At 33.9% G+C, this 71,563-nt stretch overlaps 7 protein-coding genes across 27 annotated transcripts in view; 6 read left to right on the forward strand and 1 right to left on the reverse strand.

Annotated features, from left to right (window-relative positions):
• The window catches only part of CKI1 (Signal transduction histidine kinase), a 4,016-nt gene extending 3,583 nt beyond the window's left edge, over window positions 1-433 (forward strand). The window contains exon 4 of the mRNA XM_006857606.3: window positions 1-433. This exon is cut by the window's left edge and continues 497 nt beyond it. The gene's annotated coding sequence lies outside the window, so the exon portion shown is untranslated.
• A 7,167-nt stretch (window positions 434-7,600) lies between these two features.
• LOC18447508 (tRNA dimethylallyltransferase) lies at window positions 7,601-12,905 on the forward strand. 4 transcript variants are annotated; one of them, XR_016042263.1, is made up of 8 exons: window positions 7,601-8,076; window positions 8,179-8,296; window positions 9,803-9,846; window positions 10,391-10,609; window positions 10,788-10,898; window positions 11,633-11,725; window positions 11,832-11,950; window positions 12,621-12,905. XR_016042263.1 is itself a non-coding variant. In XM_011629939.3 (7 exons), exons 1-7 carry the CDS (start codon window positions 7,874-7,876, stop codon window positions 12,737-12,739), a joined length of 807 nt encoding a protein of 268 aa, XP_011628241.1. In that variant the 5' UTR covers window positions 7,601-7,873; the 3' UTR covers window positions 12,740-12,905. The 4 variants fall into 4 exon arrangements, 3 of the variants coding, with proteins under 3 accessions (XP_011628241.1, XP_088705326.1, XP_020531121.1); XM_011629939.3 differs by lacking the exon at window positions 10,391-10,609; XM_020675462.2 differs by lacking the exon at window positions 10,391-10,609 and having other exon boundaries at window positions 7,723-8,076; window positions 8,204-8,296.
• A 3,913-nt stretch (window positions 12,906-16,818) lies between these two features.
• On the forward strand, window positions 16,819-17,724 carry MRPL11 (mitochondrial ribosomal protein L11). Its single transcript, XM_088849202.1, has one exon. It carries the CDS (start codon window positions 17,144-17,146, stop codon window positions 17,609-17,611), a length of 468 nt encoding a protein of 155 aa, XP_088705328.1. The 5' UTR covers window positions 16,819-17,143; the 3' UTR covers window positions 17,612-17,724.
• Window positions 17,725-26,445: 8,721 nt separating this feature from the next.
• On the reverse strand, window positions 26,446-37,390 carry LOC18447506 (putative hexosyltransferase MUCI70). 9 transcript variants are annotated; one of them, XM_020675547.2, is made up of 10 exons: window positions 37,133-37,388; window positions 36,902-36,949; window positions 36,585-36,678; window positions 36,332-36,493; window positions 34,862-34,933; window positions 34,553-34,740; window positions 27,610-28,025; window positions 27,317-27,501; window positions 26,901-26,977; window positions 26,446-26,778 (listed from the first exon to the last, which is right to left on the reverse strand). In XM_020675547.2, exons 3-10 carry the CDS (start codon window positions 36,664-36,666, stop codon window positions 26,605-26,607), a joined length of 1,356 nt encoding a protein of 451 aa, XP_020531206.1. In that variant the 5' UTR covers window positions 36,667-36,678; window positions 36,902-36,949; window positions 37,133-37,388; the 3' UTR covers window positions 26,446-26,604. The 9 variants fall into 9 exon arrangements, 7 of the variants coding, with proteins under 7 accessions (XP_020531206.1, XP_088705330.1, XP_006857665.2 ...); XM_088849204.1 differs by having other exon boundaries at window positions 36,902-36,970; window positions 37,133-37,259; XM_006857603.4 differs by having other exon boundaries at window positions 26,446-26,977; window positions 37,133-37,390.
• Window positions 37,391-45,129: 7,739 nt separating this feature from the next.
• LOC18447504 (uncharacterized protein At4g26485) lies at window positions 45,130-53,742 on the forward strand. Of its 3 annotated transcripts, none has more exons than XM_088849208.1 (4): window positions 45,130-46,972; window positions 50,937-51,229; window positions 51,407-51,608; window positions 53,391-53,742. In XM_088849208.1, the coding sequence occupies exons 2-4, from the start codon at window positions 51,067-51,069 to the stop codon at window positions 53,683-53,685; spliced, it is 660 nt and encodes a 219-aa protein (XP_088705334.1). In that variant the 5' UTR covers window positions 45,130-46,972; window positions 50,937-51,066; the 3' UTR covers window positions 53,686-53,742. The 3 variants fall into 3 exon arrangements, with proteins under 3 accessions (XP_088705334.1, XP_011628310.2, XP_088705335.1); XM_011630008.3 differs by having other exon boundaries at window positions 50,994-51,229; XM_088849209.1 differs by lacking the exon at window positions 53,391-53,742 and adding an exon at window positions 53,239-53,365.
• Window positions 53,743-59,202: 5,460 nt separating this feature from the next.
• LOC148780256 (uncharacterized) lies at window positions 59,203-60,439 on the forward strand. The gene is made up of 2 exons (XM_088849210.1): window positions 59,203-59,513; window positions 59,608-60,439. The coding sequence occupies exons 1-2, from the start codon at window positions 59,462-59,464 to the stop codon at window positions 60,201-60,203; spliced, it is 648 nt and encodes a 215-aa protein (XP_088705336.1). The 5' UTR covers window positions 59,203-59,461; the 3' UTR covers window positions 60,204-60,439.
• Window positions 60,440-71,191: 10,752 nt separating this feature from the next.
• Window positions 71,192-71,563, forward strand: part of LOC18447503 (E3 ubiquitin-protein ligase RGLG5) — a 6,943-nt gene continuing 6,571 nt past the window's right edge. For all 8 annotated transcript variants that reach the window (XR_016042266.1, XR_016042267.1, XR_016042270.1 and 5 more), the window contains exon 1: window positions 71,192-71,438. The gene's annotated coding sequence lies outside the window, so the exon portion shown is untranslated. The remainder of the gene's footprint in view (window positions 71,439-71,563) is intronic.

The raw sequence follows: 71,563 nt of genomic DNA on the forward strand, positions 1-71,563 counted from the left end.
AACTTGGTGAGAATCATTTGTACGCTATATATTTTATATTTTCGGAACGAGACATTCCTTAATTTCTTTAAGGTTAAATAAGTGCATAATTCATTCTTCTTTTTTTATACCACCACTGGACGTAAAATTGTGTTGCACGTTTTAATTTTTTTATTTTTTTTAGAAAAAATGATATAGTTTCAATCATCCGGTTTGAGATTGGCATATAAACCACACAAAAGCTTTGAAAATAGGAAAATCTACCCAAAACGCGTCTCTCTCACTCTACCTCTTTCCCTCTCTGCTTTTTACATCTCTTGTTCTATTTCTTACTTGGTTGCCACATGCTATCCTTTCCCATGCGACCAGCAACCAACCTTGGTTATTCTACAGGTTCATTTTGAATGTCGGATTTTCTGAAAATATTTTACGAATATTTGTGTATTATTTCTGCAAATATAGAATATTTTATTTTTTTAGAATTCCAAGATATAAATAGAGTTGTCCGGTAGTGAAAAATTAAATAAATGGAGGAGATTCTCATAAATTAGTTGATTATGAAACCGTGTACTATGCAGGTTGCATCAAATTAGGAATTAGGGTGCATCTTGTGACATGATGGATTAAGTTTGTACACAATTGAAAGTATCTTCCCTTTAAAAAAATGGAAAAAAAAAAAAAAAAATAGTGGAAAAAATGAAAAAATATATATATGAAATATTGTATTTTGGTATTGTCTAAAGGAGAAAGTTTATATAAGATTGCAACCCTAAAATGTAGAACTAGGATGAACTTCAAAAATCCATAGGAAAAAGTTGTTTTAATGTTGAAAAACTCTCTGATTAATCATCTCGATATCAAGATGTATGACTATGAAAAATAAATAGATTTTGTGTCTCAAAAATAGTACATCTTACAACATATTATCAAGAACGTCCATTTTAAGATTTTCATATGTTTATAGATCTACTTGATTTTAACTATTTTTGGAGTTTATAATTTTATAATTAGATATAAAAATAGATTTTGAGATAATCCTAAAGATATTTTACATCAAAATTATATGTTATGATAAAATTTAAAGGTGCGCCTTAACTTAAATTGTTTAAGGTTACAACTTTATAGAAACGACACCCTTGTCTAAAATGGTTTTCTTTAGAACTCTGGTTATGTATTAGTAGTTGGTTTTGAATTAATAAAAGTGTTTTAGCTCATTTATGAATATGGTTTCTCAAGAAATGGAGTTAACTTTGTAAATATAGAAAGAAAATTGTAAATCTCGAATTGCAAAAAAAGATCAATAGTCTTTTTTTGTAGATAATCCCATATTAATATTTACAAAAAAAAATACAATACGTGCTTAAACTTAAGCATGCATGGAAACACTTACACTAATTCTAGTGAAATGGGTACGTCCACATGTATTTCAGATGCCAATCATGAATGAATACGAGTCAACAAGAAGGATTCGTGAGGAGGAGAGTCGTTATGGGATTCACGTTCCAATTGTAGCTATCTCATCTCATGCCATGCGAGAAGAAACGAGCAAATCAATTCAATCCGGAATGCACTTCCACTTGACAAAGCCCCTCAACATGGATTCTCTGTTAAATGTGATTCTCTGTTAGATGTGATCCATAGAATGAACTGATAGTTAGTAAGTCCTGTTTAATTAACCACTTTTCCCTCTCTTTAACAGACTAACCATTTGATTAACTACTTGTACTCATTCTTCTCGAATTCGTTTATGAGGTTCTTGTTACTCTAAACTCAATCGAAACTTTATCGAGAGGATTTATTTATTTTTCTCTCTTACTTATTCTTTTCGAGTTATTTCCTTTGAGAAATACTCCTAATTCATAATTGGTTTGGTTGGTTTATGAGGTTCTTGTTACTCTTATAAGAACTTGGTGAGGATCACTTGTACGTTATATATATTTGGAATGACATTTATTGATTTCTTTTAAGTTTAGTGCATAATTCATTCTTCTTTTATACGATTATAGAACGTACGTTGAACGTTTTAAGTTTTGTATTTTTGTAGAAAAAATGATATAGTGTCAATCATCCGGTTTGAGATTGGCATGTAAAGCACACAAAAGCTCTGAAAATAGAAAAATCAACACAAAACGCGTCTCTCTCTCTCTCTCTCCCTCTTTCCCTCTCTGCTTTTTACATCTCTTGTTCTATTTCTTACTTGGTTGCCACATGCTATCCTTTACCATACGACCAGCAACCAACCTTGGTGATTCCACCAGTTCATTTTGAATTCCATGTTTTTTCTATAATATTTTATAAATATTTTTGTATTATTCCTGCAAATATAGAACATTTTACATTTTTGGAATTTCAAGGCATAAATATAGTTGAATGGATGAATTAAGTCTGGTAGTGAAAAACGAAATAGATGGAGAAGATTTTCATAAATTAGTTGATTATGGAATCGTGTACAATGTAAGTTGTATCCAATTAAGATGAAGCATTTTATAAATTGACACATTAATTTTGTACACAATTCAACTTACTTTTCCTTCTTTAAAAAATTAATTATAAAAATTCAAAAAAAAAGAAAAAGACTTTTATAATGGATTTTGGTATTGTCTAAATAGGTTTTTTTTAGAACTCTGTATATATTAGTTAGCTGGTTTTGAATTAATAAAAGTGTTTTAGCTCATTTTGTTGGGTGATTACCTTGTGGGTCCAGCCTCATAAGTAGTAAAAAGAAAAAAAAAAGGACCCCATAAAATAAGAAAAGGTTAGAGAGAGAACATATAGGTGTTTAAAAGTTAAAACCCAGACAAAACCCAACAGGGGTTTTTTTTTACTACCGTAGAGAACAGGTAGAGGGTAGCACTTTTCATTCGATGACCTCCATGAGCGACCATCTCCACTAGCGAGCACCCTCCACCACTGAGTACCCTTCATCCATTGGTGAGCATCTTGATATGTCATTCCAGAGCATCTCGATAGGCCATTCCAGAAGTCATTTTTGTTATTTGTTACACTCAGCTGGAAAATAAGAACAGTTGGTGCAAAGGTCATTTTTTCTATTTGCCACACTCTACACTCAGCTGGAAAACAGGAACAGTTGGTGTGCTCTGCGTCTGCTTCTCCAAGCCATTGGAAAACCATCTTTGGGTTTTTTTTTATGTGGGAAAGAGATTATCCTTATGATGCTTGTGGAGTAATCTTGTATTTTTTGTTTGTTTTTAGTAGATTTCTCGGATTTGCCCAGTGGTTTTTCTCTTCATATTGAAGGGTTTTCCACATTATATCTTGTGTTATTGTGATTGTGTTTGGTGGAAATTTCCTTTTCCCTTTTGTGATTTGTGATTTCCATTTACTTTGCAAGTAGCAAATTGCCTATTTTCAGTATTTGTAAAACATAAGATATGTTTTTACCTTTGATTCACACATAGAAAGAAAGGGAATTGCTTCCCAACACATTTGTGGATATGGTTTCTCAAAAAAATGGCGCCAACTTTGTAAATAAAGAAAGAAAATTATTTCTTGAGTTCTGAATCTCAAATTGTCAACATATCAGTAATGAGATATTACAGTCTAATTTCAATAAATAAATAAAATCATAACCAATGATGCTTTGTTAATTTAATTTTCATGAGCGGGCATTGTCTAATTTAACAAAAATAAATAAATAAACTTTTTGGGTTTTGTTTATTCAATTGAAAAAACATACTTTTTGGGCTTTGTTTATTCAATTGGAGAGAAATGGTGGATTTCTCTATGATTGCAATAACTCTAGTTGGTTATCGTCCTACTTTTTCTCTCTTCGTGATAGACATGGTTCACTCACTTCTTGATTGAACCATCTTGTGGAGAAAGAACAATCTAGAAATCTCTTAAACTAAGCTTTTATGTATGCATGCTCTCTCTCTCTCTCTCTCTCTCTCTCTCTCTCTCTTTGAAAACGACTGCATTTAAATATTTAATAATTAAATAATATTATAATAATTTTAGAAGATAAATAGGATACTCTCTCGTTAAATGCAACCACATTTAAATTTTTAAACTGGAGTGATTACATAAAAAAAATTTACTTTTATTTACTTTTATAATTTTGAGCACTATTTTTTCTCAAGGTGAAATTTAGAATTTCTATTCATACAATAATATAAATTTACAAGTGTATCGCCTTTTGAATCGCATTTAATTTTCAAAATATAATACAACTATTGGGTTGTTTTAATTTTAATGAGTGAACTTTATAAATTTTAATATGATTTTGAACATGTTTAATTAATATACGATAAATTAATTGGAAATAACACTAATTTCCATTTTTTAAAACAAAATATTGATTATGGACTTTATTAAATTGAACTAATAATTTCTACATATTTGTAAGGTGATATTTTTATATAATTGTATTTTAATAGTTTTTTGCTCTATTTTGGACTCTTTTTTTAGTGATGTGAACATAATGGTCAACAGATATAAGGGAACGATATCTTAATATTCATGTATTTTCATAAAATAATAATAGTACATAATGCACTACCCCCAATTTTTTGGAAACTTAAAAACACTATTTCTAGATATTTTTGTTTATTTTTTAAAAAACTTTTAGGTCGAAACAGGCCAATCTCTAATCTGGATCGCTTCACCAATTCCATTCAAATTTTGGATGGATGATCCGGGTCACTGATCCCTTTTTTAAACCTTGTTCCAGCCTATTGACTCAAGGTTGTGGAAATATGACCATAAATTACAAGTTTTGAAAGAAAAGTTAGCCCGTAACCATATGAAACAATAAAACTGATAAAAAATGAGTTGAGAGAGGATTCCTAACGTCTGACATAGTCTTCTTAAGGTTGCAACCATATCACCAAGCATTAATGGCAATTTGTGCACCGAGAGGCTTGCTTCAAGGCTTACAAAGTCATTGGATGCATGGGTTAGAGTTGTCTGATCATCAATGATTCACCCAGTTTTCCATGTATGATCCCTTAAAAATAAATAACTTAGGTACTAATTGGAAGGGCATGGAACTCAAAAACTCCCCTTAAGAGCGATAGCTGACATTCACTCCATGCTTCCCCAATTTCTAGCCTTGAGGCCATTGTACGGGTGGCAATGGACCCAGACCCAAGTTGGGAGTCGAGTTCAGGTCTGGGTATTCTATTAAATACATAGATATTTTAATTTTTGGGTCAAATCAGGTCTGGGTTCGAGTCCCATACTATATTTTGATGTCCAGTTCTACGTCTGCTAGGGTCCAGGCCATGTCCCATGTCATTTTTTTGGGTCTGGACCCGGATCCAACCTGTTGCCACCCCCTTAGGCAAGGCTTTCCAAGGGAGCTAAAATGTAATGAATACTTAGAATTTGACTTAAAAGGGTTGAAGTTCTAACAATTACTAGGAATATTTAGGAGTTTCTTTTAGATTGAAAGTTGACTTGGGGATGCCATTCAATAAACAGGTACAAAAGTTTCCTTTTGAATGTTGAATTGAAAAGTTAACCGAGAGCTGAATTTCAATAAATGAGTTGGAGTTTTTAGAATTTAAGTGGCAATAAATTTGGAGGGTAGTGATTTCATGCAACGGTCATATAGTAATATAATGCACCAATATTTAAAAATCATGTTAGGATCATTTGTCTGATCCAAATTTTAAAATATATATTTTTTTTCATTCTAATGAACAGTCACAAAAAAAAATAATTTGAAAACATAACTTAGAAAAGTATTTTTCAAGCTCAATTAACATAGGCCGTCCATTTTGATAAAATGTTTAGATCTAGGTCTTAGAAGGATTTTTTCTTTTCCAATTTTTTTAGATAGCTTTATTATCATTAGATGAACAATGTTAAAAGAAGAAAAAAATGATTTTGAGTTTGTAAAGGCTAAGATCTTGAAATTCATCAAATGAATGGTCGAGATTTGTTGTTGGAGGGGACTAATTTTGACCATATTTAGGGTTTAAATTGATTTTTTTTTTTTTTTGGATTGATTATTGAGATGAACAAAGTGTGTGTGCAAAATTATGGGTCAAACAAATACCACAAACATAGTTTTCTAGAAGTGTAGTTGCATTATACTATGATACAACCGTTGCATGATACTATGATACAACTGTTGTATAAAATCACTGCCAAAATTTGAAAGTTTTTTTAACTAGGAGTAATCTTATGATGATTATGGAGATTTAAATGCACTATTAAGTATCTATCTTGTAGCAATGGGGATAAGTTTGAACTCAGAGATTCTCTCTTGGAGGATTAGAGTAGCATATGCCCTCTCTTCTCTTGATGTATTCAATAGAATATTTTAATAGTAAATGGTTCTATACCTTGTTAACAGTCCTCATATTTTTTGACCTTTTAATTTAGGTGTTCACATATCCATTAGATCTAGACCAAACTTTAGGATACGCAATTTATTTTTAGTTCCTCCATCGAGACTACATGTTCGTTAGATCTTAAAATGCAGCATTAATAAATATTGTAATGTCAAGCCCTGCAAAATCTGCAATCAAATTTATAAGATTCAATTTTTCTGTGCCAACTAGCTTGCCCTATTTTTGTGTGGTCTCCTTCCAAAATCTATCGTAGAGATAGATGTAAAATTTAATAAGTCAATAATCTCGACCAGGAGGATGATGAAAATAAAAAAAATATAAATTTGAACATGTTCATTTTAACAATTAAAATTTAAGTTTTAATTCCAATTGTTTTTCATATTCATGATCTACGTAGTCAAGATTATCTTGTAAAATTTAAGAGAGTCACTTAAGCATGGGCTCACTAAAACTTTTTCATAATTTATATGAGAAAAAGGGTATTTTGGGAAGGAGTGCATGAATTAAGAAAGACTGCCATTTGTACAAGGTGTAAACTTTGGGATCAAAATGAGGTGGCCTATAAAGTTTACTAAAAGATGTAGTTTTGATATCAGAAATCTTTACGGTGGCTTAAAAACCTATTTTTGTCCATAATTATGAAATTTAAAGCTCAAAAATAATGTAGAGCGAAAAAAGCTAAAAAAAATGTATTAGGACTTGGTTGAGTCGACTCAGACTCAATCCAATTACTCGGCCTCGTCCTATGGGCAAGAGTACCACGAGTTGTGTGTACAACTTGAGGCATTTTAAAAATACTTCAAAATTAAAAAAATTCTTAAAAAATAAAGTTGTGTTACATAATTTTTTCTTACATGATTTGAATGCCTTTGCTAAAGATTGATAAGTGTTTATTTGCCATTGATATTTTTTTTTTTTTATTCTAAAATACCCTAAATTGTAAATTAGATTTTTTTTTCAAATCCGTTTTTCTTTTCTTTTTTACGCTTGTTTTAAAATTTTCGCGTTGTTTTAAGTTTGATTTAACTTTTAATACATATTTTAATTTTAAAATTTTTTGGGCTTTTTGACATAGTGCTCAACTCGACCGAGTAACTTGCATAAACTAGGAGTCATTGACACTGCAATAAATACTTAAAAATTAAAAATAATGATCCAGATAATATGTTAACAAGATGTACTCTGCGTTTTTAAAAAACTTTAATTTTTTTAGTATATAATAATCAGTTTTAAGGTTTTTTTTAAATGAATAATTATTTTATAGGACCCTCTTTATTTATGTGTGTAAGACTTCGATTGATCAGGTTGGTACAAATCTTTGAAAAAAATTACCACACTTATCTGAGATTTGTCTTTTTTATACATCCGTGTAAAATTTAAGGATGATATTGAGGAACCTAGGGTTGATCACGATCATTTCTCTTTTTTAATACGATAAAAGGTGACTTTTGAAGTACATGCGTCTAGACCCTGAGTATAACGCTGGAGCCTGTTGAACTTTTTCGTTCATGCAAAAAAATTTGGAGACTTAGCAGAATCTATGAAGAACTCCAAATGGGAGGATAACAAAATTCATGGGTAAAAGAATTGGGGGCAAATGTGATGCTTTTGTAGGGTTTCAATCTTGTCCCTCTTCCCTCTATAGAATGGTGGATCAATTCTTTCCGTCGAAGTTCGCTGGAAGCATGAGCACCGGTGAAATTCCCGGCGAAATCTCCTCTAAGTATATGCCTGAAAAATGCGAGCAAATGATGCTCCTTTCTGGTCCGCCTTGCTGGTAACTATTCCTATTTTCTCTTCTATTTCTCTGAAGGTACTTAATCAATGTTCTTCATAGATCATATGATAAACTGTTCTTTGTTTTTTAAAAAATTTTCAGTGGAAAAACCTCGCTTCTTTTTCAGTTTGCCTATAATCGGGCAAGGGAGAGCTCAGATTCAGTGGTGTTTATCTGCAACAAACAGAGGATGGAAAACAAACTACCATTTTTAATCCAGGTACGGTTTTTAGTTATTTTACTTCTTTTTTGGGGAAATTAGGAAAAGTTGGAGTGATGCTGAAAATTAGTAAAATAAGACCACTGATCCTTACAAAATATAGATTTGAGGAATCTCTTAGATGCTGTTGAAGTGTAATTTGGAGAGAGAGAGAGAGAGAGATGCTGAAAATTAGTAAATAAGACCCCTGATTCTTCCAAAATACAGATTTTAGGAATCTCTCAGATGTTGTTGATGTATAATTTGTGAGAGAGATAGAGAGAGATTGTGCGCCCTTCTTTGCCAAGTATTATGCAACCTTCTTGATTAAAAACTTATTTTAAATAGATATGGACATATGAGTGTAATGGCATTAAGTCCTTTTGTAGTGAGATTTCAAGAGTAAAAATTAATAAGAAGTGCCTAAATTTCTAGAGTATCGATTTCTAAAGTATCGAACACAATTGTCGGTGTCACATGTGAAAAAGCTTTAAACACAAGTGTCCATGTTATATAGTGGAAAACATGTGAGAAATGGGAACATTGTAATATCTCTCAAGAATCTTTTGATAATGTTTACTAATTTTTTATTTCATCTTTGTATTTTGATTCACCCTTTCTAATCATGTTCATCAAATCATCTAGAGGCTAAGGAGAACCTTTACTTTCTCTCCCATGATCTCTACATGGCTAAGAAATCCATTGATAAAAATTGTAAACCTCATCACTATTCCCAATAGCTCTTCCAACCCCAGAAGGTGTAAGATTTCTTATTGGGCTTTCATCAAAAGTATCCTTAGCCATTTCATCTAATTGGGTCACTTCATATTAGTGACAACACATGTCCCAGGCTTCATCCTATAGAATTCTCTATAGTTATGAGCCAATTTGCTTCAAGATATAGAATATCTCTATAATTGCACCAAGTTTTTGCCTAAAAAATGCAACTCTTGGAATGCTGAAGCCTAAGATGCAAATCAAGCCTTAAGATGGTTTTCCATTGCTTACCTTCAAGATTTAGCAGCAACAGAAAATTTCTATGTTTCCTTTTCCTTCAATAACCAGGAGCACATAAGAGCAAGTGATTCCACTTTTTCACGATGGGCCCCAACTGGCCACATGGATAGCCATTGACATTGGTGTTAGTCGGAAATGTTGAATAAGTTCGGAAAATAACACCAACAAAGCAAAAGGGGTTAGGTGCCTTTTCTGTAGCCCATCTTATGGAACAAAGTTTTGGAACTCAGGGCCCCTATGCTTAAGGTGGTCTCTAACCAAATTCATATCAATAGTAGTTAACCAACCTTAAGATGCGACTGGTGCAACCAAAACTGCTAGTAAGAACTTATGGACATGTTACCTTATTTTTTATTTTATTTTATTTTTTTTGCCGGTTTTTTGGGTCCATATTATTTCCAAACATCTATGGGTTGGTATCTGTGTGTATGTGTATGTGTGCACGTCCGCAAGCATGCATGAGTGTGGGTCTGTTGTTTTACTAGAATACTCTGTTATTTCATGTTGCAGGGCATTGCTCCATCATCAGACATATTTAACAAAATTCAGATGAAGTAAGAATACTTGAATTCGTTTATGCAATTCACTTACTATCATTTATTTCTCTCTTAGTCATTTTGAAACAGAAAAACTAGTTATTTCTCCTTAATACGAAGCTCTCAATGTTCCTTAGCTTCTGTTGATGTCCTATAGTATATATAAATCTCTATTTTGCATAGGCAAGACTGTTTCTAAGTCAGTTGAATTCCTTGAAGAAAATGAAGCACTTGTATATAATTTATAGAGAATGTGTAATAAAAAGAAATACAGAAAAGCAGTACCTTTTCTCCTTTTGCGGCTTTTATGAAGAAAAGTATTGCCTTCTCTTTATCAAGATAATGAGAAATGTTGATTGTCGTAAAAACATGCAATTTTATCATCTCTAATTATTAAAAAAGAACACAGTTGTATTATCTTTTACTTATTTTTATTATGTCAGCAATTCTCCAATTGTAGAATATTTTAGCATAGTCAAGACTCTGGATATTTGCATTTTAAACTCTAGAAAATGGGTAATGTTTTGGCTACTTCAAAAATAGTTTTGTTGGTGAATCTCAGTGTTTGAGGACAAGGAATGTTCCAGGAGTGGGTCCAAGTCAGCTCACCAAATCCCGAGTCTGTCTAGTCACAGATCAGAATCACTGGTTCTTTTGAAGATTTTGGCAGACTCAGTCGAGACTTGGTCAACACAAGTTAGGCTTATCTGGGACTGGCAGGTTGCCAGTTCTGGATGACTCGAGTGAGTTTGAGTTGGTCTCACTGAGATTCTGAACACTGGTAAATGTTAATAGCTACAATGCATAGTTTTCATCCTTTTGCATTTCTTTCATTGGCATATTTTTGCTTTGGTATTTGGGTGGAATATGGGGCACCAGTTTATTTTATCTAGGATCCAAGAAAAGAACAGAAAAAACAAAAAAAACAAGTTGGAAGATTTAACTTTTATCATTTACAGGTATTTGGAAGATGATGAGGGACTCAAAAAGTACTTTGCAGCATTCCATTTTCACGAGACATTTCCAACTGCAGTTATCATTGATGACTTTGGTGAATTCTTCCATGATAGGTACATTGTTCGTTAGCTTGTCTGTATGTCATGCTAGTGCATGTTATGGAGGCCTGTATTCCCAGTTTCCTTTTTCATAGGAGTGGCTTTTCAAATCTTACCATATGAATGTGTGGTATGCTTAAAATTCATGTTTGCTTCTGGAAATCTGAAAGCTCCCATGTATAAAATATGTTTTATTACTCAATTAATATGTCAGATTGTAAATCATGCTAGCATATAATCTTTGTAATATCAGGCTGTCCTTGTTGGTTCTGTTGTCATGCACGATATTCAGCAAAGCAGTGATACAATTGCAGCATTGTAAAGAAAAACATATGAACATGAGACATACAAATGGACAAGTGAAATCACATGGAAAGCCACTGTTTCTAGAATGTCCCTTTTCTCTTCTTGGATGGAAAAATGACTGGAAGTTATCATAGTTTTCATGCTTCTCCTATTACTCCTTGATGGTCTTTCCTTGTAACACCCATGGTTCATGTGCATTGATTTTACATCTGTTATGAATTCCATTCTTACCTTCAAAGTAATCAAACCATTCACAACTTGGTCCTTTATTCAGCGAAATATGATGTGTTTCTATGATCAAAGTTAATTATAAAAAACATGAAGTCCATGAACAAACAGAACGGTTGTAGAATTCATTTATTTCCACTATTTTTGTCCTTTGAAATTTTGATTGGAGCCTTGTTATAGCTTGCTAAATCGAACATTGATTGCTGTTGTTTTAGAAACTGTCAAGAGAGGTATGGAAATCAAAGAGGAAGGGACTTGGCCATGGTTAGAACCTTGGCATTGTGTCGGGATGCTATAGACTATGTAAAGTAAGTAATGAAATACTTGAAAATTTTCAAATACAATAGTGAGAGTGTGGCTTTGAATTATTGGATGCTTTAATCCTTATTATAAGTTTCCTTGAGCTTTTGTCAGTGGGAAACAGAATTTGAGGGGGACATGCAAGCTTTTGCTCTCTGATACACATCATGGTGATAGCCCTAGACTCTTATTTATCTATAAGAGGTGGCTGCCATGCATTTTCACAATCAAAGGTATCTCTATGTTTGACAACTTACCTCAATGTGAACTTTTTTTGGGGAAATTTGGAAATTCAGTAGGATCCCTTATATTTTGCCTAATTTTAAAAATGTCTTCAATATTTTATATTTTACGCTTGTGCCCCACTTTTTGAGTGTGCCTATTGTATTTCAATTTTATTTTTTTTATACATCAGATTAAATTTAAATTTTGTTTGTTCTTACTTCTTACTATCATGCACTAGTAAGAAAAAAAAAATTAAAAAAAATAATGAAAGAAATAAAATGATCAAACTACCCCTGAAACATGTAGCTATATTTAGTCATCTTATTTTTATTTTCTAATATTTTTTAGAGGTGCATGATGGGGAGCAATATGGACACAAAAATTTGTGCTTAATCTAATGTACAAAAAAAAAAAACAAATTACAAGAAGCACTACAAAAAGTGGAACACGAGCATAAAATATAAAACATCAAGGACATTTTTGAATTCCTGAAAGTTGTGGGGATATTTATGAAAACTTCCCTTTATTGTTTAAATGCGATCGTTAGTTCTTGGTCAAGAAATGGATTCGTCCTCTTTTCCTTTCTTTGTTGATTAAATCATCTCCCTCTCTCTCTCTCTCTCTCTCTCTCATGCACACATACTGCTGATGATCCATCCTCATTTTCCCTTGTTAAAGTGCATGTCAATGGATCATTTTTGCTGAGCAAAGGGGATTCGAGTCATGCGGTTAGGTACTCCATTTCTCTTCAGCATCTCACAATAGAGGAAATTATCAGGGAAGACGGCTTTTCATAATTTGCAAGAACAATGGTTCAGAGTTTGTATGGCTGTTGTCTCAGACCCATTAGTTAGGTTTTACTTTGTTCATTTACGGATCAGTGAAAGTTTTCAAAGAAATTTGAAATATTTTACTCTGTAAGAATGGAAGAAATGAATTCCATTGTTCATGATGGTAACTAAATCTTTTGTTTGCTTCCTGTTGCACTGAAATCTTGTACGAAATCTATCCCACCTCATCATTTACATTGACCTCTCTCTCTCTCACACACACACTCGACTGCCCCTTTTTTGTTCATGGCCATCACCTTCAGAAATTTAGAATTCTCTCCTCTCTCTGTATATTTCTCCCTTTGTTTTCGCATTAGCTGTCTCAAAGCAAAGCAGCTTCAATGCACACTTATAAATTCCCCTCTTCCTTTCCTGTCAATCAAATGAAGCTAGAGAGTCATTTACCTGACTAGCAGAAAACTACCTACGGCGAGGCTGTCTATTTCTATTGCTTTGACTGAAACCCGAAAACCTATTTTAAATATATTACTAGGATCTGAAATTCTGCAACTTCTTGATTTATATTGCTATCAATTCTATTAATTTTGAACCATTGAATTTGTTTATTTGTTTATTAGTGGAAGGTAAATGGTCTCGAGATTCTTTAAAGTTTTCCTTACCAAGGTTTACATATGTTAGGATTTATGAAGCCTCTTAGATGCGGAAATAGGAATATGCAATTCTTTAAAGTTTTTCTTATTAAGGTTTACATATGTCAGGAGTTGGGATTTAAGAATGCTCTTAGATGCGGAAATAATCCAAAAGTTGGAATCCATGAACATCGTGTACTTACCTAGCTAGAAACGTACACTATTTAGAAACAAAATATGCGAGAGCACGAGTCATAATACGAGAAATAAAGCATGAAATACAAACACACACGTGCTACAAGAGCATAAAGATTTACATGGTTCATTTCAAGATGATTACATCCATGGGCACGACAAATCGAAATTCACTATATATACATTATAGATTTTGAGATATAGAGCTACCTCTATAACTCGGGTCAAAACTTAGTCAAGTTTTACAAAACCCTGTCGAGTAAGTTCTTTTATACCCAGTCTCCCGATCGGGACCACCTATCGATCTTTCATCTCTATTTCACAACTAAACCACTATTCAAGAAGAGATCATCTCTATTCTACAATTAAACCACTCTTTAGGAAGAGATCATCTACCTTTCACACCATTTTTCTACAAAAAAAACCAATCTCTCACTCTACCGGAGGTAAATTTTTTCTCCATAGAAAGCTTTCTTTTCTCTAAAGGGATGCATTATCGATGCTCGCTTCTCTCTCTAGAGGAAGTCACCTCACACCAAATAAGAAATTTCCTATGTGTTACATATATCTTAAGAACTAAAAGATACATCCAGAATCCTAATTTTTTAATAATTCGATTTTGTTTTGAGAAACTTATCAATATCAATCACACATTTCCTTATGATGGGTGATTTTGGATAATCACCATATCCAACCACGTAACCTATCAATTTTAAACGATCAAAATATGAGGCCCCTCTAGACCCTACGGGAAGAAGCTGAAGATAATTGAAAAGTCCATGGTGGAGGCACCCTTTTCAAATCGTGTGCCCTATTTCTGAGAGATACTTGATATTTGAAATACATTTTAAGGTAAATGCATTTCCCCTTGGATCCAACATTTGAAAACTTAAAAGATGGTACAAATATGATGGTTTTAAATGGTCAAAAGGTAAAATTTAAATGGTCGTTTTAAAGGTTTAAATTCATTTTTTCACTTTTAGTGTGAAATTTTGTCCCAGTCCCGCCTCCACGCTAGGCTCATGCACCAAAACCCCCCATACAAAAATAATTCCTCGTCTAGTTAATAAAATTTAGGGAAATTTATCTAAAGGAAAAAGTTTATATAAGGATGCTACCTTATAATGTACATCATTAGAAAAAGGTAGTTTTAATGTTGAAAAACCCTTTGATTGATCATCTCGACATCGAGGTGTATGACTATGAAAACTAAAAAGATTTTAAGTCTCAAAAATAGTGCATTTTACAACATATTATCTACACCGTCCATTTTCAAGATTTTCATATGTTTATAAATCTAATTGATTTTAATCATTTTTTTAAATTTAAAATTTATAATTAGATATAAAAATATATTTTGAGATAATTTTAAGAATATTTTACATCAAAATTACATACCATGATAAAATTTGAAGGTGCACCTTACCTCTACACCTACGGATGCATCCATATGCAAAGTGCACCCTTATATAAATATTCATGAGGATGAGCTATCCGCTTTATTATGGGGGAGTAATTTAATGCAATGGTTTTGTAGTAAATTCAAAAATCATGTGAGGGTCTAACCCCAATTTTTAAATATACAATCTTTTAATTAAAATAAATAACAACAAAATAAATAAATAAATAAAATTGAAAACACACATTAGAAAGTAATTTTTGAGCCCAATTAACTTAGACCCATTTTGGTTAGACACTTATATCTAGAAGGATTTTTTGTTCTTTCTAAAATTTTTAGATGACTTTATTATCGTTAGATGAACAATATATATATATATATATATATATATATATATATATATATATATATATATATATATATATTGAATTCGTAAAGACCTAGACTTTGAATTTCACCAAATCGATGATCAAGATTCGTTGTTGTAGGGGCACTCGTTTTTTTTTTTGGGTAATTAAGTGGGAACGCCAAGGCCCTACCCGTTTTTTGAAATTTTAGCGGCTTTTTAATACATTATGTGATAATGATAGCTTAGACCTTAGCTGAGGCACAAGTGATGCTACCACTACGACTTCAACCCCAGGGTACTCATTTTGACCCTATCTTAAGTGCAAATTGAATTTTATTTTTTCAGAAGTTGATTGATTATAGGTATGAAGAGAAGGTCTTTGTAATTTTGTAGGCCATACAACTGCCACGAATATAATTTTTTAAAATTTTTGTTTTATAATATTGTTATAATAATACTTTGACATGAAATCACTCCCCTTTAATATTATATAGCGATTTAATTTCAAAACACCCTGCACATAATCATGAGTTGAAATAATTGCACTGGGTAAAATGTTGAATAACTCTCTCATGAGTATTTTGATTACCTTTTATAAATTTATGGGATTATTTATAAAAATAAGTATGCGAAGGTCACAATTACTCTTGTTCTTTAAATTTCAAAATTGGTGATTGTAAGAGTATCATTAAAAGTACACCATTATAACTCACCTGAATTGTGAAATATCATCCGATTGATTATCTCGATATGAATATAAAAGGAAAGGTAAATTGTTTCATGCGGGACCACATGACTACATATGCACTCCAAAAATTCTAAAGCATCCATCTTAAAGATGGGTACAAGTAGTGTTCTATCTAAAAACAATAGAAACTAACTGTCCAAATGTTTTTTTACTAGAATTATTTTTTGTAGTTTTTAAAATTTACTCTTTTTTTCATATTCATGATCTCCATCTTAGAGAATACATGTCATCAAAAATTAAGTCTAAAAATCCATCTACAAAATAGATTTACTAATAGGCTCGCACATTAAAAGACTGGCAGCATAGAAACTGGTTAAAAAAAAAAAACATATTTTAAACCTCAAAAAATATTACATTTTGGGACAAAAAAAGTTTATAAAGAGCCAAGGTTTTAAAAAATGAAATTTGAGCCTACCTCAAAAATTTCACTAGAAGAAAGTTGTTTTGATGCCCAAATATCTTCAAATTGATCATCTCGACATCACAAAGCATGGACACGAGAAAAAATAGATTCAAGTTTTAAAAATAATATATTTTTTAACATATTTTTGGAACGTCAATTTTTAAGGTTTTCAAGTTTTTATAAATTTGTAAATTACACTATTTTTTAAGCTTTAAAATTTATAAATAAATATAAAAAAATATTTTAAAGCTGTCGTAAAGATTTCGAATATTAACCGCATTTCTCAATACTATTTGAAAGTAGGCTCTAATTTGATTGTCTAAAGCCTAAGCTCCGTACAAACCGCATCCTTTTGCGACACACCATCCATTTTCAATATTTTTTAGTGCACGTAGAGCTACCGCATCAACATTTTTTTTTTACGCTTTAAATATTGAAAATAAATTTTCAATCCTCGTAGAGATTTTCATCGAACGCCTACGGGCTTTACTCTACAATCACATTGCACGGATGGATATGATGAAGGTTTTGTAGAAAAACCTATGTGCTCTCTCTGCTTCCTCATTTTCTCTCTCTACATGATTCGAACCTCCTTTGCCAAAACAGCAAAAACCCTCTCTCTCTCTCTCTCTCTCTCTCTACTGAGCCTTCCATTCTCTTTCTTCTCTTTCTCTCTCTAGGCGACCTATGTCTGCTCTCAAAGAGGGACTAACCCGGAGGCCAGTGGCGGCCACCATCAAGCTAACTGTACCAGCCGGCCAAGCTCGACCAGCCCCACCAGTTGGTCCAGCTCTTGGTCAATATCGCCTCAATCTGATGGCGTTTTGCAAGGATTTCAATGCAAGAACCCAGAAATACAAGCCTGAGACTCCAATGGCTGTCTCTATAACAGCTTACAAGGATAATACCTTTGATTTCACTGTAAAATCTCCTTCTGTTACTTGGTATTTGAAGAAAGCAGCTGGTATTGAATCAGGGAGTAGCAAGCCTGGTCATGTAGTTTCAGGAACAATAACATTGAAGCATATTTATGAGATTGCAAAGGTGAAGCAACAGGATCCATATTGCCAATACAAGTCTTTGGAGTCGATTTGTAAGTCGATTATAGGCACTGCAAATGCAATGGGGCTTAAGGTTTTGAAGGAGTTAGAGTAATGGGTTTTTCTGTTTTAGGTTGAATGTGGTGTTAAGGGAATTGGAATGAGAAACTTTGTGATGTGTTTCTGTTTAAGAATGAATATGAGGAAATGCAAAAAAAAGTTTTGTCTTTTTTAGTGTGTTTCTAATTGCTATTTGGAGGTTAAGAAATTTGTGTTTTTTTTTTTAATAAGTCTTTTGGAATTTAAAATGACGAAATGCAATGAAAAGTTTTGGTTTTTTTTAGTGTGTTTCTAATTGCTCTTTGGAGGTGACATTTGTTTTTTTTCAATAAGTCTTATTGGAATTTAGGAAATGTAAATGAGGATCTTTAAATTTTTTATTTGGGTTTTTTCTTTTTTAGTTATTTCTGTTGTGATCAATACTTTGCATAAACATCCCAGTATGGAGTGGGATAAACATCTCAGTATGGAGTGGGATAGGTATTGGGGAAGAATACTTTGGATTCGAGTCATCAAATATGTAATTTTTTGTTCTAAAGGAATTGGAACTTTTATGTTTTCCATTTGCAGGTTTTTTTGTTTTTGGTGCCTTCTTAAGATTGTTAGCCCTTGCTTATAATTACTCTGTGACTTTTAAAAGTGGTGGTTGTGGAAATAGCACACATGTTGAGTTGAGTGTTTGGGAAACGATATTTAAAGGTTTCCATTCATCCATTAACCATATTTTTTATTTAATAAGTATTACAGGTATTTCTTTGAATGTTTGGGAAACGATATTTAAAGGTTTCCATTCATCCATTAACGATATTTTTTATTTAATAAGTATTATAGGTATGTAAGAAATGGAAATGAGGATGTTTAATTTTTTTTATTTGGATTTTTTCTCTTTTGGTTATTTCTGTTGTGATAATACTACATTTTCGGACGTCTTGCATAGTTTTGCACAAACATCACAGTATCTGTTGTGATCAATACTACATTTTGGGACGTCTTGCATGGTTTTGCACAAACATCACAGTATCTGTTGTGTTCGATATTGGGACGTCTTGCATGGTTTTGCACAAACATCACAGTATCTGTTGCGATCGATACTACATTTTGGGACATCTTGGGTGGTTTTGCACAAGCATAACAGTATGGGGACGTCTTGCATGGTTTTGCACAAGCATAACAGTATGGGGACGTCTTGCATAGTTTTGCACAAACATCACAGTATGGAGTGGGATAAGCGTACAGTATGGAGTGGGATAGGCGGGGTGAACATCACAGTATGGAGTAGGATAGGCATACAGTAATGGAGTGGGATAGGCATTGGGGAAGGTTACTTTGGAATCGAATCACAAATAGGTAATTTTTGGTTCTAAAGAAATTGGAACTAAAAATAGTTTTGTTTTCTATTTATATGTGTTTTTTTTTTTGCTTTCTTAATATTGCTAGGACTTGCTTATATTACTCATTTATGTGACTGCTAAACTTGCTTATATTACTCTTTTCTGTGACTGCTAAGAGTGGTGGTTGTGAAAATAGCACCGAGTTGAATCTTTGGGAAAAGATATTTAAAGGTTTCCATTCATTCAATATCCATCTTATTGATAGTTTGTGTTACTTACATTGACACACTCTATATGAACATAAATCATGCAGTTCATGAGTAGGACGGCTCTATAGGCTGTGGACAAGCACATAATGTCCAACACTATCCCTTGTTAGAGGAAACCTAAGCAATGTGCAAATATGTAATGTCTAATTTTGCAACATAATGACATTATAGTGTGCACTGTTCACCAAAAACTCGTTGCTGAGAAAGCAATCTTTGCGTGTAACAATTGTTTTACCAAGAGCTAAGGCCTGTCTCTAAACATAGTCTTTTGCTATTTCTACCTTGTGAATTGTTTATAATACAACTGCTGTAGCCAGTACATGGAGCTATCTCTGTATTTAAATGCTGATCATCCTCAATTCATTTATTTCGAGCATGGTATTATAGCCTGGACAAGCTATTGATTGGTGTACTTGACTATCACAAGCTATTGTTCTCGCTATTTGACGGTGAATATCTCTCTACCAAACCACAAATCTCTCTCTCTCTCTCTCTATTGACGAGATTCTCTCTCTTTCTCTGTAAGAGAATTGTGGTGTGTGAGAGACAACAGGGGCATATCTGTCATCAGTTTGAGACCTGAGATTACATGAAAAAGAGGAGCTAAATAAATTTCTTATCTTTGGAGGATAATTGTATTTGATGGTTCTCAAACACCGTCCTCTTGTTTTTGAGGATCCCTCTATTAGAAAAGAAGTTGGTAGTAGTAGTAGGAGGGAGATAAGGGAGGGGGAAAGTAAGGCATTGAGAAACACCAGCATCAACAGGAGGTTAGAGAGAGAAGAATCGCCAATGCCGATGTGGGATGCAATTCTCATTTTCGGATTGATATATTCTCTCATTTGAAGTAGACAAGAAAAATTGGGAAGGAAACAGTCTTATTCTCCTCTCTTAAGTGGATAGGAAAAGTTGGGGAAGGATGTAACACATGGTGAATTGGGTTTTAATAGTATTAGGTTCTACAAAAAGAAGGGGGGGAGAGGTGATCAACTACAATCATGATTTTTTTCTCTTAAGAGTTTGTTGTTTGCCATGCCTTTGTCTCTGTAGATTACTGTTCAAATTCCCATTTGCGAATATGTGGGCTCTTCCTGATCCTGCCGTCGAGCATTGCCTCATCCTCATTGACTTCTTGATTGTGGATTGGGCCCAATTAATTTGTAAACGTGTAGTAGATGATGTGGTGGGGGCAAAACTAATTAGTATTAAATGGTAACCTTAAGGAGGTGGAGTCAAGCTACCTTTTGGTACGGGGAAATGGAAGGTGAAGTTTCGAGGAAATGGTAATATACCCTTTTTCAATATTACTTTTCATGTCCGACTCCAAAGAAAAGAGGATTACATAGGGACTTCTTATATCAAGACAATGATGAAGCGTACAAGTATGATTTGTCAAATGGGAGGAGATTTGTGAGCCCATGAATAATGGGGCTTGGGATATGACATTCTGCAGTACGTGGGGCTAGCATGTTCTAAGAAAGGTCCAGGCTAAAGGAGGTGGGTTGTGTTAGGTAGGCAGCTAACGTAAAACTTTGTCAAAACTTTCTATGAATCCTGAATGGGCAGAATGACAGACCAAGATTCGTGTAGCCAGACCAAGATTCGTGTAGCCGACCCCAAATAGTTGCAAAAAAAGCTCTGATGATGATGATGGTGATGATGATAATGATTTGACTATCACAAATCAAACGTCGACAATCATGGGAGAGAATCTCCATCCAGCTCTAGAGTAATTTATTTTTAAGAAATAAATTATGCAGCCGTGGCTATAATAACAGAGTTTGGTGCTTTACTTCAGCGCATGTTTTAGATACCAATCCTTGCTTCTGGTTATACGAATGCATAGGGACTAAGAAATGCAAGAAAGTCAGTAATATCTTTAGGAACCGTGAAGTCAGTATGAAGACAATTATGGAGTTCCAGATATTTGAAGTGTAAGGAAAACAACTACTTGTTGATTTCTGTTAATGTGCTTGAGGATTTTTCTAGCCCTGACATATTCAGTATTGCATAATTTCTTTTGATTGTGATGTACTATTGCATAGTTACTTTGAGTAAGCTATACTTTTGTTTGTTATATCCTGCCTTACTGAGACAGTTCAATTTGGTCATATCTTTATGTACAATCAACTTCCTGGTTCACATTGAAGTTTCCCAATCCGAGCTACATTACTTTTAGAGACAGTAATGTCCTCAGCACAACGAAGAAGATGAGACATTCAAAATAACATAGGGAAAAAAAAAATATAGAAAAGAAAAATAGCTGAAAAGAAAGGAAAATCCTTTAAAATCAGATCATTGTATAGATGTTTGAAATCTTGCAGAGCCAACCCTTGGGGCTTGCTATTCATCAAGAAAAAACCCTTTGAGCATGCTTAATATTTCAAACCATGTAGTACCTGCTTCAGTTTGCAAAGATGTTGAGTATAGTGCGATCTCTGATTGCTTGCAAGCATATAGATTTCTATTTTCTTTTCTTATTAAATGAATGTGGTTATAAATCAACTGCTAGGTGTTATTTTGTCAAAGGTGATGCCATTGTTTCATAAATACATTCTTACAAAGAAAGTTTAATATAATCTTGTCCCTCCAACAAAGAAGTAAAAAGCACAATGTAGTTTTGTGGATTGTTTTAGATGCTTCACAATTGAGACTTGCATTATTTCTCAGTTTGGAAAATACTTTGTCTCGGTTTGGAAAGGTTACGGTAGTTTGACTAGCTTCATTTGAACTGGGGTTTGTTTTTGCATGGTGAATTTTCTAGTGATATTTACTATCCTCAAAAAATATCATCATCAGGACTTAGAAGATTGGTTTTGTTTTGGTAATTTGGTTTGATCAACAGAGCAGCAAAACCAGGTTTGATTTGTTTTCCTTTTCATCTCTTGGGGAATTGTTTCTTAGGGATAGTCCATATCTTTAACAACCAGATTTTACCAGTTTCCCTTTTATATCTGAAGGGACTAACTTTGGTATGGTATACAAGTTCATTTTATTTTTTTCAAGTCTTACTGAAATATAGGTTCATGTGATGTTGCATGGATGATACATGAGTTGGCTTTCGGGTATCTACTGGTTTGGTTGGAGTCTATCTGATGATACATTTTCTAGTGTCTTGCAAGAAGCAGTGAGATTATGGTTAGCAGAATCCACGTGGGTTTTGAAGTCCACGGTACTTCAATGGTATAAGGTCGATTCCTTAGATATGTATCCAAGGAGATCAGTGACACATTGTCTACTAGCCAAGTACTTGGGGAAATTTTGGCACTAATTGGGTGTATTTAAGTGCATGCATGTAATGCATATACTTATAGAACGGGTTCTATGATCCGTATATTGTCAGATTCTGGTTTGCCCCACCACTATTAGTCACTGTCCACGGATTTGAGGCTGATGACCACAGACTTTCTATAGTTATGTGAACCATTAGCGTCCTTCCCCTTGAAATAATATTTTCCTTGATATAGAATCAAGGGAATTTGATCAAAACGAACCTCAGATGTACCATTTAACCTCCCATACATTTTCTTTTAATCTAGATTGAGAAAAGAGTTAAACGACATATCATCGTATTCACCTTTCCATCAAAACTTGTGGGAGAGACTATTCTGTTTCACCTTTCAATCAAAAGGTGTTTTAGTCAAAACCAGTTTCCTCAAGCTCTCCCAAACTGTCCTATGTCTCCTCCTCTTTTCCTACCTTGCGAAGGCCTATCTCCTTCAAACCTGTCTCCTCTCTCTCTAAACAGACCACTCTGTCTTCTCTTTCTAGATCTGACTTTTCATCACACACTTCCCAACAGCTCCCTTCATCCTTGCAGTTAACACCACCCTTTTCTCTCTCTCATCTCCATCTCCGTCCCCATCCTCTCTCTAGGCTTTCCGGACTTCGCTTCCCTCAACTGATTTCTCTTAATTCTTTCTGGTTGCAGCTGCTATCCTCTATTCCACAATCCGCACAAACGCTCTGGTGGTCTGCAACTTGGCCATGGTAGTGAGTGGTATAGAGAATTGCAATGGATTTGTTACCATTTTGAAGGTCTATAGTTTAATGAGGGGAAGACCAACCACTTCCATCTCATTCTCTTTGTGCTCCAATCTTAACTTGGCTGCAGTCTAGGCCCTGTTTAAGTACGGTCAAAGTTTCTTGTTACTTATCTGCATCTTCTTATCATCCTGAGATGAATTGGGAAGGGCCATTTGCTCGTCTACTTCATTATTCACAATGCTTGATTTGCTAATGTGGTGTCGGTTTGTGGTCTTTAAGACTTGCAAGCTTGCTTCTCTCTCAGAACCAAAGGATTTTTGGTGTTTATTGAGAGTATTGGATGATGAAGTAGGTGTCAAATTCATGCTCTTAGAAGGTGTCGTGTGTTTCGTATTGGGTTTTGGCCTGCTTATTCTAACCTGATTATAAAGCTCCCATCTCTACTAGTTACTCTCTAGTTTTTTTCGGATCTGATTATTTCTCTGTATGTGTGTATATGTGAGTGTGTCAATCATGGATCTTTTCATGCTGTGTGTGTGCGTGCATGTTGCTATCTGGTATGGAGCTTTTCTTTCTAGCTGTCTGTGGGATACGAATGACAGAATGAGAAAGCACTTTTCAATTTTTTCTTTTGACAAAAAGAAAAAAAAAGAAGCAGCACTTTTCAAAGGCAGAGGCTTATCCATCAGGACATAACTCTCTTCTCCACCCCTTGTTCTCTACCCAAGCTCTCTGTGCACTACTATTCAAGACTCATGGTGCTAAGTTAGTTTAGAGAAAGGAGTAGGGAGAGCTTGGTTTTTTCGGTTGGGGGGTCGGTTGTGGCTAGCAAGTAGGGAGAGAAAGGGGTCATGTAATGGAGGAACCGAGTAGTGTTGATTGAGGGAAGAATTAGGGACAAGTTGTGATGGATGTATTTATCAAAAAATTATTATGTATTGTTTGAAAAAATGATGTATGTATTAAAAAATTATTATTATTTGTTTAAAAAAAATATGAAGATGACATAAATATCTTTTTTTTTTAGTGACATTTATATAAAGAAAAAGTTTATATAGAGCTGAAGCTCTAAACAAACAAATTAAAGCCCACCTTCCAAATATCTTCAAATTGATCTTCTTGAAATCAAGATGTATGGACATGACAAAAAAATAGATTTCAAGTTTTGGAAATATGTATCTTGTAACACATTTTTGGACTATCAATTTTCAAGTTTTCATGGATTTGTTCGATCTATGCTATTTTTTAAGTTTTAAATTTATTATTAAAGATGAAAATATATTTTGAGGCTATCACAAAGATTTTCAGGATTGAAGGTGCACTTTACTTTGATTGTTTAGAGTTTCGGCTCTATACAAACTGCACCTTTTGTATAAAAACACTTACTTGATGAACAAGATACCACAAAAAATAATTTTTTTTTTTTTAAAAAAAACCACATAGTTATTAAATTGGCCTCTTCACAATACTTAAGTCTAATCTTGTATTTTGAAATGTTATATATATATATATATATATATATATATATATATATATATATATATATATATATATATATATATATATATATATATATATATATATATGTGTGGATTCTATACGCCCACTAGCTGACCGCTACAATAAACGCCGATAGCCCAAATTGAATCTGGGCCGATCTGACAGTCACGATCTTTTTTCGTGTTTTAATTTAATTTTTTTTTTTTTCTATAAATCCAAATCGCTTGAAATTTTAGGTGTACATTCTTCTCATCAAGGCGCACCTAATAAAAATATAAAAAAAAATAATTCACAAAAAAATGATCAAAATACTCTCGAAACTTTACTGGGGTGTTTTGATCAATTTTTTTCATGTAAAATATTTTTTATATATTTTTTGAAGATTCACCTATTTTTTATTTATACAGGTTCTAAATTTCAGATCAATCCAATTTGTAAAAAAAAAAAAAAAAATTCAAACACTACCGGACATTCGGGATCGTTAGATTGGCCTAGATTCAATCTAGATAGTTGGCGTTTATTGTAGCATAACGCCATTGGCTGACATGATCTTTTTCCTATATATATATATATATATATATATATATATATATATATATAGAAAAAGCTGGGGTTAGCACACTAGCTCATATGAACATATGAGACCAACGGCTCAGATTGAATCTCGGTCGATCTGACGATCACAGATATCCGATAGTGTTTGAATTTTATTTATTTTTCTACAAATTCAAATCACTTGAAATTTTAGGTGTGTGTTATTCTCATCAAAGCGCACCTAATAAAAATATATAACAAAAATTATTTGTGAAAAAAAATGACCAAAATACCTCTCGAAATTTTTTAGGGGTATTTTGATTAATATATTTTGATGTAAAATAATTTTTTAATATTTTTCGAAGATTCAGTTCTTTTTTTTTTAACGCACGCTTAAAATTTCAAGTGATTTGGAAATACTATCGGATATCCGTGATCGTCAGATCAGCCCTGATTCAATCCAAACCATTAGACTCGTATGTTCATATATGCTAGTAGGTTAACCCAGCTTTATATAAATATATATATATAATGATTTCATATTTACTATATCATTATAATATAATAAAAATACACTGGATAACCATATTCGGACCCAGTTTGGGGGTTGGGGACAGAGAGAGGTATTTGGTTTACCAGTTGGGAAAGGGAGGCGCCTAATTCTCTCCCGTTCAATAGCTTTCGACAATGAAAATATTTAGCTTGAAGCAAGAAAGACCAAATACGTCAAAGCTCAATGCTTCACTTGGCCAAGGAATAATGGTGAATTTTTATATGTTATAAATGTTGACATTGGATAATGGTTCAAAACTTCCAAATGTGTATATATGTTGGATGCAATTTCTACATGACATAAGCTTTATGGAGAAAACCTTGCATTTCGAACATGAGAAATCTCTTTAAAATTTTGTTTGCACCACTTATTATGAAATTTGTAGCTCAAAAATAGTATAAATCTTATGAATCCGTGAGCACTTGAAAATAAACGTCTAGATAATGTGTTACAATACATTTATACTATTTAGGACTTGAAATCTTATTTTTTTTCCACAACCATAATTATCAAGGTCGAGATAATTGATTTGAAGGTTTTCTGACCCTCGAACTATAATTTTTTTTGGAGTTTTAACACGAGACTTTATTTTTTTCCACAGAGCCTTGATCTTATTTTAACCTTTTTCATATATTTTTCAAATTAGAAGCCGTTTGCACAAAGAGCCGGGAATACTAGCAGGAAGATTATTGATTTGCACAAGAAGCCGGGAATATTAGCAGGAAGAAATAATCAATAAATTAAATACTGTAAAGAATGACGATACCCAGTTCACCATCATGACACATCTGGAAATAATTTACAGCTTTCCTCCTGAAAATTACCTACCGAGAAAATAAAAAGAACTTCACAAAATGGAAGACATCTCTACTCTTTAATTCTTTACTCTTTTATGTGAGGAGCAGGGGGGATTTCCACTGAGGCTAAATCCCCAGGATATGGAGTCCAGAGCCCCAACCCTCCCTTGCTTTCTTTCATTTTTGAGTTTTTCTCGAGTTCCGTTACATTTTTCACCCATTCGACCTTGGAAGAATGCTCTCTTGTGTGCCTGTGCAATATGAACAAGGAATTGTATTCGCAATTCAGGAACATAAAGAATTTGAATGCGCCTTTCAACCTGTATACAACGTAGCCAAAACTCAGCTGGTCCCTTGGTGTGAAGAGGTTCACCTCATTGAACCACAGGCAGCTGAACAAGTTAGTCATCGGCGTATGCTCTCGGATGATGATGGCCCCTTCTGGAACATCTGCATTTTAGCATTAATTAGCATTCAGTAATGGGAAAACAAGAGAGGAATTTACAGACGTACAGAGCAAAGTGACAAAGCTCACTTTGCTTACACTACAAGACTTAAGATTGGTTAAGGAATTGATATCTCTGAAAATTCAGATTGGTTTTGTGCAAAATCTTTTGAAAATATGGTGAGATTATCAGAAGGGAAAAAACAAGCAGAACTATCATGAGGGCATAATAGAAGTTTGGTTTTGAGAATTTGAGGATGAGATTGCTTTCATCCCAAAGGTACTGAAAATATAGGGAAATTATCCAATGGAAAAAAAACAAGTGAGACTAGGTTCTTTTTCACCACTGGGTGTTCTTTTTTTTGGGCTCCATGCTTCCATTCCTTCATATACATAGATTTTCATGTGCAAGTCGATCAGAGGCCTGGCATAACGTTTCCTTCTCTTGTTTGCATCAGCCTCCTCATATATACTCCGATGGTGCTTATGCTGGGAGATGGCAAATGTGTTCCTTCCTCGCCACAAGTAACTGCCACTCAAATAACCCATTTAACTGTATATCATACAATATGAGAAGGAGAAACAATTTTTCATGAAAAGACAGGTAGATGTATGTTACAAAGAGAGGTAAACAAACCGTTCAAGAATAAGTAGAGGGTCAACAATAAGTTCCATTTTTCCATCAATCCAAATGCTATATTGGGCTTGAGGAAACAGCCTGTGCGTTAAGATTTTAGGCACCTTCCCATTCCTTCTGGGTTCATCATAAGGAGGTTCGTGAAGTACGATAAGACGCCAAATCCCCACCCATTTTCCACCATCACTGTCCTCTGTGACAGCATCAGTTTTTGTAATGTTAGTAAAGGAGATCTCGTCCACCACCATAAGAAAGCAAAAGAGCTTCTTCGACCGAGTGCTGATATTTGATGGCTGATGGGGGGTATCGTAACCATCAAAAATACCAGAAGCCACCACAAACTTGCATTTCTTGACATATTTAACATCCATTGCCTCCATCTCCGCCCCACCATGTTTCATAAAACCACAGTGCACCTAGAAGAAAGTGAGTAACAATCACCACTCAGCTTTGGAGAATCTAAATATATGAAAACATGACAAGATCAACCAAGTGCAAAGGACCAATATGAAGGATTCAATGAGGAAAAGATCCAAAAGGAAATTTATGGTAAGAACTCTTAGATTAACAGCTGGAAAAAAGGTTCAAGCTTTAATAGTTCAGCAAAAGAATATCAAGTCAATTGTATGCTGATCTTCACATCTAGACTTCACAACAAAAGATGAATGGAGAATCTGCTGATCTTCACATCTAGACTTCACAACAAAAGGAGATAAATGGAAAATCTTTAATCATTAGTTTACATCTAAGTTGGCTCGACAACAAAGCCAACAAAGAAAAGTTTACAGTTCACTATTCTAGAAGCAAATAAAAACCAGAGTGTACCTAGAAAAAAGTGAGCAACAATCACCATTCAGCATTGGAGAATATAAATATAAAAACATAACAAGATCAACCAAGCGCAAAGGACCAATATGAGTGATTCAATGAAGAAAAGAATCAGGAGGAAACTTAACAGTAAGAACTCTTAGACAGATCAACAGCTCATAAAAAGGTTCAAGCTTTAATAGTTCAGCAAAAGAAGACCAAGTCAATTGTATGCTGATCTTCACATCTAAACTTCACAACAAAAGGGAGATGAATAAAGAATCTTTAATCATTAATGTACATCTAAGTTGGCTCGACAACAAAGCCAGCAAAGAAAAGTTTACAGTTAACTATTCTAGAAACAAGTAAATAGACAATGTCAGGGACCTGATATTTTATTCTCTTTATCATTTCCAGGCAAGACCAATCAAGGTTTTATTTTTCTTAAAGACTACCACGAGGAAAGAGGTCACAGTAATAGGCATCAGTCACTGAAAATTACACTAGCTGGTGTTGCTTTGGCACTGGAGCGATGCACCTTAGGCAGTTCATAGTTCATTACCCTGGGACATAGGGAAGAGTGCCACAGTTTTTGGAACTTGTATAACCTATAAGGCTTGTGGTTCTAAGGTGTTTGCAGTAAAAGGATAGATTTATGTGATGGAGGGGATGGAGGTTGAACTCTTCCTACACACTGCAAACCAGGTCAACTGGAGAGCCGCTTGACTGATGCTCAATCTTGATTCCTTATAGTTTCATTGTGGATCATCTGAAGCACAGATATACAAAGGCCATATCCTATTTCTTCATATCTCAGCTCCTATGAAGTCTCTTTCTTTGCTACAGCTCTTATTTGTACAAATGGTACTTCGAACTTGGAACTACAGCTTTTATTGAGTTGTTCTACCGGATCAGTCGCTCAAGATCTTTGGTCTCCACCTGGACCCAATGTAAAAAATTGCATCACTTCTTATGGATTCATTGAGAATGATTCTGATCTAGTTCATGGTTTATACGACGGTGCTCTAATGGGATACACACGAACAAAAAAAAGATTGCAGTCAGTTTGATAATGATTGAGTGACCCAAGATGATGATGATGATGGTGGTGGTGGTGATGTTGATGGTGATGATAATGATTGAGTGACATTGTTATCACCTCACAGAACAACATTCTCTTTCAAGCCTTTCAACCAATCAATACAACCTCGGAGAGCGGCTTTCACTGAACCCAAGTGGTTTCTTGGAAACTCGTTTCTGATATGAAACTTTGAGTATTCAGAGATGCCCTCATTATTCCCAATAGAATAGCTCGGTGTTCGAATCATTTCGATAATAATCAGTTTGATCCATATTACCGAGAAGGTCTACAGTTCAAGTGCGTATAGCTATACATTTATAATTTGTTTTGGTTTTGTACCCATTTCTTTCATTAGTAACTAATCCTAGATGGATAGTTGGGCTATAATATATAAACCATTCCCACATGCTCCCCCAATTTTCCTAGGGACATGAAAATGAAAGGAGGAATTCATTCCAATTCTCTCTTCTTTATATTTCTTTGATTCTTATTCATCAATTTAATCTTTGTGGATGAATTAGATGTGCTTATATACAACTTTTTCTTCTTTTCCTATCCTTTGGTATACCCAATCGAGTAAATTTGATGAAGTCGAAGTCAAAATAAACAAATATTGGATGGCTCAACACAGAAAAAAACATTTAACTAGCAGCAATTCAAGTATAGAAGATGCGAATGACTATTGACAGATGGATAATCCTAATCCTTGAATTTGTCATTTATTATTTCCTTTTTCATTTTTATTTGTTTAATGGATTTCGAATATTTTGAATATCTCTCTCTCTCTCTCTCTCTCTCTCTCTATATATATATATATATATATATATATATATATATATATATATATATAATACTGGAGGTGGGGTAGGTAAGCAATAGGATTTGAACTCTTGACAGTACACTGTGGTTTCACCACCATAACCAACTAGCCAAGAGCCCCATTCTCAGACTAGTCTTTAAACAATGTTATCATATTCAGAGTTGGTAACCTGTTGAGAAAATTAGTGTGATGGGACTGTTCGCATGAAAGTTTCCTGAAATTTGGATGCTTGCCTCTGAACAAATCTGCTTTTGTACATAACTCTTACTTCCTTTTTTGGAAATAGAGTAGTTTGGAGCCTGACTTTCGCTAGAAACCTCACTCATCTTGTGGATTTCTGTAGGCTCATGGTATTCCTAGTTTAAGTTGACCGCTTAGTACGGATATATGAGGTAACTTGAGGCTTCTCCATCAAATCCTTTGGTATGTCTCTCATGTTAATTGACATTCACGTATCCAGGGCAATTGGTTTGTGGTATCTCCATGCCACCAAACTGTCCACTTTTAAAGCGTTGTTTTGCTGAAGGTGATGCACTCACCGGTAGCCATCTTCAGCACACATAAATTCAGTTTCACAATTACTACTTTATGTCCATGGAACTGATGAGATAATCAATCACCTAGTCATACACCCTCCATGAGTAAACTAGTCTTCCTAGGGTTGACTATGTGTGGCCCTCATGATTTACTTGGGAACTTTGCCCTCTCACCTGACGCAACTCTTCAGGATATTGTTTTTTTCCCCTTTTTTTTTTTAAGGGTCTTAAGAAGTTAGTATAAGTATCCTATGAAGTTCAGGTTACTCTAAGAGCCTTAAAAGCCTTTTCTCCTCAATTGACAGATTTATCCCACATTATCATTGGATAACGAGGAAAGCTATTCTTCTTCTCTTTATTATTGCTTCTTTGTTTGGTATAGCAAAATGGTGTAACATGCCCAAATATTGGAACAAATACATATATGGAGAACGAAAATATAACTTAGTGTTTCTCGAAATCCAAGACATATATAGAGATACGAGAATCCGATCCAACACATACACAATAATATATATTATAGCAATGTTTTGAAAGCTTTCTCAGGCCTCGGACTCAGCCCCGACCCGAGCGAGATACTTGGGTGAGTCTGAGTGGACTCCCTGAGTAGTTTACATTCCTAAAAAGGCTATAAATTTAGGAAAAAAAAAAATGAAAAAGAAAAAAGAAGGCCATAAATTTGGGGGGTGCAAGGGATGGGGGGGGGGGGGACATAAAGTTCTTAAAAAAATATTAAAAACCAAACCAAATGGAAAAAAATATGGAAAGTGGAATTTGGAAACAAACTTATTATAGCTTGAAATATTTCAGAAAATTCCAAAAAGGGCGAAATATAAAAATGGACCAAATGATAACATAGTTCACAAATGATCATCAAAATCGTCAAAATCATATAGGAACATGTTTATACATTGATTTCCTGAAATATTTAATTTTTATGAATTTACTTTCACTTTTTAATTTACTGAGTTTGTACACTACTACTTGGATTGACAAGGTGCCTAGTCAGAGTAACTCAGTCGGCTCCCTGAACACTGCATTATAGCTTGCAATATATATATATATATATATATATATATATATATATATATATATATATATATATATATATATATATATATATATATGGGTTATGTTAGGGTGCTCACACTATGGAGTAATTTATCATTGTACTCAACAAATTTTAGACACTTCTATACTCTTGTTTTGTACATGAAGCATATTTTAATGAGAGTATTTTCGGTCATTAGGAAGATGTGACGTCATCAATATGGGATGTGACATCATCCACATGGAGCACACTATGAGTGTGCTCCATGTGGGTGATGTCACATCCCATGTAGATGACACATACCCCTCCTGATAACTAAAAATACCTTTACTAAAACAACCCTCCATATACAAAACAAAAGTATAGAAGTATCCAAATTTGTTGAGTATAATGTTAGATTACTCCATAGTGTGAGCACACATAACCCTATATATATATATGGGATAATCTAAATTTCACAACCCTTCAAATTACAAAGGTTCAAAATAGAGAGAGTTGTGAAGGTTGAATTTATTAATTTTGTAGCCTATTTTTTAAAAAAAGTTACTTTTGTGGGGCAATTTTGTAAATATTACTACAAGATAAAGGATACTTTTGTCATCTCCATAAGGGGTAAAGTTGAAATTTTAACTAAATGACAATGGCAATCTACAAATAAAGTTCCAGAACACTAACTTCCAAAATGCCATTGTACTTTTGTAAAAATTTCAAATTTTCCCTTGCTTGATGGTAAAGTTATCTATTTAAATATTTTTTTAATAAAAAATAATGATTGTTTTGATAAATACAACCATCACAACCCCTTCTAACTTGAACCTTTGTATTTTGAAGGGTTGTGAAGTTTAGATTATCCTATATATATATATATATATATGTGTGTGTGTGTGTGTGTGTGTGTGTGTGTGTGTGTGTGTGTGTGTGTGTGTGTGTGTGTAAAGAAAAATATTATATAAGCCAATGGGCATATGCAAAAGCACAAGCCCATTGGCTACACCGCTAAAACAAATGGTTAGGATTGAAATTATGCACACATCTTTGATTAAAAAAAGAAATATCGATTTTGAGATATTGAAGGCTTAGAAACACCATCCATGAAATGGTGGCTTGCGTTCACCGAAAATGGCACTCATTTTCTCTCCTTTTTGTCTGAGTTCAAACATGAGTGTGTGTACTGCACTCCCATGGGAGCATATTGTATACCTACTCCCTCGAGCACAAGACAAAATCTTTTCAATCTGAAATTTTGGGAACTACCTGAGAATCAGTAGATGATTATTTTTTAAAGAATAAATTTGAATTTCAAGTTCTCTAACCCTTGGAACTCGCCCTCCATAAATTGAACAATCTTTGTTCAGTCTTTACACATTATTTTTCTCAAGTTCATAAAGAGTGCAGCTTGGAAAAAATTTCATTGAGGTAAGTCTATGGGTTGAAGAGGTTGCATCCCAAAACTTTTGGGGTCCTTAAAATTCTTTTAGATTGGGTTTTACCCAAGGGGGTAAATAGACAGTATGCTCCCACAGGAGCACAAAATCTTTTAGCATAAAAAATTTCCTTTTTTTGTGTGTTTGATTGCTTGGACATGAGGAGTATAAGCACAAAATTTGAGGTCCAAAAAATCATCTACCTCCAATGGCCTTGTGTTGTGTTGACTCATAGGACCTTACTCCATATGTTACAGAGTTTATTTTATAATTATGTCAACTTTTATTTACAAATATTCATGCATTATAGAGTATGGTATGAAACTACTACATACTACATCATATTTCACTAAATCACTATATTTGGTCCTATATTTTATCAGTTTGTCGAGTTGAGTCATGGGGTTCCATTTCAATGGAACTCTTGGTATCAATTCATTGAACGATGCAGGAGCAAGTAGGTAAATATACATTTCAAATAAATTAATTAACTGGAGGACAGTTAAGACACATTACAATCTCTTGGAGAGACTTGGGCAATTCAATGAACCTGCTCGAGTCTCATAAGAGACTCAACTTTAAGAACCATCTCATTCTCTAATTCAGTGGCCAAATAGTTTTAAAGTTGAGTACAATCAGGCAATTCCAAGCCAACTTGCAAAGTAAACAACGATTAAAAGCAGTTCAAATCCCAAATTATGCACCTAAGAGAAAATAACAAATGATACAACCACTTTTTATGTGTGCACCAATACTACCTGTTTGTCCCTATGGGGTTTTGATCAGCCACAGGAATGTACAGCTGCAGCAGTGGTTCCCAACCACAGTTTATTCCTCATGTGTGCCCAACCTGACCTATCCGCAAAAGATAAAATAATGGGCTCCATACAGAATCCATACAGAAACAATGAGAGCATCCAAGATAGAGGGGCAAATCTATGTAATAGATGAACCATGTTGGCAAATGCTTGCATGAGAAACATTACAAAGACGACCCAAAATTTAATACTATATACTACAGTGAATTTAATAGCAGGCAAGCCATGCTGCTAACTATGAATAAAAACCTAAAATTGCAAAGTTGTTGTCTACTGAACAGCTCAAACATATGCGAGAAAGAGCCATACACGAAGCCCTCAAACACTTAAACTGACTTACAACTACACAAATGAATATGCATATCAAAGAAATATCCAACTACCTTTCAAAGGTGACCTTGCTTACCCTCATAGTTGTATTTAACTTGAAACTCTCATCTCTTTCCTCCCAAGTTTGACGTCCACCAAACAAAGGATCACCATTAAAAGACTCATCCTCCAAAATGTAAGAGAGTTTCTGAGGCAATGTCTTAGGGGTACTGTGTTTTGGAATGACTATAGCTTCTGGGTCATTGGCGAGGGGAATTGGACAACCTAAATCCATAACAAAATAAATTTGATACACAAACCACCCATTTTATGGGACAGACCTCAAAGAAAAAGAACATACTTTTTTAACAAAATAAAAAGAATTTGAATTCCTATATAATCTTACGGTGCATTGGTTTTGGCAGAAGCCCCATAGTGTCCAGTAAACCAAACATCTTGCTGTCCCTTCTACAATGACCTTCATATTTAGAGAAGAAGAGTCAAGAACTATTTTCTTACACATTTTCTTTCATTATAAAAAAAAAAAAAGGGGGTTTTAGGCAAGCACAACAAACATAATGGAAAAATAAAAACTCACGCTAACCAAAGGACATCTTTATCTTATATTATTGTAATTCAATGTAAAGATGTTCAAGGTTATATCATGTCCTATACAAATACAACTAGAGGAGATAACATAAAAAACAAGAGAAATCATTATGTGGCCCATCTCATGGTTAAATCAACCCTCTTCCCTTCTACAATCAAGGATCCCTCAAAGAACAAAATCAATTCACTTCATTTCCCTTCCACAACAAAGGACCCCTCAAAGAAGCAGAGAATAGAAGAGTTCTAGCCTTAGCCTCCAAGAGGAACCAAATAATAACAGATCTAGTACGTGCATTTTTTTTTATCATTGTCAAAAATTCTAATGAATCTCTTTGGACATTGCCAAGAGTATTCTGACACAAGTCCCGGCCCCAAAATTTATTAAAATTTACTTTTAACTTTTAAGAAAGCCTTGTGTGGCTTCCCCTGCATGATTTCTTTGGGATGAAGAGGGAATCTCGAAGTAACTTCCTTTGATTCACTGGCCAAGTCCTCAACTCTATAGCCAAAGGAACCTCTGAGGCCAAGGGCCCAGAGAATCACAAAGAGAGGGCCGAAGAGAAAAATCTTTTAGTTGATCATTTATGCATTTCATGTTCTTCACGAAGTTCCATCTCTACAAAAACAGATCATAACCACCTCAGTGGTGCAAAAGCTTCCATGCTTCAACATGAGGTGACAGAAGTGATGGTCATCCCAAAGGGGACAGGAAACCTCCCCGTACCCATGCACAAAGACCAGAATCCTTTTCAGAACCCTTTATTTTAAACCAATCGTACAATAACAACAACAATCCAAAATGTCACAGTAGCCTAAATACTTAGATTCCTTGGTATGCCCAAAATTGTGAATTAGTTTCTTCAATAGAAAATGTGATGAACTACAAATGAGTCAATAACGAGTATCTAGAGGTGTCGAAACGTCACATATAAGTTTAACATTTACTAGGTGCATCAAGTAAAGCGTCTGTGAAGCAATCTGTTAAATCTATAGGTAGGTGTAGTTGAGCAGATTGAGAAAGCATGCACCTATTGTTTCATTCAGGTCGATCTCTTTCAGGCTTATACAGCAGCCAGCCTTGATATGATTCAAGCACCACGGTACCACTCATCGTTCCGACACATTATGGTCAACGACAGGAGTTCTAAGGTCGAATTTGTAACAACAAAAACCAACGCATCCATGCTCCACATCAAGATCAGAAGTTTAAAGGGCAGGTAAAGCTATTTATAGTACAAGTATCTTCAAGAAATGTTCCTGAACATACCTGAAGAAACAAATACAGCTGCTTGGCATGACCATATTATAATTAACAGAGAAATGAGAATCAAGACTACAAGACTAAAACGCAGAAAGCTCCTCCTCGAAACAAACTTCAAGGGAGAATCTTGAGATGATCTCTGAGAAAAAGCTGGACTATAGTCGGCATCTGTATGCACCATGGTAATCAAGGTTATCTTTAGAATGAAGAGCTAAAAGAACAGAAAATAAAAGATCCAACACTTGTTACTTGCAGTTACCTCTTATCTTTTGGCTTTCAGAACCTCTCTCGATTCTACGAACTGTTCTTAAAGAATTAGAACGGGTAACTTCACTATCCATTGGACATGGGTTCTTCGCAGAACAAATCACATATACAGGGTAAAATAACAAAAATTCAGATCAATTAATAAAAATAAAATCAAATAACAATCATGAACGAACAAGAGAAAAATAACAAAAGCTAAGATTGATACAAGAAAGAGAAATAACATTTAATCTTTCAGGGTTTAAAAAATCATAAACAGCCATTAATGCCCCATTGATGAAAGAAACAATGCAAAGGGCAGAAACTCACAAGCAAGATTCACAGTCTAATCTTCAAACTCATTGCCTTTCAGGAAACCTGTACAAGTTAACAACCCGCCTTTTTTTTTTTTAATTACTGAATTTCAACAGAGAAACATAACATATATACAATAAGATTTTTCAAAGCAGAAGAAGTTTTAACTTTCCAATCTAAAAAGTGAAAAGTCACAGGAAAATTTTGGAAACGAATGATAATATCATTTCTCAGATGCATGACTACCTCAGCGATTGTCGTTAACCCAAGTGATTGTCTATCTCGAAATGGACGGTGGCTATGAACTGAAACACCATTTGGGGATCTAATGAGTTGAGAAATCGTGCCTTGAGACCCATGTTCTGCATCATCAATGAAGCCTGGTTTCTTGTTTCTCGTCTTTCACTCTGGTTGAGATCGGCCGCGGGGGCACACTGTACAAGTACTCGCTCGGGAAAGCGCCCTTGTCGGTAGTTTTGATCAGATCAACTTAATTAAACGTACATTGTGTACCTATTACCCAATGGTTTAAAAAACGGATCGGTGACCCAGATCGGGCTTCCAAAAAATGGATCCGGATCGGAGAATCTGCCATTCGGATCGAGAATCGGGTGAATCGGTCAAAATAAAACTTAAAAAAAATTTGAAAAAATTATTAAAATTCATTATAAATATTATTTTTTAGGAATTCAATAAAAAATGAGGGTACTCCATTAAGAATTTTCATGTTTTTGAATGAATATACGAATATTGATATGTTCTTTCCCTGCATGAACCGCCATTCAGCATTTAATTTACAGTATTTCGTGCTCATCCCTACACTGTTGCTGTTGGGACTCGATATGTGAATAATATGGCTGGGATAGGGTGGCCTCATAATCATCATCTCTCTCGTTTTCTCTTTAAATAATATGGATTAAAAAAAAAAAAAAAAAAATAACAAATTTTCAAAAAAATCGATCATGGATTAAAAAAAAAATCACAAATTTTCAAAAAATTCTATCATGGATTACAAAAAAAAATTCGATCATGGATTAAACAAAAAAAATCACAAATTTTCAAAAAATTCAATAATGGATTACATAAAATTCGATCATGGATTACATAAAATTCGATCATGGATTACAAAAAAAAACAAAAAATTCAATCGTGGATTACAAAAAAAGAAAAAAAGAAAAAATTCAATCATGGATTACAAAAAACTCTATCATGGGTTACAAAAAAAGCAAAAAACAAAAAATTCAATCATGGATTACAAAAAAAAAAACAAACATTTCGATCATGGATTACAAAAAAAAAACAAACATTTCGATCATGTATTACAAAACATTCAATCATGGATTACAAAAAATTCTATCATGGATTACAAAAAATTCTATCATGGGTTACAAAAAAAAAAAAAAAAAACAAAAAAATCGATCATGGATTACAAGAAAAGAAAACAAACATTTCGATCATGGATTACAAGAAATTCTATTATGGGTTACAAAAAACCAAAAAATTCGATCATGGATTACAAAAAAACAAAAACAATTCGATCATGGATTAAAAAAAAATCGATCAAGTATTACAAAAAAATCTATCATGGATTACAAAAAAATAAATAAATAAATTCCGTACGGAATCGCCGATTCATTGTTCGGACTCGCCGATTCCGTACAGTGAATCGGCGATTCACTGTACAGAATCGTCCGGTTCTCTCTAGAACCGGACGATTTCCGATTTTTTGGGCGATCCGGTCCCCTTTTCACGATTTCCGAGTCGAACCGGGCGAGTCCGGTTCGACTCGACGTTTTTTAAAACGCTGCTATTACCTATTATCATTCACAATTCGAATATCATATTTTCGCATACATTTGTGTTCAAGCCTGCATTTCGACCGCCTATAGTATTAAAATTTTTATAGGAGTATTGTATAAAAATTAGTTATAAAATTAATACCAATAAATACTCAGACAAGTGTCTCAATATTGACGTTTTTTTGTAAAATAATGAAACACTACGCTCATTTTCTTTTGAAAACCGAAAAAATTATAATAATTTTTAATATTTTAAAAATGTTTTTATGGCCATATAGGATCAATCCACCAATCCAGTCTATAGATATGTTGATCCATACCAATTTTTGGGATGGGCTATCTGGGTCACCACTCTTTTTAAAACATTGAAAAATAATGATTTCGAGCTCAAAAAGTACTCCAAATCAATTCAACTTTGAAGATCGACTTTCAGCTATCCATTTTATGGACAAGTGAATCGAAAGTCTTTGAGAGCTCAAAATTAAATGGAAAGAGTTTATTTAAGGTTGCCACCTTAAAATGTAGAATTAAATATGCACTTCAAAATTCCATCGCAAAATGTTGTTTTAATATTGAAAAGCCCTCTAATAGATCATTCGACATTGAGATGTATAAATATGAAAAAATATATATATATTTAGAGTTTTAAAAATAGTGCAATTTTGCGACACATTATCTAAACCGTCTATTTTCAAGATTTTCATATGTTTATAGATATGCTTGATTTTAACTATTTTTTAAATTAAAAAATCTATAATTAGATATAAAAATAGATTATGAGATAATCTAAAGAATTTTTTACGCCAAGCTAGATATATCCTTAAGGTTTGGGGCAATTTTGCTATTTCTTTGGGGTTCAAGCCCTAATGAGCATCTCTTTCTAAATGGGAAAAGTTAATAAACGTGTCAACCTTATACTGTAATAATAAAGTACACCCAAAAAATCCACTAGAAAATACATTTTCAATGTTGGAAAACCCTACAACAATCTTGACCGAGATATGAAATTTAAAGTCTTAAAAAATATCGTGTCTTGTAATATATTATTTAGACTATTTATTTTAAAAAATGTAAGTTTTTGTAGATAAGCTCGATCTACACCATTTTAAGATTTTTAAACTTATAATTGGGGATGAAAATAAATATTTAGGATGTAAGGATTTCAAGCATCAGAGCTACATCTTTAAGCAAGATTTAGAGGCACACCTTACTCTAATTGTTTAAGATCGACATCGTTGTTTGTGGGAGTTTGGGTCGTGGTGGTAGTACCACTATACTTAATTACCATGTTGTGGTTTTTAATCCCAACACTACCCATTGATACCTTCAAAAAAAGCTAACTCATCTATATGAAAAAATAGGTAGGGGCTCGTCTTCTCTACTGAATTACTTAAAAAAAAAAAAGATGTGTTGGTAGTAGAGACAATTAAAAATAGGATAGTATGTTCTCTCAGTAGCTGGGTTATACATTAGTGAATATTGGAGTTTGTCTCGTATAATATCAATGTTAATATTCATGAGGTTATCAAGATGAGATCAATTAAGCAACTACGTATGTTCATGTGGAAGACTTATAAATGTTGGTATCCTAAATTTAATTTTGATGGAAGCTCTCTAGACAATCTAGATATAACAGGCTATGATGGTTTGATTAGAGATTACGGGAGAGCATGCTCCTAGTCTATTCGGGTCGGCATGATCTAGTCTCAGCTAATAAGGCAAAAATGATGGCAGTATTGGAGGTTTTGAAAATTGTTAGAGAGAGAGGAATGGGTAGTGTGATAGTTGTTGAAGTAGATTCCTTGAATACCATCAAGTGTTGTTGTCTCCTCGGTGTTTGACATCCAATTGGTTCCAAAATTTGGATAATTCAGAGATGGTAAGAGGCTTTTTTTTTAACATATATTCAGGGTGGTGAATGGGGGACTAGATGAACGAGCAAAACAAGGTGCTCAATGTAGGGAAGTATTGATGAAACGATTCTAATTTGGTAAACCATTTCTTTGCTTTTCATAATATTTTAGTCTCTTGTTCATGAATGAATTACATGAAATTTTGTCCAACAAAAAAAAAGAAACAAAGAAAACAAAAGGTTGACACCTATGTTACACAGACACGTATGCCCGTGTCCATTTTTGATACATATACAAGTGTTAGAAGTGTGGACAACAAAAAATAACATTAAGATACGGCACTTTTGTATATATATATATATATATATCTATATATATATATATATAAACGATGCTACGGTATTCCGATTCGTGTATTGCTACAGTAAATGCCGAACGGCCCAGATCGAATCTGGGTTGATCTGACGATCACAGATGTCTGATAGTGTTTCATTTTTTTTATTTTTTTACAAATCATAATGATTTTAAATTTGGAATATGTGTTCATAAAAAATAGTCGAATCTACGAAAAATATCAAAAAAATAGTTTACATATAAATTGACCAAAATACCCTTGAAATGTTTCAGGGGTATTTTGGTCAATATTTTTTTCACGAATTATTTTTTTTATATTTTTATTAGGTGCGTCTCACTAAGATATACACATTATCCAAATTTTAGATCATTTCGATTTGTAGAAAAATAAAATAAAATTCAAACACTCTCGAATAATTGTGACTATCAGATCGGCCCAGATTTGATTTGGGCCATTAGGCGTTTACTGTAGTGGTATGCACATGGGCGTATAAGAACTTTTTCCATATATGGAAGATACTACAAAATGCCTATAGGCGAAAATGAACAGTGATTTCGTCAACCCTCATCACCGTTCAAAGATCATGGTACGGTCTTGATTGTCCGGTAGCGTTTTATTTTTCATTTTTTTTTCTATAAATCAGAATGACCTGAAATTTGAAGCATGTATTCATAAAAAATAGGCAAATCTATGAAAAATACCCAAAAAAATTTTACATGAAAAATTGACCAAAATTTGTAGTCATTTTGTTTTATGCAAATTATTTTTTTTATATTTTTATTATGTGCACATCACTAAGATGTACACACGCTCCAAATTTCAAGTCATTCTAATTTATATAAAAATAAATGAAAAATGAAACACTACCAAACAATTGTGACCATGAGATGAACTTTGGACGGTGATGAGGATAGGAGAAATCACTGTTCATTTTCACATATAAGCGTTGGGAAGACTTTTGCTATATATATATATATATATATATATATATATATATATATATATATATATATATATATATATATATATATATATATATATATGACTCTCCCCCATCCACGTATATAGGACCCCAAAGGATCACCATTAAATTTGGCGCGGATCTATAGAAAAATCAAGTCCCACACCCATGTGATAACTTTTCTAGAGATCCGTGCTAACTTTAATGGTGATCCTTTAGGGTACTACACACATGGGTGGGGAAGGGTCTTATAGGATCGTTACTCATATACATAAAGGGAAAAGATCATGTTAGCCAACAGGTTGGCAGCTATAGTGTCAGCCAATGGCGAAGATTGAATATGGGCCCAATGTAGTGATTAATACCTCATTTCGTATTTGAATTTTCATATTTTTATACAAATCTAAATCACTTGAAATTTTGAGTATCTATTATTAAAAAATAGTATAATCTAATAAAATATTAAAAGAATAATTTGAAAAACATTAATTGACCAAAATCCCCTGAAACATTTTGGGGGTATTTTGATCAATTTATATTTCACAAGTTATTTTTTTTATATTTTTATTAGGTGCATCTTGACAAGTAGAATATATGCATATATTTTCAAGTGAATTGGATTTGTAGAAAAAAAATGAAAATTCAAATACAAAATAAGGTCATGACCATCAGATTAGCTCAAATTCAATCTGGGCCATTGGTAGACATTGCAGCAGTCAGCACGTGGGTTGAAAACATATATATATATATATATATATATATATATATATATATATATATATATATATATATATATATATATAGAGAGCTGGGATTAGTCCACTAGCTTATATGAACATATGAGCTCAACGGCCCAGATTGAATCCGAGCTGATATAACGATCACAGATATCCGGTAGTGTTTGAATTTTATTTATTTTCGTACAAATCCAAATCACTTAAACTTTTTGGCGTGTATTTATCAAAAATAGGTGAATCTTTGAAAAATATCAAAAAAATATTTTACATGAAATAAATTAATCAAAACTAGCCCCGAAAAGTTTTGGGGGGTATTTTTATCATTTATTTTCAAGAATAATTTTTTTATTAGGTGCGCCTTGATGAGAAAAACACACATGGATTTGTCGAAAAAAATAAAATTCAAACACTACCAAACATTCGTGATCGTCAGATCGGCCCAAATTCAATCTGGATCATTGGGCTCATATATTCATATGAGCTAGTGGGCTAATCCCAGCTTTTTCTATATATATATATATATATATAAACTTCATAACCTTAGATTAAAGATAGAGAGAATTTTGAATGGTGGATTTACTAATTTTGTAATCTATCTTTTTTTTTTAAAAGTTAAATTTTATGAAATCTTCATCATTTATTACGGGCAATTTTGTAAATATTACTACAAAACAAGGGGTATTTTTGTTATCTCCATAAAAGATAAAGTTGAAATTTTTACTAAAAAATAATGACACTCTACAAATAAACACTAACTTTCAAAATGTCGTATGCCAAATTTGCTCTTGCTTAATGAATAAATTACCTATTAAAATAATTTTTTAAACAAAAAGTAATGATATTTAAAATAAATTATTATTTTTTTATTCATAGTAACAACAACTTATGAAAACTTTAATTTCACAAATAAAAATATTTTTATTTTTCATTCTAAACTAGTTTTTTATTCTAAAATGCTTTTTTTAAAAAATAAAATAAAATAAAATATTATTCAATGAAACATGAAGTTTCTAAACAAAGAAACATCACTTAAAAGAAAAACGAAACCGCGTTTATGTAATGGTAGTGTATACTTAATGGGAAAAGTTTATATAGAGCGGACGCTCTAAACATTCAAATTTGAGCCCACATCAAAAATTTCACAAGAAAAAGTTGTTTTGATGCCCAAATATATTTAAATTGATCATCTCGACATCAAGATGCATAGACATGAGAAAAAAATGGATTTCAAGTTTTAGAATAGTGTATTTTGTAACGTATTTTTGGACTGTCAATTTTTAAGATTTTTAAGCTTTAATAGATCTGTCGATCTACACCATTTTTGAAGTTTAAAACTTTATAAATAAATATAAAAATATATTTTAAGGCCATCACAAAGATTTCTAATATTGAAACCACATTATTTGACACTATTTGAAGGTAGGCTCTAATTTGATTGTTTAGAGCCTAGGCTCTATACAAACCGCACCCATACTTAATTGACGTGTTGTATACATGTCCAAACTGTTAACACATGTCCGTGTCGCCCAAGGTCAATCTGTGGTTAGACCCAGACACATGTGTCTATATTTTATAGGTTAAACACCTTGTATACCCTTTCTAAATTTCTAATATACCGAAAGATTTCGATGCTCTACTCCTCTAGTAGTGTTTCCTCTGTTCATTCCCTCAACCCAATCTACAATTTGCTCCCCCTTACCAAATTTTGCGATGCAACATCTTCAACCTAGCATCCACAAAAAAAGAAAAAAAATAAAAAATATAAATGCTCAAAAAGAATAATTTCCTAATATTAATAATAAAACAAGTGGAAAAAAGTTTATATAAGATGTCAACCTTATATTGTTTTAGTGAGGTGCACCTACAAAACCCATTAGAGAAGGTTGTATATTTGCTGGAAAACCCTTGAATCGATCATCTCGACCTCAATATTCATAAACAAAAAAAAAAAAATTTTTAATGGTAAAAATAGTTTATCTTCTAACATATTATCCCATTTTCAAGATTTTTTAAATGTTTATAGATCTGCTGATCATTACCATTTCTAAAAGTTTAAATTTTGTAGTTGTGGACAACAATAGATTTTTATATTATCGCAAGGTTTTGCAACACCTAAACTGCATTTTCAAAATAGTTTTGCGATGTACCTTATTTCAATAGGTTGATACCTTAAACAAACCTCACCCAAAAAAATAACCTTCTAATGTTGAATATATACCATCAAATTTTGGGACAGTAGATCAATTTCAATTTTTTGTTTTTTTTTTTGATATTACAGGTGGATTACACAATTTTAAATTAAATAAAGAGATGGTCTAAAAAACAGACCATTTCATAGAGGTTATAATCATAAATGTCCCTTGAATGCATGCTCCGTTTAGAACACGGGCTTCTCGTTTTAGAACACTAGCTTCTCTAGCACGTCAATGAAAACGTACAGTCCTCACGCACGTCCCCCACAAATACAAAAAAGATGGCGTCCTTTTTGATAATACGTATGCAGGAGAGAGTCCTTGTCTCTGATATCGTTTCTTTTTGGGATGAAGCTTGAGAGAGTCTTGTTGTCTCCCTGTGAGAGTGTCACTGTCCCTCTGATGTCGTTCTTTTCAGGTAAGAGGCTTTTTTAGGGAGAGAGAAAGAATCGTTTTTGAAGTAAGTTTTGAGGTTTAGGTTTTGATTTGGAACCTCGAAGAGTGATCGGAGAGAGCAAGAAGCTTTAAACAGGGATAGGTTTTGAGGTTTATGTTTGGTTTGGAAAGAGTGAACCCTGAAGAGTGACCACTGATAGAGAGAGAGTTGCATCATTGGGTTTGAACTTCGAGGACTGATCCAGAGAGAGAGGTCTCAAGGCTCTGTTTTATTAAATACCTTATTGAAGAGATGCTTCTTTACTCTGTTTTTTAGCCAATGTGGCAGACACTATGCCTTTTGTTTTCTTTCTTTTTTCCTTTTTTTATAAAACTAATGTAGCAGACTCTATGCCTTTTCTTTCTTTTTTTCTTTGACTTTAACTTTAATGCTATCAATTCTGGCTACTCTTATTATTGCCACTAAGGATGGGTATATTCAATCACGCATTTTTTGTTTCTTTTTTCAGATTTCTATAAAAACATGTTTTTCGTTCTTTTATTTCTTATTTTAATAAGAACCTTTTTTTTTTTTTTTGCTAATAGTCATAATTTTGTCCGTTGTTCATGGTTTTATCCTGTTCAAAACTTGTCTGACTTACTTGGCCTTGAAATCCTGCTGAGCACGGTTTCTTAGACAATTTGGGTTTGCCAATATCACTTAAAGATCATAAAATTTGTTATTAAATTTCTTTTAAATGATGTGTAAATATATTTCTATGTAATTTTTACGTTCTTTATGATGATTTCTGAATTTTTTTATATAAGAAACCAAATTTGGGTTTGCTAAAATCACTTAAAGATCATAAAATTTGTTATGAAATTTCTTTTAAATGATGTGTAAATATATTTCTATCTAATTTTTACGGTCTTTATGATGATTTCCGAATTTTTATTATTTATATACTTTAATTTTATATTTCCCTTGTTTTGGATTTTTTAGTATTGTTTCAAGGTACAAATAAGTTTACTCATTATCCATCTTAGACATGTATTTTTCCATCTTTTGTAGAATTAGATGATGTTTATAACTCCTGTACTTTTTACTGATTTTCATTTGTTTTAGCAACCTTCCTTTTTGGGGGCCATCCAGAGCTCAAGCTGAGATTCTGAACATTGGTTTTACCTGAAAAACCCTGAAAGAAGAAAGACTCGTCTTAATTTGGTTTATTCTATCTGGTTCTTCAGTGAAATTCCTGGTGTTTTCTCTGTTCTACCAGAAAAATTGGAAAAATATTATAGATTTAAGTCTTGGTTTCTTGTTATAATTTATGCTATGTTGTTTAAAGTGTTGAATTTTCTGGCATTGCACTTTATTTTAAAAGATTCATGGAATATTTCAGTTTCTCTCTGTAGTATGATTTTATGTCTTAACATAGAATGTTAGGACATGGTTTTTATTCTTACACTCATGTTAATTATTTCTATTTTTAGGAAGAGTAATGTAATAATCATGAAGAGCTTGTTCTTGGTAAACCACTCCTTATTTCTTTTTAAGTCTAATTTATTATTTGTTTTCTTTTTGTGTATATCATATTAATTTCCTATGATTTAGAGAGTGTTGTAAAGAAGTATAGTCATGCCCAAGCGAATATCGAAGAGTTGGTTAGTCTTGGTTGCGTGGTATTACATGGCATTGATGCAACGAAAATAGTTCACAATAGCATGTTGAAGGAGCAATTTTTTGATAGAATCGTGTTCAACTTCCCTCATGCTGGTTTCCATGGAAAAGAAGATGAAAACTGGGTCGTCAAGTAAGTCCATGAAGCCTTGGTTTCTTTATTTCCCCTCAGATTTCTCATGCTCTATGTAAAAACCTTTGTATGTGTCTCCACACGTGTTTGTAGTCTCACAATCGCCTGAGTTTTCTAAGGTGGTTAGAAGTTGACAACAATGTCATTGACAACTCTTCCTTTCAGTTTGTAATTTTAAAGTGACATGGTTATTAGGTTCTTTCCCAACTGTCTTAACTAATATTGGACATCTATGTGTCTCTCGACGCATATATTATATATGTGAGGACACATGTGAAGCTTCGCATTATATATTTCCCCTTCTATAATTTGTGCAGTTCTTGTTTTATCTATGTTTGAAATTATTATTTTTTCCATTAAATATGTAAAGTGATGAAGAGATGAGGAATCACCTGAATAGGACATGACCCTAATGGTGGTTCCAGCAATCTCTCCATTGTAGTCCATCATTTCATGAACCCCAATGGGCCATATTTTTCCATAATTCATATGGCGTTTGTATACTTCCCCTATTTATCATGATAGTTGCGTCTTTTCATAATTTTTTTAAATCCAATGTACCAAACATGAAAAAGAAGAGGCCTTTTTAATGGTTTCTAGCAATGATGGCATTGCCCAAATTCAAATATAAAGATCATTACATTCTCAAAAAAAAAAAAATAAAAATAAAAAAAAAAAAAAAAAAATATATATATATATATATATATATATATATATATATATATATATATATATATATATATATATATATATATATAAAGATTGTTATATTATGCTTACCATACTTGCATGTTATACATTGGAGGAATGTGAGCAGGTATGTTAGAGCCTTACCAATTTGTTTCACCAGTTGTTAAGTGTTCATGTACAGTTTTTATTTTTTATGTATTATATGGAACTGTATTTTCAAGTTTGCTTCTCATTGGTAGGCACTTGAAGTCGATGTTGATTGATGTCAAATGATACAGTGGAGTTAGAATATTGATGTTTACAATTTACATCATCATGCTCAATGTTAGTGATGTTTTCATTCTCATTAGTTAGAACTGTTGAGGGTTAAATATTGGCTTTTAGTATTTGAATATATATCCTTTGTTCTTGATGAATTGAGTCGTTAGATGGAATGGTGTGCTTCGCTATCAACTTGAGTTTTTGTTAAAAATTGTTTGGCATAGTTCTTGTGTTGACGCTGAGTTTGGGTATTGATCATGCATACATTAGGTTTCTTCAGGGAATTATTATGGCGTTGGTATTGAGAATCTCTTCCTTTTTGGGGATTACTATAATTTTTGGTGTTAAAGGCACACTTATAACATATTCACATATTTGCATGTTTTGGTGGGGGTGCATGTGTTTATATATATATATATTTGTTTGTTGGTTTGTATATATGTGATCGATTGAACCAAGTAATGTATGTGGATGCACAGAAGTGTTTTGAAACGCATGTATGCGAGTGTTTTGACTAAGTCATGTAAGTATTTTGAGATGTAGGTTGACTGAGCAATTGAGTTTTCTCAATACTATTCTGTTATGACCCTATCTAGGTCCTCACATTTTCTTCTGTTGCCATGTGTTATTGTTATTATAGCTTGCACAAATAATTGGTGAGATCCTTCTTCAAGAATGCGAGGGTCTTGTTACGCCCGCCCATATGGGGAGGTTCACATCAGTCATAAACCTCTAAACCTTTTACAGATTGGGATATTGAAGAACAGGCAGAATTGAGTGGTCTAGAATTAACTGAATGTGTTAATTTTGAAATGGAAGACTACCCAGGTTACAATAATAAGAGGGGAGATGGTGGAAGGTGTGATGAGCCCTTCCCTTTGGGTGTGGCAACCACATTCAAATTTAAAGCTTCAGTAGCTTGTCAATATCATAGCAGATCTTGTAAAAGACCAAGAGTTGATGACATGTTTTCAATTGCTCCTACCGACACCCCACTTGAGGCAATGTATGGTTATGGTATTAGTGGTGATTGATCTCAAGGACCAGGAATTCATTGCCACCAAATAGTGAATTCTTATAAAAGACGAAGAATTGATGGAGAACACTCAAGAGCTCCCATTCAGATGCCAGTGCAAAATTATGACTATAGAAGGTTTTTATCTGAACAGCCAAGAATTGCTCACCAATGTCAAACTGGTTTGGATAATATGAACTTGCCCATTAGTATTCCTTGTGAGAAATCCATGGTTTCAAATCACAGATCTGTGTACCAGACGAGCTTTAATGGGTTGCCTTTGCCTACTAACATTTCTATCAAGGCTTCCCAGACATACTTGGAAATGGAATAGCTCATACTCGACAGAATTGTTATCACTTTTGTCAAGATCACGGTCTTTTGTTAGAAATTTCAAAATACCCTTGTGGGGGAACAGGCAAAACAGTAGGAGAGATAGTAACTGAAATTAGTGATGGTTACTTTTATGAGGTGTCGATCACGGTTATGGAAGGCTTGTTCATGAAATATTGAGAGCTTATCATGGTGGTAATGGCAGTTGAGTTCCAGCTGCTAACTTTTTCAGCTTCTTTTCTTCTTCTTTCTCTGTAAAATACAGCTTGATATGAATTGTCCAACTCAAATGGGCCGAATCAGAATCGGGCCCATGCGAGTTGTCGACTGCATCTGACTTTTGGAACACTTGAAAAGACACATCGGATATTTTCATAATTTTGGTTCTCTACATTTCAATGTCATCTTGTTCATGCCTTTTTATATTTTTTGGGTGAGTCAGTGGGCAGAGGGCTATAGGGTGCACAACATTTTGTTTCTTCCTTTTTTTGTGTTGAAATATTGATACTAGTGTTTGTGGATATCTTTGACGTTACCATGCATTTGGATTTGGTCCGAAGCTCTTTGTTCTCTACATTGTAACGTTTCCTTGCAATGTGATCTTTTCTTCTTCTTCTTTTTAATGTCGTTATTGTTATTTTCATTTCATTTACGAATATATTTGATATATGGAAAGGGTGTGGTTTGTATCAGGTGTCAACCTTAAACAATGAGGCGCACCTTAACTCTTCTTGAAAGATGGAATTTGGATGCCATAAATTCTTATAATGGCTTAAATATTTATTTTCAACCCTAATTATGAAATTTAAAACTCGAACAATGATGTCGAATAAATTTTATATGTGAAATCGGGTGGTTCAGGGTGTGTCATTGATTGGTTTCAAAGTCTAAATATGTGATTCACTTTAAATTGGATTTTATATCCAATGGCTAAAGGTGATTTTGCCCTCCTTATATCAAAATCAAAGTGATTGGTTATGCACTATAGAATCCCATCTTGACATATTAAATTTGCCTAATAATCAATTTTAATTAAGCTGCAGTACCACAAAAGTTGCACTCGATCTTGAAATGTTAAATTTTCCAAATAATCAATTTTAATAAAGCTGCAGTACCACGAAAGTTGCACCTATGATATTTGCCTGTTGCCTTGTCAAAGCAAATTCGGTGCAATTCTTGAAGAATTCCCTAACAGAACCTGCTGGATCCAACGAAACTGCTCAATTTTTATGCTTTTGGGAACCTTTCTTGATGATTCCCGATTAAGATCGGGCAATTTTGATTAGGCCAAGTGATTTTTTAACTGCTAATTACATTAATAGCTAGATGATTCTTAATATAGATTGGATGATTCTGACCTGACCCATTTATTTTGTAAACATGGATTACATCAATAGCAATAGCCGTTATACTATTTTATTTCAATTGATTCAATGTGAACACTTACTATTGACAAATGAAAAATATCAGAGAAGGCAGGTGACCTTTTGTGCTTCACTGAATTTCTCTCGCTTATTGACAAAATGCATTCTCTCCTGAATCTCATTCGCCCTTTACGAAATCTCTTTCAAACCACCAGGAGTAACCCTCCATCTTCCTCCTTGTAAAATGGAATTAAAGACCTTGGTAATTGCATAATCTTTATTATTCATTCTCCATGCCTAGGTCCATATTTTCTTGGAAAATGGAGAAATTGGGCTGAATTTTGTATGTAATCCATAGCCATCAGACACTCCATGCCCGCAACACCCGCTCTGGAGGTTTACAGACAGAGAATAAGTGGGTTGTTGTTGCAATGGAAGGAGAGACGAGAGTTGCAGATGTGAAGAAAATAAAGCATTATTGGAGCTCCCACAAGATTCTTCTAGTGGGAGAAGGGGACTTCTCATTTTCACTCTCCTTGGCAAGAGCTTTTGGCTCTGGAGCTAATATGGTTGCAACTTCTCATGATACCAGAGGTATAATATGAAGATATCACATTGTTTTTTTTTTTTTTTATTATCTTTTTTTCTTTTTTAACCAAGAGACAATGTTTGATCTTAGAGAGAGAGAGAGCAATCTCAAGCTGAAATGAGATTATTAGAAAGTTAACTTTCACTGAAATTTTCAAGCCATGTATGCTGCATGTCACATAGAAATGTTGGAAACGAAGCATGAAACAGCAGTTGGTAATGTTGAGGAGATAGAGAAGTTGGGGTGCCTGGTTTTGCATGGAATCGACGCATCTGAGATGAGCGAGAATGAGGTCTTAAAGCCAATGAAGTTTGATCGAATTGTGTTCAACTTCCCTCATGCTGGCTATCACACTAGGTGGGAGCATCAAAAGTACCAAATCAAGTAAGAAAATGGATGCTTTCTCTCTCTCTACTTAGCTTAACCAGCCACAAAGGAACATAAGTGAAGGCCTTAGCCTTCTGAATGAAGTTTCCTTTTATTTAGGGAAGCATTGTAAATATTTTCAATATTGAAATGGCATTTTTCGACATTATTTGAGGATGCGCCTTACTTTGATTGTTTAAAGTTTGAGCCTTGTACAAACCATACCCTTTATGAAAATACCCACTGGATATGAGCTATTATTATGTTGCTTGTATCCTTTGATTTTATTTCAAAATACTCATGAAAAAATATATGATCATGAGATGGGATAGTTGCAAATATATATAATGTTAAATAATGCATCTCTCGTTGGTGTTTTGATAAATTTTTATTTCTTTTATAATACGAATTTGGAGAGAATGAACTTTATAGGCAGGATTGCCAAGGGAATAAACATGGGCCAGGCTCTGGCAACTTTTTTGGGTTTGGCCTGGCCTGGCCTATGGTAGGCTGTGCTGGGACCTATTTTTAGTGACATGTGTAGTGGTTGTTTTTGGTAGCATGTATAGTGACTGAGCCCAACGTCCCATGAATATGAATTTGGCATTACTTCTTTTTTCTTGTTTTATATTTTATTAGATATTTATTAAATTATCTGTGAGAGATGAATAATTTAATACGTTACTCATATTTTTTTATTTAATTTTGAAATACCCAATCTTGAGTTGGAATAGTTGCAATGGTAGAATGTTAAATAGTTCATTTATTGTGGGTATCTTCATAAAGTCCCCCCCTTTTTTTTTTAATATAAATTCAATCCACAAATATGAAATTTGAGGTGCAAAATAATCAAAATCGGAAAAGAATCCGGGCTGAATTGGTTAAGGCTTGACAATTTGCAACATTGTGTCCTATGGTCAATTCCTACCAAAAGTAAGGATCCTCTCCACATTGACTCACTAAAAAATAAATAAATAAAAAATCAAAATAAGGTGTAGTCACTTGAACTATCAGAAATAATTCAAATAAAAATCGATCAAATACCTTTGAATGTTTAGGGTTATTTTTTTTGACCCATTTATTTTGTTTGAAATACTTTATATTTATTAGATGCATTTTATTTAGATTATTCTACCCTTCAAATTTCATATGGATTGAGTTTCTAAAAATAATAAAATTAAAATATGAAATTAATTTGTTGCCATCTAGTCCAAATGCAATTTGAGTTGTGGGGCCTATCACAATTTGGGTGAGCAGAGTGATTCCTTGAACATATTCTTGCTAGGCCAAGCCTAACCCATTAGGCATGACAATGGGCCAGGCAGTGTCCCCAGTTTCAAATCATTCTAAAAGTAATACTTTTATAAAAAAAGAACTTTTTTTTTAAGGATTCGCTTTCTACGAGTCCACATGTATACTCTAACATGTACATCATGAAGATGAATAAATTAATAAATTTTAAAAATTAAAATAATAAAGCTATTAAGAAAATATTTGGACCATTAATTTCAAATGTTTTTAGATGGACCACCTATTTGCATCCATCAAGATGAATGCTTTATACCTCGGAAACTACAAATGTAGAAATACGGTTCCCGCCATATGAAACAGTTTTCTTTTTTTTTATTATAATTTCTGATTGTTATAGGTGATTCCCTAGTTGTGGAGAAAATCTGACTGGCTACCTACACGTTTTGGTCCGACTTAAGTGGTACCGGTTCGATCCAATGATTTTTTAAACACTGATTTTGAATAAAAAGAAAGAAATGACAAAATGGTTTTGTCACAATTCTTGAACAGGCTTCACAGGCGAGTGGTGAAGGGGTTCTTTAAGAATGCAGGGCTCATGCTTGAGAAAAATGGAGAAACCCATATCACCCACAAAATTGCATACCCCTTTTGCAAGTGGAAGGTAGAGAAACTAGCTCAGAAAAGTGGTTTAATCTTGAAGGAAGAATGCATTTTCTCAAGAGAAGATTATCCCGGTTACATCAACAAGAGAGGGGATGGAAGGAGAAGTAATGGAACTTTTCCAGTTGGAAAATGTTCCACTTTCAAATTCAAGATTGCTAATGAAGATTGGATGAAAAACTGAGCACTGGAAAGTGTTTTTAAAGAGATGAAATCAAAGTGTGCTTTGTTAAGGCATATAGAGTTATAGACCTTCAAGTTTGAGTTCATCACAGCCTTGATATTCTGGTAAAAGTAGTTACTAGGTATGTTCTGAGGTAGGGATCATGGAATATAATTGAAAGAAGTTGGAATTTTGTCATGTTTTGATTATTTGTGTACAAAACTCAATTCTTTTTTCTTCTCTGTTTTTTTTTTGAATGTCGAATCTTCATTTTTTCCTTCACTAACTGATAGGATTCCACCAAACTTTCAAGTTGTTGAGGGTTAAACTATGCTATCATGTTTGGTGTTTTAGAGATGTCTTAGCGTACGTTTGATGACGGGGATTGTTCAAATCAGGACTGGGCTATCCCTTAATTGGTGAGAATCCCATTTGATAAAATGTTTGTTACGGGTTTGGGTATAAGAATTGCACATGCCAATAAGTGGGGATGTGGGAATTGTGCGGGGTGGAAGTCCCAAGTTCCAGTGTTTTGTAATTCCACGGAACCCAGAAACTTTGCCAACTAACCAACCCTTTCGCCGAATGATCCCCCGGCTTCAACTGAATGACCAACCCCTCGGCCCAATGTCACACCCTCTGCCGATGACCACCCCAGAAACAAGGTTCTCAGGAATTTCTGATACAAAGGTTTTTGAGATCCCCATTGTCAAATGTAAACTGATTTATTTGCTTTTGAACACAACCATGGCTAAATAATACTTAAATAATGGATCCAAATGTTTCACTCGCAATTTGGCTCTATGGATTGGAAAAAGTTTATATAAGATGACAATCATACCATTTATTTTATTTCAAAGGTGTAGATTTGACACTATCTTTAACATTTTTTGACATGTCTACACCCTTCAACTAAAATAGATGGTGTAGAATTTTGTAAAACTGCTTCTACAAATAAGATACCAAGATAAAGTAGTTTTCCATTTAGGACCCTAAACACAGATAAAAAGTGCTGTCGATGTGGAAATAATAAATAAATTTAAGAATTAGGCGATGCCTTCTTGTTTTGTAACTTTGCATAAGCCTTCCTTTTTATTTTGAGAGTTACCATATTATTATTTAATCAGGTAGGTTTTCTCTTTTTCGAGTCCTTAATTGAGGAAAACCAATATAGAAAACACTCTCAGAGTCTATGAGGCATACAGCATAGTTTCCTAATCCATACACAATAGGCTAATGTTTCAAGTTTGTATATTCTTCTTTATCAGATAGGCTAGGTTTTTGAGGAAGATATTCTATAAAATGACAATGAATTCTCATATAATCTCTACCATTTCAGTTCTCTCTATCTCTCACACACACAAAAGGTTTCTTTCTATCCTGTTAGTTCAAAATAAAGGTACTCTTCTTGGCAATATTAGTAATTTTCTGTTAGGCTAAAGTGAAGGTGGAATTCTTGGCTATATAAGTCATCTGCATTTTTGGACTTGGCCGAGTCCTCTCAGACTCGGCTGAGTAACTTGAACTTGTCTTGGTGACGAGCATTAACATCGAAAATCAAATCCTAAATATACCATAGGTCCACGGAAAACACGGATCCCCTTCAAATTAAAATAGAAGGATATTTAACATCTTCCATACCCTTTTTGATATCTAAATTACAATATTTGCCTTTTCTCTTTTTTTATGACCCCATCATTCAAACCAAATAAAATCTAACCCTCTCTCATATCATCACCAGTTGACTCCTTTCTCCGTCTGTCATTCAACCTTCCTTGAGCCCCATATCTCTCTTTTTTTCTTTCATCTCATGAATCTCACAAGTAGTTTAAGTAGTTTAAACTAGGTATCCCAATCCATTTAGATGATGGAGACTTTAGAAAAAGAAAAAGAAAAAAGAAAAAGTTTTGTAATTTGGACAATAAAAACATTAAAAAAGAGAGTTAAAAATCATTTTCTTTTAACTATGAGGGGATCTATGAACTTCCCATGGGCCTGAGGATTTATTTGGAATTACAATTATAGAGACATAGCTATACATCTTTTTCACTAAAAAGTTTAAGGTGATTTGGTCATGGTTCGGTTGGGGAGGGGGGAGGGCTTGTATGCAAAATGCCATCCTAATAGACAAACCCTTATACAAATTAATGTATGTGGTCACAAATTTAATACAGTATTCCAAATGGGAAAATCTATCACGGGCATCAAGTGTTTGTTGTACTACAAAAAGGCAGGTAATCGGCTATTTGTTCTAACACTCACATCTACACTATCCAACTCGTGATTGGAGTGTGCACAGTGAGCCTCTCGGTAATATGATGGACATATTTTGTATATTTTAAAATTGGGATCGTATATAATGAGACCAGTGTTAGGAAAATCGATTCGGAATTGTTAACCTGACATGGGCTCGGAAGCGGTTTAATCGGTCTACTGGTAAACTGTCCGATTCAACCCTTCTAATTGGGCAATTCCCTGGCGGTCAAAAATTGTTGAAAGAATAAAATTTTTTTTTAAAAAAAAACTTAAATATGAAAATCATATAAATAATGATTAAAATAAAACACATTCAAATGAAGTTGAAAATTAATGACAAAAACAATTTTTAATCTTTACCATAATGTAAAGAATATTAAAAAATACATTACAAACCAAATTCCTTGTTTTTGGGAATTTATATACATTTGTTTGATTTTTTTTTTAAATACCGGTTGATCACCAAAACCACCAAAAACCGTAAGGCTGGTTCCAATCTAAACGGGCGGTTAGCAGTTAAATCGCCTGTTTTTTCTAACATTGTATGAGACCATTTACCTTTGATACACGGTGGTCACAATTACTTACAACCATCTGATGTGAAATTTGATAGTTTGGGTGTGTCACAAAGTTCAAGAAAAATTCTTTTCAAGTTTGAACTTGATCATTGGAATAAATGCAGCTACTTAATGTCACATCCAATGGTTAAGTTTAATTGTGACCACCCTATACCAAAAGTAAATGGTCTCATCCTATAGTTTTTCTTTAAAAAATTGCCCTTTTAGGAAATATATGTCATTTTTTAAATGAGAAAGGCTTCTATACTTTTCCTATAGTATAGAAGATCTATGCTTCCCCTACCATCGAGCCGCCTAATTTTGATCAAGACAGCCACTCACTGTTTGATCTTAGATCCGATGTGTCAAAGTATTTTATTTTTAATTTTTTTTATAAAAATTGTATGAATATGAAATTTGGTTCGTCCCATTTTTTTATTGGGGCAAACCTATAAAAAATATTAAAAATAAATTTCCGATAAAATATAATGACCAAAATACCCCTCAAAATTTTCAAAGGTATTTTGGTCATTTTATTTTATTGAAAAGTGCAAGTTTAATAGAGGATTGGACATCCAAAATTTGGTATTAAAATAGTTTATAGAAAAAAATTTAAAACAAAATAGTGTAAAGACGTGACATTGTGATTGGGACAATATTAGCCCTCCATTTAGAATGGACGGTTGGAGAAGGGTGAGTATATAAGTTTTATGCTGCAGGGGAAGCATAGAAAGTTTGCCCTTTTAAAATTTCCAATCCATCCAATCCAGCCAGGTGAGACAGGTGAGAATTGAGATCAACACTGAGGTTTGAACTTTTAGTTGTATATTTAAGTCGCATTTTCAAAAGCATCAATCAAACTATCAATTAGGCCTAGAAGAATTCCAAATCACATTTCTAAAGATCTAATATCCGTATCTTAAACCCTATCTAAATAATAACACGTACTCTTTCTAAGTATATTTAAGTCGCATTTTCAAAAGCATCAATCAAACTATCAATTAGGCTTAGAAGAATTCCAAATCACATTTCTAAAGACCTAATATCCATAACTTAAACCCTATCTAAATAATAACACGTACTCTTTCTAACATTTGACTTTTAAGAAGAATTTTGTTAGAGATGGTGATAGGCAAAACCACTGCCCCCATAGAAATTATACCGTAAGGTTAAAATTGGGCAAAAAACGATTGAAGCCCAAAAAATTAGGACTCTTGGGTACAACTCTCAAGAGATATGCGTAACATCTATGGGATTATGTAAGGAAGGAGAAATATTGAACATGCATGCCTTATTTGGGTCACTTTATAGGAAAGGTGGACTTCATTCTAGAGAAAATTAAGGACCTCTTGCATAGAAAGAAGGGGTGTCTCAAGGAGCCTTTAGAGAAAGAAGTGAGTTTTAGTAAGAGAGACCGTCCATCCATGCCTTATAAAGAGTTGCTTGATTCTTATTGAAAAGTAGTCCCATGGAGAATTTGGGTGGTACTCCTTTTATGGAGAATTTGGGTGATATTCCCTTTGTAAAGAGAGTCAGTTTTCTTTTTTTTCTCTACAAGTCTATCTAGTGTTTGGCAATAGTTACTAGAAGTAAGGAGAAGAAGAATGACAGGTGATGTATGTTAAGAGAGTGATTTCAAGAATTGCATGACCGGGTATATCAATGGTTAGTAAGATACATTTTGTATTTCAAAATATGTGATGTAAGTCTCATCAGTAAAGTGTATTTCAATTTGTCATAACCGTGGATGTAACCACTTGATATGAACTTACAAAAATCTTGTATTCTTTTGGTGTGTAGTTATTGTATTTTAATTTTCTTGCTCACACTATGTTTTATACTCGCCTATTTTGTTCCTAGATAGTTAAAGTACGATCCTAGTAGGATCAAACTTCCGGATTCAAGTTTCCACATCTAAGAGGGTTCTTGAAACCTAAAGAACTTTCTATTATGTAGTGCTATATGTCGACCACACAATGCACAGGATTTGTATTAGCAAAACAGTTACTTAGGAGGATTTTTTATATATTTTTTTAATTTAAAAATTTTGGGATCCACTATATAATAACCAGATGAATATGTAAACTTTTGAGTTCCTAAACACAGATCTACAATCCAAAACTTGACCCTGTTCAATCCAATCTTAAGACGGTCTCTTGTTCAATCTCAAGACGTTATTTTTCTTAGGCACTTCATCTTGGTTTGCCCTATCATACCCAAAAATTGGGGTCGTGAAAGTACCTGTAGGCATGGTCTTGCCTAAGGAATATATGCTCCTGTGGGACCACATAAGTTTTTTGGCTTTTAACTACTGCTCTTGATTCGAGGAAATGCTCGTCATTCTAAGAAAGATATCAAAATGAAGGATATTTTATTAAACTGGGAAAGGTGGGTCTAAATATCATTTGAATTTTGAAAGCAAAAAGCAATTTATGGGGGTTACCATTCTTAAGACAGTCCTGCATGCAATTTACAGGGTTTACCATAAAAAGAGCCATGCATGCCGGTATTTTGTGTGTGTAGAGAGAGAGAGACTTTCCATTAGGAGTCCTTTAAAAAAAAGGGAGTATAATGTTTCTTTGAGCACTAATTTTTATTGCATGAGTTTCTCTTTCTAATTTGGGGGGGGGGGGGGTGCTTTATTGATTTCCCTTGGTTGTGGCCAACTGTCACTATAAAATAAACATTTTTTTTTCCAGTCCAAACTTCTCATTACCCTTTATTATTGTGTCCTTTCTCTTTCTCTCTCCTCCATTTTCTTCCTCCAAAAGTTGAAATGAGGGTAGGTTTCTGAAGAATCAAATGTTTTAATTTTTTATTTTTGGGTAGACTTTTGTTGATTGAATTTAAGTTGTGATTTTATGGTAATTGGTTAAATCTAGAGATTAGAACATGGTTTATCATGGTGTATGCTGTTAATGTCGCTTGTGTCTTCTTCGATGTTTTGATTATTGCACAATGTTGTTGTGAAGATAGTGTGCTCGATGGTTCAGAAGCTTCGGCAGTGCAGCTGCAATATCAAAGCCTTTGCCAAAGGTAAATAAATGTACAGGTATACAAAGAAAACAGAGATTTGGCTTCGAGAAAGAGAGGATATAATGCATTATATTGCATTTCATTTTGTTTACAGAGAATTCAAATTGGTATATTCCATTGTGCCTCTCCTCGCACAAGAAGCCTCAGCTTTCACAAGGTTCCGCCCTTATTAAACTCCAAGATTTTCATCAACCCACCATGGAACACATTCATAAGAAAAATGTTTTTCCAGGAATGCCCAAGAATCTCAGTAACAAAGTGAACCCTCTCTCACTTCCTCAACACTTTAACTTCGAGTTCCAATCCTTTTATAGCCGTTTCCAAACTAAATTTCACTTTGATGAGAGCTCCTTAATTTCTCAAGAAGATTTCCCGGATCATGGTGAAAGGCCTTCTCATTTTGTCCAGAACGTTTCGGAACCCAAGTCCGAAGCCTCTTTCCGGGATTCCGACCTGGAAGCATCTCAGAAGCATCGTAGCTTTTCTCGTGGATCAGAAGAAAGCTTGTTCTCATTGGACCTGAATGAGAGAACTTACCGGTCATCGTTGGATTCCGTCCAGGTTCAGGCCTTCGAGGATTCTGACGTTGTTGAAACTCGCCGGAATTTATCAATGCAATTGCCAGAAATGGTTTCTCGCTCGCCCGAAAAGCTGACCTCCCGTAATTGGCTGGATAATTATATTAAGTAATGTGCTGACGTATTATGGGATGGAGGCTGGTCTAAGTCGGAAATCAAGGAAATGTTAGGTGTTTAAGTTTTTTTTTTTTTTAAATAATTTATTGAAAAAATTTGGTATAGAACCCTAATTCCTACTACTATTTCATGGTATACCCTTATTCTGTTTTTCCTTCCAGCCGTATAAAAAAACCCCTAAATATTTCACTATACCCCTAGATCTTATCTCCCATCTTTATTGATTTTGGATCATAAAAATTAGTTCAAATAAATCGTTTTATACCATTTCAACCTAAATTTTTTTTTATTAGTGGAAAGAAAAAAATATGGTTTAATTTTTTTTGAGATAAAATGATATTAAAAGATTTGTTGGGGTTAATTTTTATAGTCAAAAGTCAATAAAAGAGAGAGATAAGAGATGAAGGGGTAAGGTGAAAGATTTTTTTGTGCCGCTTGAAAAAAAAATAAAAAGACGATCTACCATGAAATAATATGAAAAATTAAAGTTCTATAGAAAACTTTTCTTAATTTATTTTGGGTCAGATTTTTACGCATATTCTATTGTTCTTGATGATTCTAGAGAGGCATCATGGTTTGCAATAAAGAGAGGGGTAAGAGTGTTTTTCCTGGTACATTGTTTAATAAACTCAGCAAAATCATTTAAGAATGTCGTTTGAGATCCAAAAAAATAACTACTTAATGAAAAGGACACATTTACAGAGAGAAAATGAGTTTAAGAGACGAAACGCATGGTTAGAGAGCAGAGTTAAAGATATAAAAAGGACATGGCTAAGAGAAACGCATAGTTTAAGAGACGAAACGCATAGTTGGACCCGGACCCGACCTTACGAGTCAAAAATTTGGACCCATAACTGAACTCGAGGTCGGGTCTACCTGTTGGGTCTTGGGTCTGGTCGGGTCTATTGCCACCCCTATGAAAAAAGAAATGCCCCATTCAGAATAAAATGGTTATGAATATGTTTATATTGGGCAGCTATACGGTGTGCATGTAGAATTGTTAGGCATATTTGGTGATGAGTTTGGCCATCATATGTTTATGTAGAGTTGTTTGGAATATTTGGTGATAAGTTTGGCAGTTATATGTTTTTGGTATGAAGCTCAATGTGAAGCAATGTATTTATTGAATAAAGGACAATTTATCAAAAATATCCATAAGAGATTAACTATGGAACATTTTACCTAATCGCAACTATTCCACTACATGGTCATGTGACTTTTGATAGGTATTTTGTCTTTAAAGATCATCAACCTTACATTATCTTTGAGATATTCATTTTTTATTTTTGGATTATATACAATGAGACCATTTATCTTTGATACAAGGTGGTCACAATTACTTACAACCATGTGTTGTGAAATTTGATGGTTTGGATGTGTCACAAAGTTAAGAGTTTTTTTTTTGAAGTTTGAGCTTGGTCGATAGAATAATTGTAACCACCCAATTTCATATCCAATGGTTAAGATTAATATGATCACATTGTACTAAAGCTAAATGGTCTCATTCTATGTTTTTCCTTTTATTTTTATTAAAGTATATATAATCCACTCAATAATGTTGAAATATATATATATATATATATATAAAAACAAAATGACCAAAATACCCCTAAATGTTTTTGGGGGTATTTTGGTCAATTTATTTTATGTAAATTTTTTTTAATATTTTTCAAAGATTCAACTATTTTTTATGAAAGCACTCCTAAAATTTCAAGTGATTTGGATTTGTAAAAAATAAAATAAAATTCAAATACTATTGGATATCCGTGATCATCAGAACGGCCCATATTCAATCTGAACCGTTAGACTCATATGTTCATATGAGCTAGTGGGCTAATCCCAATCTTTTTCATATATATATATATATATATATATATATATATATATATATATATAAACACACACAATAACACCATTATTTACTTTTGGTACAAAATGTTCATAATTAACTTTTACTATTGAATGTTAAATTAGATGGTTGTATTGACCAAGCTCAAAATACAAAATAATTTTTTTTTTTTTTTGTACTTTTTAACACACTCAACCTATCAAATTTCACATCAGATAATTATAAATAATTCTCTCTCTCTCTTTCCCAATTCTACCACTTTCCGAGAGACTTTTTTGTTGGTTTCCTAGCTTTTTATCTCAGAACCCAACCCGTCTTTTCTCCTCTCCTCTAGGTAAAGTACATCCTTTGAGACGAGCTTATCTTTTTCTCCTTTTGTACGTAACACTGCACTTTCGTCTCTTATGTTTTTTCTCCTGCACTAAAAATGGAGGTAAATTGGGTCCCAATTTTGGTTTATTATTAACTTTTTTAATTGCCATAGATGCATAATCTGCTTATATTTTATTAATGGGTGTGGTTTGTATAGAGCCTAGGATCTAAATAGTCAAATTAGAGCCTACCTTCAAATAGTTTAAAAAAATATAGTTTCAATGCTAGAAACTTTTGTGAGAGCCTTGAAATATATTTTCATTTTTGTTTATAAAGTTTAAAGCTTTAAAAATAGTGTAGATTGTTGATCTATAAAGTTTATATTTGAGCATCAAAACAACCACTTCTAGTGAAATTTTGAGGTAGGTTTTAATTTGATTGTTTAGAGCCTCGGCTCTATATAAACTTTTTCCTTAAACGTTGCTTTTGTTGTTATAAACTTTGAATGAATATTGATTGGTGCATATTTTGTGCTCTCACTTTGAATCAATATCTGTTTTTGTCGCAGACAATCAGATCGATGGTTGAGAAAATTCGAGAATATGGATCTCTTGCCAATGACTTTCTCATAGGTAGACCCTAGAGAGAGAAAGGAGCATTGAATCGTTTTATAATACATGGCGCATCTTATGAGAGAGAGATTTCAAGTTATATGAAAAATTTAGAGTAATTATACTGTTCTAGTGTTAAAGTCGAATTTCAAAGTTTAATTTAAGAAAAAGTTTATAGAAGGTTGCAACTTTAAAAATGTAAAAGTAAAGAGGCACCTCAAAAATCTATCGTAAAAGGTTGTTTTAATGTTGAAAAAACTTCTAATTGATCATCTCAATATTAAGATATATGAATATGAAAAAAGAGAAAAAGACGGATTTTGAGTTCAAAAAATAGTGCATCTTGCAACACACTATCGAGACCGTCAATTTTCAAAAGTTTCATATGTTTGTAGATCTACTTGGTTTTAACCTTTTTGGAGTTTAAAATTTTATAATTATATAAAAAAATAGATTTTTAGATAATCCAAATAATTTTTTACACCAAAATCATGTTATGATAAAATTTGGAGGTGCGTCTTAATTGGATCGTTTAAGGTTGCAACCTTATTGAAACCACACCCTTAATTTAAAGCTAGTTTGGTTCAATTCATATGAAAAATGTAGAGAAATTTTTTTTTTATTTGAATTTATACCTAGCTCTTTCTTCATCTAAAAATTCAAATTTTTGCATTTCATTTTGTAATTTGCATTGACATATTTACAAGCCCTTCTCCCACAATCCTAATTTTGACTTGTAGGGAACTTAAATGGCTTTCCCTTAAACTCAAGGAGCCCAGAGTCTATAGAGCTCTCACCTTGAAGGACTTAGTCCTGCAAGAACCAAGTCACCACAAGGCAAAGCCTCAAAAATATAAAATATATAAGTTAAAATCATGCCGATGGTTAGGTACCTCAATCTTGCCTTCCGGATCTAGATGATCTGGCGGTACGTATATCGGGTTTCTAGTGATCCTGAGACATGTGATTGCTCTCTCAGGAACCTTGCTCAAGAGTAAGGGCATGTTTACCAACCAATGAGAGAAGAATTTAAGGTGGGTTTGGGACTTACTCAAGTTGGCTAGCGTGGGCGCCTTCTTAGACAACGAATAAAGCCCCCTAACTGTTTTAGCTAGTTTGGAATCGCTTCTGCGATTACCTTGTTTTTTGTACAACACTAACATGGTTAATTTTCAAGAAAGTGGGCCAAAGGGACCCACCCTTATCTTAGGGCAATGTATGTTCATATGAGCGAGTGATGGAGTGGAAGGTTCAAATAAAGATACAAAAGAGAAGAGAACTTGATGAAGGGGCGAGACTAGCATGACAGCTGGAAAGTTACCGACTCGGAGTGGTGGCAAGATGGGCATGGTACTTAGGACCAACGTGACAACAATACTACTCGAAACCGAGGCCAATAGGACTGTCTCAATCTGATGTGGCAGCAAGACATACATGATACTCAAGACCAGCATGACGACAATACTGCTCGACAACCAGATCGCTATGGCAGTGCTAGGCCAAGTCTACCCTCAGTCAAGTGAGAAGAGAAAAGAAAGAAGAGAAGAAAAGGGAATGAAGAGAGAGAGTGAGCGAGACGGCAGAGGGAGGAGGAATCCAGACGGCAATGGGCCTTGCCGTTGGCATCATGAGAAGACATTGCGTCTCTTGCAGGCAGCGATGGCTTCTGGGGAGCTCACAACGATAGCTCTCCATGAGGCACACAACGCTAGACTTAAAACACGAGAGAAACCTGCGGACGGTAATAAGCATCGCTATTGGCAATGGGAGAAGGCAGCACGTCCCATGCGGACGATGATAGCTTCTGGCGAGGTGCACGATGATAACTTCGTATAAGTCGCACGACGATTACCTCTCGTGGAGCGCACGGCGATAGGAGTTAGACACAAGGGAAGCCTACGTACGACGATAGGCACAGAGAGGTGCAAAATGAGCCAACGTGCGGTGATGGGCACTGAGCGAGTGAAAGAAGCCTGCGCACGACGATAGGCTCAAAGAGGCGCGAAAGGAGCCTGCGTGCGGCAATGGGCACCGAGCGCAAAAGAGAAGCTCGCGGATGACGATGGGTATTTGGACATCGTCGCCTACAATGGTCACGCGATAGGGTGAAACCCCTGTGGACGGCAATAAGCTTCGCTATCGGTGTTCCTCGCTGAGATGTCGAGGATATACCTGCCGACGGAGATGAGCAGCGCCGTCTGCAAATCTTGCCGAGAGATAGAGATGTGCAAACAAAAGGGGAAAAGGAGCTCGCACATGGCGCTACCATCGCCATACGGGACATGTGAAACTACAAGAAGGAGAAAAAGAAAAGAAAGAGGCAAGCACCACACTGCCACTGCCGTGCATAGCCTCTGAGGGAGGCTCAGGCGAAGAAGAAAAAGAGGAAAGAAAAGAAGAGAGAGAATATTTACCTTGAGCCTAAGTGTACCGGTATAAAAGTTTCTCTCTCCTTACTCTCTCTCTCCAAACGTGACCCAACAATGAGAAGGAAAGGGAATTCTATTAACTAAAAATTCTCTTTCGTGAAGGGTTTCAAGCCTTTTGCATACAATGATGGTACATGGTATATATATAAATTTGTGCCCAAACATGGGTGGATGATCAAAACTAAACTTAATTGATGGAAATTAAGATTTAACTGAATTAAAAGAAATTAGAAAATAGGGTGTAAAATGATAGATTTGCCCTTTCTTAACAAGTTGTGGAATTCCTAGACAGTTCTTGTGTTGCCCTAGTATGTGCATTATTTTTCATGGATGATCTGGGATTGTTTTGATGCCCGTTTGATCGAAAGATAATTGTTTTCTTGTAGGGCTCGGTATGGCGATCGATTTGATACCAACTTTGAGCCATGGATCATGTTTTTGAAGCACAATCATGTGACTTGAAATTTGAATGAATCTTGAAATTTTGGATCAATTGTATGATTGTTCTTTGATATTTTTCTGTGATTTCTTCGCTGGATCACACTGAGCATACTATCACGATCGCGGGGCAATAAACGCAGCTTGATTCCGTGCTCGGACAAAGATTTTACAACTTTGAGGTTTTGGGTGGAATATGGAATTTCGGCGACAAAATTTGTAGTAATTTTGTCGGCTTCGTGTGTGGAATCCGACCGTTCATCATGTGCAGGGTTCGGACTAGAGATAGCCGTAGACCTTAAGCACGCGATGAAATTTGTTTCACATTGATCCGTTCAGTGAGTGGCGTGATTTTTCTGCTCGAGCGAGGCACGATGCTGCTGATTTTTCTATACTTTGTTCACGGATCAGCAACTTCTCTCTAGCTTTTCTTCGTGCTCAGGCGTCGTCGCGGGATGTGCCACATATCGAAACGCTCGTCTCGACGAGACGAACACACTCCATCAAGTTTGAGTGCGATCCGACTTGAGACCGGTAAGATATGGGCATCGAAAGTCACTGATTGTGACTGCCCTTTTAATGGAGTTGAGTTGCAGGATGGTCGCACGGGAATAGCGTGCGGCTCTTCTTGTTTCGCGCTTTCGCCTATAACTTCTTGCTGGGATGTCCGTTCAAGCTGAGATTTGACCCTTAGGGGTTATTAACCGTGTCGGATCCAATGGTGGTGGTCTCACAGCAAATTGAGATACCAAAAGTATAGCTCTAATTATAGGGTCCGTTTTAGGGTGCTAGAGGCTGATTCTACCGAAACTGTTTATTAGTCTGCTCTGCCTTAGACATGTCAAAATGTGACAAAACTTGGCAGGAGACTTTTGAGAGTCCTTATAAAGATGCCGGTTCTGGGGCTATTATGAGACTGTCAGAATTTCTACTGTTTGTTAGGCTTTATTGACCTAGAACTCATGATGATGAAAAATGTCGTCCAACAGCCGGGAAAGAAAAATTTATGGCAAGACATTTTCCAGATCCGGACGAGGTAGGAGAGTTGGTTCTAGAAAGAGAAAGTGGAGAAGTGAAAATTAATTATGAAGAAGCTAAGGCAAGAGATTGGAGTAGTCCCCCATTAGTTGGTTATTTCCTAGGAAACAAGAGGGCCCGTTTGGAGGTGCAAGGGAAAGATGGACATTTTGGAATATGATACAAAGCGCTTCGTGTTCATTTGTTTCCAAAAGGAGGGAGATTTGAACCGGCGGACTGGCCGGTTCAACCGGTCTAATGGGCAGGTCCTAGCCAGTTCAAAAAGTATAAAAAATATAAAAAAAATATGGAAAATATATTTAAAGCATGATTAAACAAAGAACATTCAAATAAAGTTGAAAAGTAGTAAAAAAAATAGATTTTAAAATATTGATTTATGCAAAGGTGTGTTTTTGAATTTTTTTGATATTTGTGAAATTTTTTTAAGTAAAATATAAAATAAATATTTGTGGCCAAAAACACTTTCCAATCTTTACCAAAATAATAAAAAAAACATTCAAAATACATTACAAATAAATCCCTTATTTTTTTTTTGAAATTTTATACCTTTTTTTTTTAAAATACGAGAGTATTAGAAGACCACGATATAAGAAGACCACAGTTTACATAAGCCAAACACGAACTTTATCCAAAAATGGCGAACGCAACAAATGACCTAACGGCACGAGTTGCTATCTCGTCATGACCAATTAGTAACGGGATAAGTGGCTATCTCGTCATGACCACTTAGTAAGGGGATAATAACAAACAAAAACATAGTAATAAACAGATTTTATTGCAAAAAGTCAGATGCAAAAAACTGGGTAAAAAATTCGGATCCCCAAAAATTAGGTAAGTTAAAGAATCATAAATATTTTAAAAATTTGGCCAAAAAAATAGAGTGAAAAATTGGATGTAAAGATAGCTCAATATGTGATTATCATTATTGTTATTATATGGATACATTAAAACCATTGAACTACGATTTTTATATCCCTCCATAGGATGATTAGATTCATACTTGGCAAATTTTTTTCTAAATTTTCAATAAACACAACATGAATGCTTATTCTGTTATCACGACACAAAGTGTATAATATATTTATTATGAGCATTTAATACAACAATAACAATAATACTAAACATAAGAACTATATTAGCAAAGAACAAAAACGACAACCCAAGGTATGGGATTATTATACGAACAAAAAAAAAAAATGGCCCTCGGTATAGAATTGCATTAAACTAAAACACAAAAATTTAAAAATGTAAAATAGTGGTCCAACTAAATTGTTATGTTATATACACTAATGTGAAATAAAGAAAAATCGAAAAGGTGAAATTAGTCAAACTTCTACATGCATAAAGAAAGAAACAAAATCCTTAAGATAATCTAAAAATTCAAAGCTCACTCTGAATTCGTAGCTATCTAAATCTTTAGTTGTAACTAAATCTCTATTTTGCTCTTTATAATGAGGCTCTCTATTACGGTTCAAGGAACATTGAAATAATGTTAATTATCTTTTAATTTTGGAAAACGTTTATATAAGGTTGCAAACTTATATTATAGAAATGAAGTATACCTCAAAGATCCAGTAGAAATAGAGTGTTATAAAGTTGGAAAACTTTCAAATTAATCATCTTGATCTAGAGATGTATAGATATCAAGACAATAAAGAATTTCAAGTCCTATAAATAGTATATCTTGTAACAAGTAATTTGAACCATCTATTTTCAATATTTTCAAGTGTTCATAGGTCCATTTGATCTGCAACATTATTAAAAATTTAAATTTCATAATTAATCATCATCATTATCATAACCTTTTCCCAAAGTTATTGGGGTCTGCTACGTGAATCCTAGTTCGTCAGTCTGCTCTAATAAATGTCATACTTTCAGTGAAGTCATAAGTCCCCATATCTTTTCTGACTACTTCCAACCACATCCTTTTGGGTCTACCTTTTACACTTTTCAGTTATTTTACTTGAACTAACTCGCACCTCCTAACAGGTACTGAACTTGGTCAGTGCTACACATAGCCAGCCCACCAAAGTCTATTATCTCTCATCTTATCACCTATTGGTGCCGCACCTAAATTCTCCTTAATTGATTCATTTCGAATTCTATCCCTTCTTGCTTTGCCATTTATCCATCTCAATATCCTTAATCCACTACACTCATTCTATAGGTATATTGTTTTTTGTCTGCTCAATATTTCACCTCATAGAGCAAAGCTTATCTCACAATTATCATATAGAACTTGCCCTTAAGTTTCATTAGTATGCAACAATCACATAAAATTCCAGTTGCACATCTTCAATTCGCCTACCCAGCTTTAATTCTCTATGCGACATCTTCATCAATCTCTTAATTTTTCTGAATTATCAACCCAAGATATTGAAAGTGCAATCTTTTTGTGCTTCTTGGCCGTCAATCTTACCTACTTCCTTGTCTCTACTCTTAATATTACTAAACTTGCATTCCATATACTCTGTTTTAGTTTGGCTAATTTTAAAACCTTTGGATTCTAAGGCATCCCTCTAAAGTTCTAACTGTGTATTGACGCTGTTTTGAGTCTCATCGATCAAAACTATACATCTGGGAACAACATGCACCACGGTACCTCATCCTATAGGTGCCTAATGAAGTCATCATAAGGTTTCTAACACTGGAGCTACATCTTCTAACAAAAATATAAAGATGCACCCTACTTGTTACTATAAGGTAGGCACCTTACACAAACTTTACTCCTAGGTTTTTCTTCTTTGGGTGTGGTTTCCATAAGGTTGCAACCTTAAACAATCCAAATTTTATTATAACATATAATTTTGATGTAAAATATTATTAGGATTATCTCAAAATCTATTTTCATATCTAATTGTAAAATTTTAAAATATATATATATATATATATATATATATCGAGCTAACGGAGGCGACTGTCAAAGCCGAGCACTTCCATTGTTGGATTGGGCGACGCGGGCATTCAAGCGACACAAGCAGCGATCAAGCAAGCGAGTGAAGAGCTTAAGTCCTATTGTCCTTAAGCGACTTAACGAACGATAGGACTTCTATTGTCAGTTTGGCTACGAGAAAACACGAGTTAATACGGCTAAAATAGGTTAGGTTACCATTAGTGTCTCTTAATTCTTTTTTGGAAGCAAAAGGAGAAAGAATTGGTTCTCCCTTCCTGAGGGGTATGGGGTTTTTAAGGTTGCAACTTTATATAAATTTTTTCCTTTTTTTTTAACTTCTTTGTTTTCTATTTGTACGCCGATCCGATCTGACTTGAAAATCACGTGATATGGAATCAGAATCCAATGGTTTATTCAGATTCCAGTTTTTCTAACACAATTGAAAGAGGATAGATTTGGATGGAATTTCGTAGTGGTGCGGTTCTGGAGTCACACATTCTTTCTGATTTAATCCAACGGATAGGAATCCCCAAATATATGAGAACAAATAGAATTGTTTAACTTTTATTCATGTCAATGGCGTCAACCGGTGACACCATGTGGTTCTCGAGGCGACGTACTGAGGCTTTAACGGACGGTCCAGGCTTATTTTCCAGGGCGTACCATGGTAGTGGCGGCGATTATCGCCCCACCGCTTTGTCATTGGAAGAGACTTCCAATAATTTACTAGTTCCATAAAATATTATAATAATTACGCGGGTCGGCGTAATGTGTCTTTTTTTGAAGTGATTATTTTCCCATTTCAGAAAGCGAATTTTTGGGGGAGTTGAAAGTCTCAGACCCACGGTAAAAACTCACGAAAGTTAAACCTCTAATTAAATGAAAAAAGTTTATAGAGAGCCAAGGCCCTAAACAACAATCAAATTAGAACCCACTTCAACAATTTCACTTGTTTTGATGTCCAAATATCCTCAATTTGATCATCTCGACATCGAGATAGATGCATGTACATGACATGACAAAAAAAAGTGGATTTCAAGATTTGAAAATAATGCATATTGTAATGTAATTTTGGACGGTCAATTTTTTAGATTTTTATAAATATTTTTGATCGACACTATTTTTGAAACTCTAAATTTGATAGTTAAAGATGGAAATATATTTGAAAGCTATAACAAAGATTTCTAATATTGAAACTACATTTCTAAATACTATTTAAAAGTGCGATTTACTTTGATGGTTAAGAACCTGGGTTCTATACAAACTGCATCAATTTTTGTGCATGATTTGTACGGTCCAAACAAATGGGCGGCATATCTTTGTTGCAGCCGTATTTCAACAAATAGGGCTGCAGCCTTATCAAGACCGCATCCTTTTCAAGCTCAAACAAATTGGTTGATGTAATTTCCTAAAGATTGATGCTCACTTTCTGAACAGTCATTTAAACTCCCTTGTTTTCTCAGAAACTTCCATTTCCTTCACTTTTCAAACCCATTTATGTTCATCATTTGACATGAAATAGCACTGTAAACTGACCGGAGCAAAAGCGGCTTGAAAACGCATTTTATGTTAAGCAACGATGCCACCTGCTCTACTTCCGCTTTACGCGTTCCAAAGCTCCAATTTAGCACACCTAACCTCAATTTTATTTCAAAAGAAGGTCCAAAGATTTAGACTTTCCTCTGCTACTTACCAAAGAAGACAATAAAAATTGCAAATATATAGACTTTCTCACACTTTGTCAACTTAGAAAATTTCTTGGAAATCAATCTATAATAGGCGTAT

Source organism: Amborella trichopoda, chromosome 10 (genome assembly GCF_054954075.1).
Source record: "Amborella trichopoda isolate Santa Cruz 75 chromosome 10, AtrichopodaSantaCruz75HAP2 v2.0, whole genome shotgun sequence".
Classification (NCBI taxonomy): Eukaryota; Viridiplantae; Streptophyta; class Magnoliopsida; order Amborellales; family Amborellaceae; genus Amborella; species Amborella trichopoda.

Bases quoted from the DNA above. Each gene is read 5' to 3' on its own strand.
- LOC18447508 (XM_011629939.3), top strand. From the start codon at position 7,874: ATGGGTAAAAGAATTGGGGGCAAATGTGATGCTTTTGTAGGGTTTCAA. The intron at 8,297-9,802 runs GTACGGTTTTTA...TTCATGTTGCAG, and splicing joins AACTACCATTTTTAATCCAG to GGCATTGCTCCATCATCAGA. The intron at 11,726-11,831 runs GTAAGTAATGAA...AGCTTTTGTCAG, and splicing joins GATGCTATAGACTATGTAAA to TGGGAAACAGAATTTGAGGG.
- MRPL11 (XM_088849202.1), top strand. From the start codon at position 17,144: ATGTCTGCTCTCAAAGAGGGACTAACCCGGAGGCCAGTGGCGGCCACC.
- LOC18447506 (XM_006857603.4), bottom strand. From the start codon at position 36,666: ATGGATAGTGAAGTTACCCGTTCTAATTCTTTAAGAACAGTTCGTAGA. The intron at 36,494-36,584 runs GTAACTGCAAGT...TGGTGCATACAG, and splicing joins TGAAAGCCAAAAGATAAGAG to ATGCCGACTATAGTCCAGCT. The intron at 27,502-27,609 runs GTTTGTTTACCT...TTTGAGTGGCAG, and splicing joins CCTCTACTTATTCTTGAACG to TTACTTGTGGCGAGGAAGGA.
- LOC18447504 (XM_011630008.3), top strand. From the start codon at position 46,884: ATGTTGAAGGAGCAATTTTTTGATAGAATCGTGTTCAACTTCCCTCAT. The intron at 46,973-50,993 runs GTAAGTCCATGA...TGTAATCCATAG, and splicing joins GATGAAAACTGGGTCGTCAA to CCATCAGACACTCCATGCCC. The intron at 51,609-53,390 runs GTAAGAAAATGG...ATTCTTGAACAG, and splicing joins CATCAAAAGTACCAAATCAA to GCTTCACAGGCGAGTGGTGA.
- LOC148780256 (XM_088849210.1), top strand. From the start codon at position 59,462: ATGGTTCAGAAGCTTCGGCAGTGCAGCTGCAATATCAAAGCCTTTGCC. The intron at 59,514-59,607 runs GTAAATAAATGT...TTTTGTTTACAG, and splicing joins TATCAAAGCCTTTGCCAAAG to AGAATTCAAATTGGTATATT.